Source organism: Rhineura floridana, chromosome 6 (assembly GCF_030035675.1).
Source record: "Rhineura floridana isolate rRhiFlo1 chromosome 6, rRhiFlo1.hap2, whole genome shotgun sequence".
NCBI lineage: Eukaryota > Metazoa > Chordata > Lepidosauria > Squamata > Rhineuridae > Rhineura > Rhineura floridana.
In genome coordinates this window covers 42426183-42487130 of record NC_084485.1, presented here as the reverse complement: position 1 = coordinate 42487130, position 60948 = coordinate 42426183, and the positions used below count along the sequence as shown (strand labels likewise).

At 43.0% G+C, this 60948-nt stretch overlaps 1 protein-coding gene across 2 annotated transcripts; it reads left to right on the top strand.

Annotated features, from left to right (window-relative positions):
- The first annotated feature begins 7295 nt into the window (after positions 1 to 7295).
- MYBL2 (MYB proto-oncogene like 2) lies at positions 7296 to 40968 on the top strand. 2 transcript variants are annotated; one of them, XM_061631546.1, is made up of 14 exons: positions 7297 to 7620; positions 9767 to 9854; positions 10740 to 10808; positions 11020 to 11112; positions 16137 to 16357; positions 16664 to 16820; positions 17512 to 17784; positions 19368 to 19742; positions 24420 to 24559; positions 26072 to 26171; positions 27780 to 27893; positions 31123 to 31239; positions 37561 to 37689; positions 40103 to 40968. In XM_061631546.1, exons 1-14 carry the CDS (start codon positions 7601 to 7603, stop codon positions 40241 to 40243), a joined length of 2037 nt encoding a protein of 678 aa, XP_061487530.1. In that variant the 5' UTR covers positions 7297 to 7600; the 3' UTR covers positions 40244 to 40968. The 2 variants fall into 2 exon arrangements, with proteins under 2 accessions (XP_061487531.1, XP_061487530.1); XM_061631547.1 differs by lacking the exon at positions 37561 to 37689 and having other exon boundaries at positions 7296 to 7620.
- The last annotated feature ends 19980 nt before the right edge of the window (positions 40969 to 60948 follow it).

Below are 60948 nucleotides of genomic sequence, written 5' to 3'. Positions count from 1 at the left end.
CTCATTCTTCATAAGAAAAGCCTGCTTCAGTTACTCCCTGATTTTTCTAGTTCTCCTCTCCCCCCGCCCCCGCTTTCACGTGTTGCGTATATTACTTGCCAATTGCCATCCCAGATGTATTTTATTTATCATTACATTTATATCCTACCTTTCTTGCAAAGAGTTCAAGGTGGCATCCAAACATTGTTTGCCCCCTCCCAATTTTATCCTCACAACAACCCTGTGAGGTAGATTGGGCTGAGAGACAGTGACTGCCCCAAGATCACCCAGTGAGCTTCAGATCTGTAGCTAGGGGTGGGCGAGGGGGGCACCTCCCCAAATTTTCTGTCTCTATTGTTTGTGTTTGTGTTTTTTTACAAAAAACAAATAATTAAATTTATTACAGATGTATTACCCCCCTGAACTTTTAGGCTGGCTGTGATCCTGGTGAGCTTCATGGCCAAGCAGGGATTTGAACCCTGGTCTCCCAGGTCCCTGTCTGACACTCTAAAATGTAAATGTACTGCCTTCAAGTCGATCCCGACTTGTGGCGACCCTATGAATAGGGTTTTCACAGTAAGCAGTATTCAGAGGTGGTTTTACCATTGTCTTCCTCTGAGGCTGAGAGGCAGTGACTGGCCCAAGGTCACCCAGTGAACTTCATGGCTGTGTGGGGATTCGAACCCTGGTCTACCAGGTCGTAGCCCAACACCTTAACCACTATGCTACACTTGCTCTCTAACCCTACACTAAATAAGAGCCCATCTGATTCTCCCCATTGCTTTGAAAATTCTACATTTTCCCTTCTCTGTTGCAATCAGAGGTATACTGCTTCTGAAAATGGAGGGTAGCTCTAGTACTTTTTTAAAGTGAATTTGAATAGCTGTTTCTGTGTATGTGGACAGGGGGATCCCTCTTGTGATGAGAGGTATACTGCATCTGAACATGGAGTTTCCACTAGCTGTCACTGTACATAAACCTGAAGAGGTATCATGGGTTCTCATTTTTAGAGCAACTGAGTCAGCAGTATACCTGCTCCCCTTCTGCCTATGTATTCCAGTCCTGTGCAAGTCTATAAAAAACAAATCCAATGGGTCAATGTTATTTGCTCCCAGGTGAATGTGCATACATACCACAAGTGAAAAATGCCACAAATCTAAGGTTTGCCAAAGTAAAAATAAAATGAAAAATAGGAAAAATAACTCTCTCCCACCTCTCCTCTCCCAACACAACAGTCCTCCCCACCCCGGAGTAGACACTCCTTCATGAAGCCCCTTTCACCCTGTAACTCTCTATAGAGATAAAGTTTAGAGCAACACACATCTCCTCAGTTCCAGTTATATTTCATACACTCTTCAGACACTCTTTCCATCTCTGTGAGAGCAGAAAGGGGGCAATCCTAGAAAAGTCTATTCAGAAGTAAGTCCCATTGAGTTTCATGGTGCTTACTCCTAGGTAAGTAGGTCCCATTGAGTTCCATGGTGCTTACTTCCAGGTAAGGAGGTCCCATTGAGTTCCATGGTGCTTACTCCCAGGTAAGTAGCTATGGGAATGCAGTCTACGAGCACAAAGAATCTGTATTTAAATGTGAGAGGTGAGAGGGAGCAATTGAGTGGCACTGTATATCCTGATGATTACAAACTACAATGGAAAGAACAAGGTGATAATAAAATTTGGGAGGAAGGATTCTCATAATTTTCTGTAGAATCACTCATACAGTAAACAGCTCCCCTCCCCCATTATACTGCATGCCAAACTTTTCCTTGCATGCATGCAATTAATTGCTGTCCACTATTATGGCAGCCCTAGTAAGTGCCAAGGGTGTTTTTTGTGGAGGCAGCCATTTTGATTTTCCCAAAGTGCACCTAAAAAAAAAAAAAGGTGGCTACTAATATTGTTGGAGCTCTGATTCTCCACAGCTTCAGAATGACATCTCAAAACAGGAGAATTCAAACTGCAAATTTCAACGTAGGTGAAATTTTTCCAAAAGGTTCTTTTTCATTTTGTGCCAGTCCTATTAGAGACCACTGAGTTATGCCCCAAAACTTTTTTTTATTCATTATATTTATATTCAACTTTTCCTCCAAGGAGCTCAAAGTGATGTACAAGGTTATTTCCCAATTTTTCTCACAACAGCCCTATGAGGTAGATTAGGAATAGAGATAATTTAAGAATACCTTTTTTTAAAAAATCAATTTATTGCACAATCCTATACATGCCTACTCAAAACTAAACACTATTGACTTCAATGGGACATACACCCAGGTAAGTGGGCATAGGATTGCAACCTTAAGGAAGCAGGGGTGTAGCTGTCCAGGGTCTTGGGGGGGGTCTTAGACCCCTTACCTTTTTGAGAGCAGGGTCCCTATGTCTTGAGCATCCTATGAGCTAATCAGCATGAAAGGGGAGTGTGTTAACTATGGAGAAAAGTCTTCTAACTTGCTTCCTTGTCATTTCCTGCTGATTGGAGTCAATCAGAGCGAGAGGAGATGAATCAGCCACTGAGAAGACTCTTTTCAATAATGCTTATTGGCTTCTAGGGACATCTGTTGTTGTGGGAGAAGGCATTAGCAAGGATCTCATTCTCAACCCAGCAGCAAACACGGGGCATGACTGTGACTATCATGAAGGGACCCTGCATCACTTCTGAATTTGCCACTACAGTATTGCAAGAAAGCAGTTTTTGCGACTGCGATTTAGATGATTAAGGAAAGGAATGCTTAGAAAGGATGTAAGAAACTGAGCTAGTTGAAGGTGGATCACTCTGACTGATGTATCGAAAGCAGCTGCATGGTAGTGCAGTGCTATGAAGCCCAATTCTATGCATTTTTATTCACAATTAAGTCCCTCTGAGTTCCATGCCTTAGGCTGTAATCCTATGCATAGGACATGTAGTGCAGTCCTATTTAACCCAGTGGGACTTACTCCCTAGGAAGTGTGTTTAGGACTGCACCCTCAATTCGCTTTTAAACTCAGCAGGACTTACTTTCATCTATGCTGTACATGCTTTGGATTGGGCTGAAGTATAGGAAACATCCTAAGAAAGTGTTTTCTTATTCTGACGCCTGGGAGGCCAGCCACGTGGACTACCTGACCTGCAATTGTTTCTAATGGGTGAACCCTTGGGTTGCATAGGATGCATATCTGACCCCTTTCTGACCCATTTTAAAATGTTGCCTTTCAGATCACCAAGCAACATTAAAATAAACCACAGTGCTGTGATGTGAGTTTATAAAGTGCAACAGTGTCATCTACTGGCAGTGACAATGAATGCCTGATCTTGATAAAAAGTTAACTGTGCAAAGTCCCAATTGAGTTCAAAGGGGGTTATTTCCAGGTAAGAGGATATAGGACTGTGTTATAAATCCCTTACTTTGCCAATATGCAGATTCATGCCTGCCTTAGTTTTGCCTTAGCTACAAAATATTTTGATCGGGTGTATTAGTTGTTGGAATATATTAGATTTGTACCTAATATAATTTGTACCAGCTCAGATAACTTTACAAGTATCTATTGCTTTTTTTTTTTGGACAGCCAGTGTGGTGTAGTGGTTAGAGTGTTGGACTACAACCTGGGAGACCAGGGTTCGAATCCCCACACAGCCATGAAGCTCACTGGGCGACCTTGGGCCAGTCACTGCCTTTCAGCCTCAGAGGAAGGCAATGGTAAAACCACCTCCACCACTTACCATGAAAATAAGTCGAAATCGACTTGAAGGTAATCCATTTCATTTTCATTGCTTTTTTGAGGTTCTAGAATATGCAGTAGCAGGGAATTAGATTTGCATGGTAGACTGAAAAAAGTTTACTGATTTGTAGCCCATATTTTTTAAAAAAGTGGATTCTTCACTGTTACATAACTGAACAAAAGTCTCTGAATACATAACTGAACAAAAGCCTTCAAAATAATCATAATCACTGGAAGAAGGTCAGTGGAACCTTAAAGACTAACAAATGTATTGTGGTATAAGCTTTCATGGGCTACAGTCTGCTTCATCAGATGCATAAAGCAGTCTCCCAAAGGTAGAGAGGATTTTTTTAAAACAAAAGGGATACATCCATTGGGTGTGTCACATTACAAACAAGACTCAATCAGAATGGGTGTAAACAACACCAAATTGGTGGCAAGCGGGAAATCAGCCTATCTTTTTGATAAAAGCTATTCTCTCCTTTATAGTCATGGTGTAAGAACAGCTTCTACATGTCTGAATTGTATTGTGTTCCAATAACATCTGCTAGAATGATGTCAAATATGCTCTCCTCGTCTGGATAACTTATGAGAAGGAGTCGTCTCAGCAGCAGTAGCATTCCTCCGGATTCAGACTCCTTGTAGCAGCACCCATGTAGCTCTGGTAATATACAAATTAGTCCTTGCATACTGTAAAATCAACATGCTTTTCCTCTTTCTTCCTGAATTGATTGGGTACACAGACCGCTATTCTTTTATCTGTGCAAAATCACTTGCCACTAGAACAGAGACAGGGAACCATATTTCATGCCACTTTTTTGTTTGTAATAGTACAGGTATGTTAGAAGGCCAACTTCTCTCATAATAGAACAGTGGAAAACAGGAAGTTTTAGGGTGCCTCCAGATTGCCTCTTTATTTTGCGGGAGGGATTCAAGTGTGTAACAAAATTTTAGGATATATTTATTTATGTATTTTAAAATGTATAATTCCACCCTTCTTCCCACAGCAGCAGACAACAAGCAATACAAGTTCTTAAGAACAATTCCAATATAGATGCAGACGTTTTCACAATTAGAGTATGTTGCCCTAGCACAACAAATCCACTTAAAAACAAAACAAAACAATGGGTTTTTTTGCAGTTTGAAAAGTGATGGGGAAATGCATTGAGAAGTGCAGGATGAATTAAATGACAAACAAATCAGGATGAATGTTCATTGTCATGTAACCACCCTGTAAACTGCTCTGGGCTCCTACTGGGAGGAAAGGCAGGATAAAAATGTAATTAATTAATTAATATTGATATTGTTGTTGTTGATGATGATAATAATCATAACAACAACACAATGAATGGTCAAGAAAGACCAGGCATAGTCTAACTACCATGTCTAAGCTTTGTGCAAACAAATCAGGGTGAATGCTGAATAAATCGTTTGCCTGGAGGACCAGCAATGGTTTGCAAGTGACAAGAATGTGCATCTTTAACCACAAATGACCACTTCAGAATTTGGCTCTAGTCTTCTTGAGTGTGTCACATTCAAATGTATGCTTGCACAAAGCTACCTTGCTCCTAGCTGAGTGCTCTACAACCGACTGGCTGGCATGTAAGGAGCTCAGTGCGAACTCATGGTTACAGTGTTGATGGTAGGTTAGCCAATTTTTTATTTTCATAACAGACCCGAGATGACTTGTTCAAGGCTAAGCAGAAATCTGAACCTGAGTCTCTTTGGTACAAACTCAGCACAGCACATCAGGACTATGCTTTCTTATCTTTTAAGAAATCATCTAAGGGTGAACAATAGGTTGGTATTATGACTGCACAAGTAATTGACCTATACATCTACCACAGTGAAAAAGCCTGTTTTAAGAAACAATGATCTGGATGTGCAACCAGAATGCAACCCAGAATACTGTTTATCTTACCACCTACTAGATGCGTTAACATACAAGTCATGCTGGAAGCAGGGGAGAGAAAAAGAGATGTGGACCTGCATTTAATGGAGCAACTGTGTCATATTACATCATGGCTACTAGCCATGGTGGCTATGCTTTGACCCCATGGTTGGAGGCAGCATGCTTCTGAATACCAGTTGCTGGAAACCACAGAAGGGGAGTGTGCTTTTTGCACTTAGGTCCTGCTTGGGGGCTTCCCAAGGGCAACTGGTTGGCCACTGTGAGAACAGGATGCTGGACTAGATGGGTCACTGGCCTGATTCAGCAGCCTCTTCTTATATTTTAATGAAACAAAAGGAAAGCTGACATTCTAGTACAATGAGTGTTGTATAGTGTTTGCAAAGAAAGAATGAAAGAACAGGGAGGGGCAACCTAAGATGCCTCAGATGTTGTTGGACAAGACTACAATTGCCATCATCCCTGAACGTTGGCCATGCTGGCTGGGGTTGAAGGGAGTTGGATACCATCATCTGATGGGCCACAGTTGCTTTACCCCTGCACCATCTCTTGATCTCATTGAAAGGTAGCTTGTCCCATCTTACTGACTCTCTCTGTATATTTGCCTGCCTGAAAAAGCACACAGCCGTCAGTGGTATCACTTAGGCTTGGCACCTTTTTGTTTTCCTAGACCAGGGGCTCTCTGTTTCAATGACAGGCAGAAATCCAGTGGGTGAAGTTTTCCCAGCATGGAGCTACAGTGATGGATGGAAAAGGCATCACCTCTTGAATTTCTACCTGTTGTGCAACAATGTAAGATACTGAAGTCCTGCTGGAAAAAAATACTGCAACCCTAGGGCGACACATGAATATTGTTATACATTGAGAGAGACAGTTTAGTGTAATGGTTAAAAGTCTTGGATGTAAGAGTTTCTGCAGAATGATCTCCCTGATGAGGTGCGCCTGGTTATCTTTTCAGTTATCTTTTCAGTATCAGGTCAAGACTTTCCTCTTCTCCCAGGCATTTTTAACAGCATTTGAATAGCACGTTTTTAACTTGCCTATCGGTTTTTATGGGTTTTAATTTGGTATGGTTTTAAATTGGTATACTTGTTTTTAATGTTTTTAATTTTTGTAAACTGCCCAGAGAGCTTTGGCTATGAAACGGTATAGAAATGCAATAAACAAACAAACAAACAAGACACCCTCTGGTCTTTATGGCTTAAAAGCAGAGTTGCATCTCAGCAATGATGATAGGCGAGCTCTCAAAGTGAAAGGAAAAGAAGGGAGGCTGCTTTTTCTCTCTCACATAGATATTTCTCAGTAGGAAAAAAAACAAAAAAGAGGCGGTTATATTAACACCTGCAGGTGATCCACAGATACGGTCTTTTGAAGAAAGATAGTAAGTTTCAAAATAATTATTATTATGAAAATAACAAGGAAAAATTGATTGCACACATTTAATTTTACACGTATGTATTTTATTTATTTTGGATGCAGAGTTTGAAGGCTTGCTACTGTGAACCTTATTTCATTTTCAAAGATTTGGATATTTCCTTTTCTAAATATACGTACATACATATATACGATATATATATTTCGTTTATATATATATTTCGTTTATTTCTCGTGCTAATTTTATAGATGTAGAAAATTGCAACTTGCCCGCGCGCGCCACTTTCTCCCCCACCTTCCTCTGGCTCCTCCCTTTCCCTTCCAACAAGACTGTGTTTCTCGTCAGCCTCGCGCGCACGTAGCGTCACTCCGCCGGAAAAGGTGGCTGGCTGGGGTAGAGTTGGCGCGAGATAGAAAAGTGCTTTTTGGAGTCCCGGGCGGGCGCGAGCGAGCTTGCTTGCGGTTCCAGTAGCCTAGCGCTGTTCCCTATTCATGGGGGTCTTTTAGCAGCAGCCCTCCTCGGCTTAGCAGTGACGGTGGCCGCTGGTTCTCCTCTTCTAAGATTTGGTAGCCTCTCTGTTTTTTATAGGGTTTTAAAAGAAATTATTATTCCTTTGGCTGATTTATGGTTTGAATGCAAGGAAAGGCAGGATGTCTCGCAGGGTTCGCTGGTAAGTTTCATACATTGGATGCATTTGGGGAAAAAGAGTGTTGCAGCTGTTTTGAAAGGGTCACCTTAGGATTGATTGGAAAGGGGGGGAATCCTCCTCCCGCTTGTTTAAAAACTAATCTTCCCCTCCCCCCAGAACAGCACTTTTTCCAATTCGTTGACCCATCCCCCACCCCGGTAGTAAAACATGTATGGGAATGGTTGTGTCAAATTATTCTATAAATGATTGATTTGCCAGAGAGTGAGGGAACCCTGCTGTGATCTGGAAGGGGAAATCCTTTTTTTTTTTAAGGTGCTTAAAATGGCCCGCGTGAATTTGTCAGGGCGGGGAGAGGAACTTAATTCTTTTTGCGCCAAGCGGTGGGGGGAGGGGGCAAGGAAGAGCTTCTCCCCTAACTCTCCCTAGTGACCCATTTCTTGTTCAGATCAATTGGATCCTTCTACAAGGAAGGGCAGTTTGATTATGAAGCTCATGGTGGGGCCCCAGTTGGGAATGGGATCCCTAAAATCTTGCTTGGATGCTTTTTTTTTCTTCCTGCCACTGAAATGAGAGGAGCCGACAATGCACTGGCAAAGCCTGGCACGGCACGGCATGGATCGTGTAGCTAATGTTGCTGTGTAGGGCGACAGCCAGGTTCGGGTTGCGAAAGTGCGGGGATGCTGCCGGATGGTGGTATGGAAAGCTGTTAAAAAATAATGGCTGCAATCCTGAACCCACTTAAGCCTGCAGGGAGTCACGCTGAATTCAGTAGTACTTTTCTGAGTAGGCATAGTTGGATGGCGCTGTTCCTTTGTTAGGGGAGTGATGCCCGTGCAAGCCACTATAATAATGTGTTAAAGATTGCATAATTTATATTTATTATTAGTTATATTTCATCTTTCTTCCATGGTGCTTAAGGTGGCATACATGGATCTCCCCTTCCCCATGTTATCCTCACAACAATCCTGTGAGGTAGTCTAGGCTGAGAGACAGTGACTAGGTCCAAGGTCACCCCATAAACTGAATTGTTGAGTTAGGTCTCCCAGGCCCTCCCCTGCACCACTCTAGATAGCCTGCAGGCCTTCCTATGGGCTCAAGCAGGGATGCCTGACCTGGCTTGCAGTTGTTGTCCTCCAACTCCCATCAACCCCAGCATGGCCAATGGTTGGGGATGATGAGAGTTGGAGGACAACATCTGGAGGGCTGCAGGTCCTTCATCCCTGGCCTGAACTTTCTTGCCATCTAGGGTTTGGGTTGAATTCCTCAATAAAAATATTAGTGGGATTCATGAATATACTAACTGGCTGAGACATTGGATAAAGTTTTTACCCACCCCAGATGGGGTTTGTGTTTTAATTTAATGTTATTTAATTGAATGCAAATCCCTATTCATCCTAAGGACTCTAGGCAGATCATATACTAATTACTCTACCATATCCGTGGCTACCAAAGTCAGCTGGAATAACAGCATCTTGCATTGGAAATGGCACAGACTTGGGCTTTGATGAGTCTCCAGGGGGAGAATATTCCAGAGCTGGGGGGGGGGGGGCGGGCGGCACTGGGTTTGTAAAAGGTATCAGTGGGTAGTATTCAATACTAGCCTTACTCAGAGTAGACTCATTGAAGTAAATAGACATGACTAACTTAGGTTCTTTAATTTCCGTGGGTCTACTTTGAGTAGGACTTAGTTGAGTACAACCTAGTGGTTCTAAAACAACATGAAAATACTTATAGTGTGTTCTCTTTCTCTCCCCACCCCCACTGTCCGTTCTTCCTTGCTTTTTATGCTTTCTTTCCATCTAAAGCTGCATTCTGCAACACCTAACCCCCTAGTAAGTCCCACTGAACGTCTTACTTATGAGTGCACATGTTTAAGACATCTTAATAGCACACACGAATATTCCAGGTGACTGAGACCGGATAAATGGTCCCCTAGTGTCTGTAGTTGTCCTTCTGAACTCACAATCAAGGAGACTGAAGAATTTTTAAAGTCTACCTATGTTTCTCTGTAGTCTTTTCAATGCTTTCTGGTGTATGGGATGGCCATTCTAATTTGTATTAACGATTACAGAATGGGGGAGAGAGAGGGAGGCAGATAATTAAAAATCTGATTGAAATTATTACATGCTTTTTCTTCACTTTTGCCTTTAAACCTTGTTTGTAACAGTGAAGAGCAAGATCAACTGCCTTACCAGGATTCAGATGCACCAGAACGACGGGATAACAGATTCAAAGTCAAGTGGTCACGTGAAGAGGTATGCCATGTGTAGATTGTGATGAGGAAAATGACCGTGGGAAGTTTAGCTGAATGGAAAACACCTTGCTGACATGCAACATGTGCTACTTTGATTAGTCCTTATCAACAAATGCAATAAAAAAAATGGGGATGGAATAGGTAGCTTTGCCTATTTGCCTATATTTTTTCTGTGCAGCCATGAGGGCTAGAAACTTGCTCTTAAAAGCAATCAAGCCCATATATTGCCAGGACACCAAATTCTGCACTTAAGTATTTCATTTCAGATTGATGGAATACGTACAGCACTTCTTGTCCAAAACTGGCCAAACTGTTTAGGTGAAAAAAATGAATCTGTGTTTGTGTATAAAATCTAGTCAATGGGCCATCTCTTTAACAAGCTTGAGCCTTTATCACCATCTTAGCAGTTTTGGCACAAGGAGAGGATCCTGGAGCAACAGCTAAATAGGCATCCTGTCCCTGACAAATAAGTTGCAGCTATTCAGTTCATCCTGCTTGCTGTTGTAACACGCCTGCATATGTCTTGCTTAATATATTGTTGGTACAGATTTGTCCCAGGACTGGAGAAATGGGGCTGCTCTTGGCAGTATTGGGTTGAGATCTGAGCGGCTGATGCTTCTTTTCTACAGAGCATTGGGCAATCTTTCAGACGCAATTCTCTTGCACCAGGCCCTATGTGCTGTTGTGGCTGCAGACTGCATCATAAGACCTGGTTTCTACCTAGCAGCTCAGTTTGCTGGGTGGCACAAAGCGATAGCCTATGATGTCATGGTGTCACAAACCTCCCATCTACCAACTCATGTTCTTTTGTTCCTGAAATATTTAATTTAGGTCATGGGGGGACCCCTTTTCAAACAACATGTGATGACTGCATTGCTTTTTGCAGGATGAACTGTTGAATTCACTGGTGACGCAGTTTGGACACGACTGGAAGTTCCTAGCAAGTCACTTTCCTGTAAGTGGAGTTTTTCAGTAGAGTGGAAGGTTTTCTTCCTGTTGTTTTGCTAGGGTGTTTTTGACCAGACATGAAAATACGCAAGAACTGCAAAAGAGCAAGGTGCTAGTTGAATAAGGTGGCAGTCTCTCTCTCTGGTCCTTTTGGTTTCTCTGTATGCCTGCCCTAGCAACCTTCTCTTTAACATGTACCTATTTACATTTGCTCATAGAACCGCACTGAACAGCAGTGTCAATATCGCTGGCTACGGGTGCTAAACCCTGTCCTGGTGAAAGGTCCTTGGACTAAACAAGAGGATCAAAAGGTAACTGATTTTTCATTATCAACTTTCATAGCTGAAGAAACTGGAATTCCAGCTTCTTTGGGTTAATTAATTTTCATCCCACAGGTAAAATTCCTCTCTAGAATCCCAGTATTAGAAAGATACAGCAGTGTTAGCTGCCACTCTTTGTCTATCAAATGTTGTTGTTGTTATGTGCCTTCAAGTCGATTACGACTTATGGCGACCCTATGAATCAGTGATCTCCAAGAGCATCTGTCATGAACCACCCTGTTCAGATCTTATAAGTTCAGGTCTGTGGCTTCCTTTATGGAATCAATCCATCTCTTGTTTGGCCTTCCTCTTTTTCTACTCCCTTCTGTTTTCCCCAGCATTATTGTCTTTTCTAGTGAATCATGTCTTCTCATTATGTGTCCAAAGTACGATAACCTCAGTTTCATCATTTTAGCTTCTAGTGACAGTTCTGGTTTAATTTGTTCTAACACCCAATTATTTGTCTTTTTTGCAGTCCGTGGTATGCCAAAGCTCTCCTCCAGCACCACATTTCAAATGAGTTGATTTTTCTCTTATCCGCCTTTTTCACTGTCCAACTTTCACATCCATACATAGAGATTGGGAATACCATGGTCTGAATGATCCTGACTTTAGAGTTCAGTGATCCATCTTTGTATTTGAGGACCTTTTCTAGTTCTCTCATAGCTGCCCTCCCCAGTCCTAGCCTTCTTCTGATTTCTTGACTATTGTCTCCATTTTGGTTAATGACTGTGCCGAGGTATTGATAATCCTTGACAAGTTCAATGTCCTCATTGTCAACTGTAAAGTTACACAAATCTTCTGTTGTCATTACTTTAGTCTTCTTGATGTTCAGCTGCAGTCCTGCTTTTGTGCTTTCCTCTTCAACTTTCATCAGCATTCATTTCAAATCATCACTGGTTTCTGCTAGTAGTATGGTATTGTCTGCATATCTTAAATTATTGATATTTCTCCCTCCAATTTTCACACCTCCTTCGTCTTGGTCCAATCCTGCTTTCCATATGGAATGTTCTGCGTATAGATTAAATAAATAGGGTGATAAAATACACCCCGTCTCACACCCTTTCAGATGGGGAACCAATCAGTTTCTCCATATTCTGTCCTTGCAGTAGCCTCTTGTGCAGAGTATAGGTTGTGCATCAGGACAATCTGATGCTGTGGCACCCCCATTTCTTTTAAAGCATTCCATAGTTTTTCATGATCTACACAGTCAAAGGCTTTGCTGTAATCTATAAAGCACAGCGTGATTTTCTTCTGAAATTCCTTGGTCTGTTCCATTATCCAACGTATGTTTGCGATATGATCTCAGGTGCCTCTTCCCTTTCTAAATCCAGCTTGGACATCTAGCATTTCTTGCTCCATATATGGTAAGAGCCTTTGTTGTAGAATCTTGCTTTACTTGCATGGAATATTAAGGCAATAGTTCAGTAATTACTGGATTCCCTGGGATCCCTTTTCTTTGGAATTGGGATGTATATTGAACACTTCCAGTCTGTGGGCCATTGTTTAGTTTTCCATAATTCATGACAAATTTTAATCAAAATTTGGACAGATTCAGTCTCAGTAGCTGGTAGCAACTCTGTTGGTATGTCATCTGTTCCTGGTGCTTTGTTTCTTCCAAATATTTTAAGAGCAGCTTTCACCTCACATTCTAACATTTCTGGTTCTTCATCATACGGTTCGTCCATGAATGAATCTTTCATCCTTGCATCTCGTTTATAGAGTTCTTCAGTGTATTGCTTCTATCTTCATTTCATCTCGGTCAGTCAGTGTGTTCCTCTGTTGATTATTCAACATCCCTACTCTTGATTTAAATTTCCCTTTCATTTCTCTTTTGGAATAGGGCTCTTGTTCTACCCCTTTTGATGTCCTATTTCTATACAGTAACTATTGTAATAGTTCTCTTTGTCCCTACGTACTAGTCGCTGTATTGTTGCATTTAGGGTTCTAACTATGTTTCTATCTCCTTTTGCTTTTGCTTTCCTTCTCTCTTTAACCATTTGAAGAGTTTCTTCAGTCATCCATTGAGGTCTTTCTCTCTTTTTAACTAGAGGTATTGTCTTTTTGCATTCTTCTCTGATAACGTCTCTGACTTCATTCCATCTTCTGCTACCAATTATATAATCAATTTGATTCCTATATTGAACATTTGGTGATGTCCATGTGTATAGTTGTCTTTTCGTTTGTTCAAAAAATGTGTTTACAAGAAACAAATTATTGGCTTCACAGAATTCAGTAAGTCTTTCTCCTGCTTCGTTTCTGTCTCCTGGGCCCCATTTCCCCGCAGTTCCCAATTCTTCTCTGTTCCCTACTTTTGCATTCCAATCCCCCATGATTATCAGCACATCTTGTTTTGATGTGTGATCAATATCTTCCTGTACTTCTGCATAAAATCTCTCCAATTCCTCTTCTGCGTTTGCTGTCGGAGCATAGACTTGGATGATGGTTATGTTGATAGGTTTCCCATTTAATCTCATTGATATCACTCACTCAGACCTAATTGCTCTTGCTACATCACTTCTCACTATTAAAGCAACCCCATTTCTTCTTAATTTCTCATTTCCTGCATAAAATATTTTGTAGTTGCCTGATTGGAAATGTCCCATTCCCGTCGATTTTAGTTCGCTCACACCAAGTATTGTAATGTTGCTGCGTTCCATTTCTTGCTTGACAATTTCTAACTTTCCCTGGTTCATGCTTCTCATATTCCATGTTCCTATTGTGTGTGTCGTAAAACTCTGGACTCTCTTTTCGCATCTGTGCGCATCAGCCTCTGGGCTTCCTTTCAGCTTTGACCCAGCTGTGTCATTAGTCACAGCGCTACTCGTACTTGTCCTTTGTTCTTCCCCAGTAGCTCGGTGAGTGCCTTCTGACCTGGGGGTCTCATCTTCCAGCACTATCTCGTGTTGCATTTTGGATACTCTGTTCATAGGGTTTCCGTGGTAAGAGATATTCAGAGGTGGTTTACCATTGCTGTCCTCTGAGTTTGGATGCATCTTAGTCTGGTGTTTTAGCTTTGACCATTCCGCCTTGGGTGTCCCTGCTAGGAGTCTAGCCTCTTGGTCTAGACACCTGACGGCATTGCTCTCAGCTTCTTCAACACATTCAAACCCCCTCACCATGTTAAGGTGTGCATCCGAAGAGGAGGTTGTCCATGGTAAAGATTCCCAATCCTTGCATCTTTCTGCTAAGGTTCTAGCTTGATTCTTAAATACCCTCCTTTAAAATGCACAGAGCTTCATGCTGTCTTAACTTTCCAACAGCAACTGCTATCCTAAGGATACACTTACTAGGGACTAAGTTTCATTGAAACAGTCTTGCACTGTTAATATTGTTACAGGATTGGGAGGGGTGGTGGTCTGGATGATGTCTTTGGGTCCCCTTCCGGCCTGTGATTTTAAATCTATATAGATGGAGTTGTAGCAGAGAAACTTGCTGTACTGGTGAAATCATATTCTTTGTTAGGTTAATGGGTGTGTCAAGTACCCAATCTACGTGTCTAAAGACTTGGCCAAGAGGAGATGTGTTGCTATAGTAATGAGATAGCCCTTCCTCTTAAACTGGTTCAGGCACAAGGAAGATTTTGTGTTTTAGAGCATTTCCATTGGCCACACCAATAGAGGGGCAATGGGTTGACCTGTCAATCAGTTGCAAAATCTATTTGAAGTTGACTTAAAAAAAACCCACTTGAGCAGGTCCCACCAGGTTTTACAGTAAAAATGGGTGGGGTTTGACTAGTGCTGTGTGCCCCAGTTTTTGGAAAAGAGAGGTGGAGACCCACTGGAACTGGCAGAACAGCAAGCGTGTCTATTGTTAGTCTGCTCTGAAGCTGGGAACTGGAAAAGAGGCAGGGAGGGTTGCCTCGCTCTCTGTGTTGAATCCAAAGCAATGGCTGTGGGAAGCTTCTCCCAAAAGCCTAATAGGGGAGCAAGAACAGTTGGACTGTTAATGCTGTGAGCCCCTTCCATCTTGTGCTCAGGTTATACATATGCATAAATAAAACCATACATCCTAAAGACACCATAGTGTCTGCTGAACTTCATTTTCAGGACACCAAGCCCTGGGTAAATGCTGGGACCCCTGGAAGTCTCTCCCTGCCCAGAGATTGGGGTGTGTGCAACATTATCTTATTAGTTTCAATTTGCACTGTAAAAACCTGAGTTACCTTATGCTAACGACTATTAGGTTATGCAACTGTGAACTAGCAACACATTAATAAGGTAGCTTACATAGATGTTCACATAATTATGTCCAAACATAACTGTGGTGAGTGAGTGTGCATTTTGGGGTGGGGTGGGGGCTTACACACTTCTACGTTCAATGTCTGACTGGAATCTTCACACACATAACTACATGGGTAGGATGCTTTCCACCCGATTGGAAACTCTGCTTTTCCAGGTTTCCCAGTTTTACAGAGAGGGACCCTTTGCAAGTAGCTGTACATGTGTAGCCTCCATGCAGATATTTATCTGAACACATGCACAACGGGGCTGGAATCTGTTGCTCTGCTCCCACTCCCCTTTCCTCTAACACGTGTTCACTTGTTGCAATTATAGTGTGTAAATAGAGAAGGTATTGAAAGCAGGTTATTTGGGGACCAGAAGTGGGGCAGACTTGAACACCTATACATTGTCAAGATCTCTGTAGCCCTTGGGCTGACCTTCCTGCTCTTTTCATAGGCCCTTGAGAAATTGTAGCAATTGCATTTTGGTTCTGATTTGGCTGTACATCTTGTGAATGTATCTGCTCTGTGGAAAATGGCCACTAGGACAGGAAGGGTGTATTTTGTGTGTGTTACTTCTGCATTGCACTGCCATAGGTACTGACGCAAAAGAAAGAACCAGACCTGATATAAGGAAAACAAGATTTTTTCTTCATAACCTTACCTGTGGATCCTTGTAGAGCTGCTGAATGTGAAGAACCAAAAAAAAAAAACTCCACCTCCAAAGAAAGTACAAATAAGAGCACGTCTTACAACAATTAATCTTCTCTTCCCCTTTTCTTTCTGCTACAAGGTCACTGAATTGGTGAAAAAATATGGCACAAAGCAATGGACCCTGATAGCCAAGCACTTGAAAGGCAGACTAGGAAAGCAGTGTCGGGAACGCTGGCATAACCATCTGAACCCAGAGGTGAAAAAGTCATCGTGGACAGAGGAAGAAGACCGTATAATTTGTGAGGCTCACAAGGTTCTGGGGAACCGATGGGCTGAGATTGCTAAGTTGCTCCCTGGGAGGTAGGTTCCTTAAGGACCTTTGGGTTCTTCTGACCGACATTGGGATGAATTGAACAAGAAAACAGAGGGGAAGGGCTATAGCTCAGTAGTACAGCATCTGCTTTGTGTGCAGAAGGTCCCAGGTTCAATCCCTGGCATCTTCAGTTGGGCTGGGAAAGAATCCTGCCTGGAATGATGGAGAGCTGCTGTCAATCAATGTAGATGGTATTGAGCTAGATGGTACGGCAGCTTCCTATGTTCCTAGGGTGCTTCTCCTCTTGTGATTGACCTTTCATGGATGCATGTGCTTTTCCACTCTCTTTACAGGACTGACAATGCTGTAAAAAACCACTGGAATTCTACGATCAAAAGGAAGGTAGAGACAGGAGGCTTTCTTAGTGAAACAAAAGAATCCAAGCCCCTCTATCTCCTGGTGGAGGTGGAAGGCAAGGAAAGCCAAAATGTACAGGAAGCCGAAAGCCAGGTATTATTGCAAAGTATTTTTCTGCCTCTTTTCCCAGCCTTGGAAACTTGCTTTTATTAAACAGAAAAAAATTATTTTGGCAAACTTCCAGGTGATGAAATGTCACAATATTCTATGCAGTCTTAAATTAATCTTCCCTTTTTTGGCATGTATGAATAAGGATGCAAACTTTGGTTTTACGTTTGTATAATATTTTGCAAAACAACTCGTTTTTAATTCAGGGGATCGGTCGATGGAATGTTTTTTTTAATATCTGAGACACGGGCTTAGAATTACTGAAGGCAGAACTGTGTACTTCATAACCTCTCAACTCTTCCTCATTCTGAGAGGCAAGTCTAAATTTTGTAATCCAGCAGGACCTAGCACTGAAGCATCAAGAAACTTTACAGAACAAACCCAACATGTCTATTCGGAAGCAAGCTCTATTGAAGTCAGTTGGTGTTACTCCCACATAAGGGGGAGGAATGTAGCCTAATTCAGATGCTTTGGAAATAGTCATTGCTTTGTGCTTTTACTGTGAACGGTATGAATGAAGTATAAACCCTTGATTTAGCACTACCAAGTAGTTTTTGCCTCATGATTTTAGTGCCTGGTTTTGCAACCTTGATGCTCTTTGAGTACAACTGTCTGCTTGATTTGCTTTCATTGTTATTCTGCAGTAATAATGCAAATCCTCATTTGTCTTCCACAGCAAACCTTTTTAACAAACTGGCCTGTTCAGACTTTGGAAATAAAGCAGGAGGTAGCCACTGATGACGAACAAGATGGCTTGCAAAAACTGCCTCCTGAGCAACTCCCTGAAAGCCTGGCAGAGGACAGTATCAAAGGAGCATCAGAAAACACAGCACCTGACAGTACCTTGGAGGAAGGCTCCTCTCAGTACACATGGGTGGTTGAAGCAGGCAGTTATTTGTGTACCTCTGCAGTCCCAGCTATTACAGAAGCTCTGGACATGATTGAATCTGTAAGAAGTTGGTGTATATTTCTGTACTATGACCAGGGCTGGGGAAATTTATGGAGTCTGCTTATTCTCACAGGCTCTTTTGTGCTATCTGCAGGGAATTGTCATAGGGGGGCACGGTAAAGGTGTGGAAAAAATGTTTGGTATGGAGAAAGTGGAGAGATAATATTTCTTTGCCTCTCATAAGAACCTGGGGTCATCCATTGATGCTGAGATTCAGAGCATATTAAAGGAAGTACTTCACACAGTGCATAGTCAAAGCTATGGCATTTGCTTCCACAAGATGGAGTGATGGCCACCAAGCTGGACTGCTTTAGGAGGGGACTGAACAAATTCATGGAGGATGAGGCTCCTAGATCAATGGCTACTAGTCACGGCAGCAGTATCCTGGCTCCATGATCAGAAGCGGCATGCCTCCGAATGCCAGCTGCTGGGGAACATGAGCAGGAAAGTGCTGTTGCACTTGCATCCTGTTTGTGGGCTTCCATAGGCATCTGGCTGGCTACTGTGGGAAGGAGATGCTGATCTAGATAGCCTTTTGATCTGATCCAGCAGGGATCCTGTAATGTTCTTGGAAGCTCTCTTCTCCCTTTCCCACCCCCAATAGTTCCCTATTGGCTTTTAGTATGCATGGCTGTGAGACAATTTAAAACTGACTTGCCAGTATATGTACAACAAAACCCAAATCTGTGCTGCTGCTTCCCCCCCCCCTTTTCATTATTCGGCATCAATCTTGAAGCCCACTATGAGATTTTGGAGGGGCTAATTACTAGTAGGACATGCTGTGAATCGTCTCACAATAATGATATTACTTAGTGCAACGTATCCATGAGGGTGTTGTCTTGTGTGAATATGGTAGCTAATAAGGTTTACACACAGTATAGTAGCCCTATACAAAGAAAAAAAGTTGCATATCATGACGTATTCCTTATTGTGTTTTACTGTACTAGGGGAATTCTGGTGTGTGTATATATTACATACACACATACCTACAAATAATAGATATAGAATATATAATATAATATATATCATGTATATAAAAACAGAAGAAATGATTGGTGTTGTAATTGTCAGTTGAGGAGGATGCCCAATAATATTACCTAGATTGTACATAGCTTGCACCCAACACTTTGCTCCTAACAGCACAGTCCTACTCAAAAATAAGCCCTGTTAACTTTGATAGAACTTCCAGGTGTGTAGAGGATTGGAGTGCAAATTATTTGCACTTAGTTCTCATTCAAATCAAGAGGATTTAAGGTAATCATGACTAACTTTTTCACATTGATTTTAATGGGACCTCAGTACAAACAACTTGCAGTGCAATTCAGTACATGTTTACTCAGAAGTAAGCTCCACTGGGTTCAATGGGACTTACTCCTAGGTAAGTGTGTATTGGATTGCAGCCTTAGACTGCATCCAAGGCCTAAGATTCCAGAACGTTGTAGCATGTGCATTTTATATTGAAGGTAGCTGCTCAAGTCAACTAGCACTGAGTGATTCTGCCACCTCTTCCCGCTTCCCTTTGCAGCATTCTTTGAAGTTTTATCCTTCTCCCAAACCTTTTCTGAATTTTCCGATTTTCGCAGGACCCAGATGGTTGGTGTGATCTATCTCAGTTTGACCTGCCTGATGATCTGTCTGCAAGTAACAGCAACAGCCCAGATAGGCAGACATCCATCAAGCCCTACTCCTCGCAGAACATGACAGAGTACCGATTGGACGGCCACACCATTTCGGATCTGAGCAAAGGCAGCAAGGGCGAGCTCATCCCCATCTCCCCTTGCACGGACGTGAGCTTCGGCACACCACCTTCTGTTCTGAAGCGGCAGAAGAAGAGGAAAGTCGCGCTCTCACCAGTTTCAGAAGGGGGCACCAGCTCCAGCCTCTCTTTTCAGGACTCCTGTAACAGCATGACGCCAAAGAGCACCCCTGTCAAGACACTGCCATTCTCCCCCTCCCAGGTAAGTAGGTGCAAACTGACTTAGTGGGTGGGCAGCAAGAATGAGCCACTGGCCACTTCCACATATAACATTTTATGTTATGGCAAACTATTTTACCTTCAAGTAACGCCCTCCATTGATGAATGGCTGGCTGCAGTTGACATGTGTTTTTTAAATGGGGAATTGCTCACTTGAGTTGGGGAAATCAAAGGGTACCAGACAGATATTCAAAATGTGCTTTAGAGCCTTCTTTTGAATGACATTGTTTAAATCATGGTAAGCTACTCATCAATCACTTCCTTATCTAACTATATAACTTGGAAGACTTTTATCCAAGAAAGATCAGGCGAGTCCAAGAACTCCACGGACGTCAAGCAGTAGATACATAAACCTTCTAGCATTTCCTGTTTTTGGATATGGGAGTGGCACATGGGAGTATACAGGCAAGGGTTAACTCCTCTTGAAGGCAGGGTCAAAACTGAATCAAACTGCAGCGGTGCCAGCCTGGAGAGGAAATCTTCCACCAGTCTTGACTCATCTTTCATCAGGAGAGCAGGATTGATCTTTGGCTCCTGTTTCACACTCCGGGGGGGGAGGGGGAGGAGTTGTTTTTTAAATGAAAGTATACTAATCACTGCCACTCTTTTGTTATCTTGGCTAATTGAGTTTGTCAGGGCAAGCAATTTAAAATAGAGGGGGATTGCTGAAGTCTTTTCTGAGCCCTGCCTTCTGTCACATGACTCTTGTCCAGGGTAGCAAGGACCCTTCCTTGGATCTTCCTCTCTGACATGACACCAGTAGGGGGGAAAGGCACATCCTACTGACAAGTGGCTGTAACATGGGAAAGTGCCCTTGGTCACATCCTGAAAATGTAAAACAAACTTCAGGTGGGTCTTGGATCTTCTCTTTTTCAGGATTCTCTTATCAGATATCTGAGGAAGTGCCTATCCATACATGAAATCCTCTTGGAATGTGTTGTCGTTGTTTTTCAATAATAAAAGGCACACAGGAGTTAACAGATCAACCTGATTAGGAGATCCTCCCTTATCTCCTAACTGTATTCCTTAGCTTTTATATTTTTGCATGATCTGTGATAGTATAGGCTTCTTTGGTCTTAGCAAAAACCCTAACTCAAAAGATAGAAAGCAACCCATTTATCTCACTTTTGTCCCAATAACTAAACACAGGCAACAGCTGTTGGTTTCTGCTGGTTTCTTTGTAAAACTGTGCTGCCAGCCACTTTGATGCTGAAGACAAATGAGAGGATTATTTGAGATATCGGAGCGTGTGTGCTGTTGTGGTGGTAGTAGCAGCTTAGAATATTTGGAAATGTATCCTGGGCAGATCTGATACCAAACCTAAAATAATTCTTATTTCTATTTTAGCTGACCTTTGTTGAGAATTACATTCTTTGCAGTGTCTGATCAAGAATGAATATTCCTTGCACTCCTAAAAGTCCTTTTTGAAAACAGAAACAAAGAGCTGTAAACTTTACTGCCCATAATGAACCAGCTGCCTGTTAGTCCATCTAGCTTAGTATTGTTTACACTGACTGGCAGCTGTTCCCCATGGTTTCAAACAGGAAGCCTTCCCTGGAAATTCCTGGGATCTTCTGTGTGCAAGACATGTTTTGTTACACTAAAGCTATGGCAATTCCTCCCAAAGCAGGGGCAAAAAGGGGGTGCTTAGTTTTTCTTATGCCCACCAATTTTTGCCTGCAAGTTCCTCCTCTTGAGGTAGTTTTCTCCCCAGCTGGGCTTGCTTACAGTCTCGGATTCTAGCTGGGAAGAGAAAAAATGGCCAAGAGAGCATTTGCACGAAAGAATCAACAGGTAGGGGAAGAGGTAAGCACCCCTTCCAACAGTTCTCCCCTGTGTATGTTCACTGCCCTGTGTTTGAGGGAAATGCTACCAATGACTGAGAGTAGCATAGGCTGTGAAATACGTAAATCTAGCTTTTGTCCTTGAGCTCAAGGAGGATGGAAAAAATGATGGAAAGTTCCCCCCCCCATAAATAGTATGCAATGTATGTATCGTATGCCACAACTGGTTGACTCCTTACTATAGTGTGCCTTTATCTACTAATAAATATTAGCATAGTGTGAACGTAATCACTTATCATAGTACGTAAACATATTGATAGTGATGGATGAATAAGATGAAAACTTAAAACAAAGATGAGAAAAATAAAAGGAAATGGCTTCTTCTTGCATCTCTTCTCCCCCCCCCCCCAGTCTTCTGGACATGCCCTTTGAAAGTGAGCTGAATTTTATGGTGTCCTAAAGTGATGAACGACAGCTGGTATAGCACAGTGGGGAGGAGAGCCTGGCTAGGAATCCAGAGTCTGTGAGTTCAAATCCCCGCTTTTCTCCTGGGTGTCAAAGGCCAGCTAAAGATCACCCCCACAGTGAGTGGCTCAGGGCTTATGTGCCCTGCCACCTGTGCAGCCGTGGGCAAGCTGCATAGTCCCAAGGAGCCCAGTTGCCCCTCAGCTGGCATTTGCAGACAATGAAGAGGCTGGCTTGTGTAGCTGTGGCAAGCTGAGCAGGCCCTAGCCAGCTGTGGAGGACTAGCCTCAGAGGGAGACAATGGTAAACCCCCTCTGAATACCGCCTACTATGAAATCCTGGGATCGACTTGAAGGCAGTCCATTTCCATTTCCAAAGTGATGAACAGGCTTGCATATCAGGAACATAGGAAGCTAGCTGCCTTATACCAAGTTGGACCACTGGTCCATCTAGAACAGTATTGTTTACATCAGGGATGCGCTCCAGATGTCTACCACCAGATAACTAAAACCTAGAAGAGGCACTGCCTGTCAGGGTAGAGTGGAGAAGGTGAACCTGTGGCTGACTGGGGGCAATAGGAGCCCATCAACATCTGGAGGGACACAAGCTCCCCATTCCTGGCCTACACTAACTGGCAGTGGCTCTTCAGAGTTTCAGACAGGAGACTTTTCCTAGGCTTACCTGGAGATGCCAAAAGCTGAATTGGGGACAACTTCCTTCATGCAAAGCCATATGCCCTAGTGCAGCAATGGACGGAGAGTAGATCCGGATCTACTGGTAGAACACTGGATAGTTTCCACCAGTAGATCTGGTAGATATATGATCTATATGTGTAGATGGATGTATAGATGTTTAAATATTTTGTTAATGTGAGCTGACGGGGTTTTCTTTCCATTTCTTTCCCCCTTTTTTCTTAATGAAATCACAATTTTAAAAAATCACTGGATGGTTTGCAGTAGATCCATAAGGACTTATGATACCCATTTTTTAAACAACAACAATTTTCTCCCCTTCAGTTTTTCCCTGAGTGGTATAGTAGGATAATTTGAGACTCTGGATTTAACAGTCTTCTGGGAATGGGAGTGGGGGAGGTCTTTAGATCGGGGTGGACAGAGTTCAGGCTTGTGGGATCTACTTTGTTTTTTACTGGGACCCTGAGATCCACCAACCAGAGTGGTGCAAAAGATACGCACTTACAATGAAAGAATTTTGAGCTCAGGAATTTGTTTGGAGTACCAGAGCTGAACTGAGTTCACAGTCCTTCCACATAAACATCTCCTTCTGGTTACCCCACCCCTCAGCCTTCTTTTTATTAGTATAATTTGGGGCAGGAGGCAGCATTTCACTTTGTTACTATAATCTACTTCCAATCACCCAGAAGTGTACCAGTAGATCCTAATCTACCTTCTCCTCTCCCCTTTATAGATAGTAAATGTGTTTTAGATGGTGATGTGCATTACTTCAAAGCAAGGCATCCTCCTGTGCATTTTGCTGTGCTAGGGCCCTGGGCTACCACTGTTTTTTCTAAATTAGGTAGTGGGAGCACCTCGGACAGCTCCTTGAAAGTTTGGACTAAAACCTGGAGTGGATTCACTGCCCCACTACATCGGAGCCACCAGTCTCCACTGAAATTAGATAGCTGAAATGAAGAAAACTTGGTGGGAAATCTAGAGTGGATCTGAATGTGAAAGGGCTGTGAGCTCAGTGCCAGAACTGAAGTTCAATTCTTGGACTGAGCAAGGAGCAACCCTGCCCCTTGATTTTCATTGTGTGTCTGATAGAAAACCAAGCAGATCCCACTGTGCTGGAGTTTGCCTATCCCGGATCAATTGCATGAGGAAGGCAGACCCCAGCAGCTGTGAGGTGGGGCAGGAAGCTATGCAAGGCATTCACCACTAGGAATACACTAGCAGTGAAGACTCTGCTCAACCCTGAAACTCTTGTCTGTTATGAAATGACTGAATGATGCTAACGTTGCCCCTGTCTTGGATGATACTTGGAAAATGATGGGGAACCTCAGGGTTCAAATGAGGCCCTCTGGGCCTCTTTACCTGTCCCTTACAACAACTCTTCTCTGGCTACATCCCCCACCAGCCCTCTTTTGCACCCTTGAGTGATTTTGTCTGCCTGGAACATGCCCTTTAACTCTGATAATGCCTCTTATTTGCATGGATGGAGGATAGAGGGCTGTACGAGTGTGTGTACCCCTTTTTGCCTTTGGCCTTGCCTAGCACTGGCATGTGGCCCTTGGAATGTTGTACAGAAGGGAAAGTGGCCCTTGGACTGAAAAAGGTTCCCCAATTAGAGTGTTGCTGCATTGTCATCTTGCATTAAAAAAAAGCATTTGTAAACCAATCCTTTCTTTAATTTAAGTCAGCTGATGTGTGCTTTCCCTTATTTTTCTTTGGCAGTTCCTGAATTTCTGGACCAAACAAGACACTCTTGACCTTGAGAACCCCTCCTTAACTTCCACACCAGTGTGCAGCCAGAAAGTGATAGTGACTACCCCACTACACAGAGACAAGACGCCGTTGCTGCAGAAAAACTCGGTGTAAGTTTTTTCTTCCCATTGTTCTTGCCCCAGCTGGTATCCTGCAGGCAGGAAAGTTCATTGTGATGCCACTGGGCCTAGCAGCTGGTGTGGGAGCGCTTAATCCTGTAGTGGTAGCAATTTGTAGATTTTTATTGATGTTTAATTATAGTGAAATAACAAGGCAGAAATAATATGATACCTATTCACACTTGCTTTAATCTACATTTCCCTGTGTGCAGAGCTACTAGCCAAGAACTAAATAAGAACAGGATGGAAGAATAAAAAATGGAAGAGAAGAAAATTTACATTGGGAGGAGGAGGAGAAATAGGAAGGAGGAGGGAGGGGGCGGGACAGCCGAGAATAAGAAGATGAGTTTGAACTTAAGTATTGCAACAGATCAGCAGACGTCTGTAAATGCAAACATTCAAGTTCCTTGAGGAGGCAACATAAGGGATATTAAAAAAAAGAGAGAGAAAAGATATGCTGTGAAGCATAGGGAAAGTTTTTTATTTTTGTCGTAACAAAATCCCTGAGTGCTTAAGCTGAATAATAGTAACTGCTCAGGATCACTCACTGAGGGTAGAAAGGGGCATCCTAACAACTCTCAACTCCACTGCCTCCTGGCTTGTCCTACATTACAAAGAATTCCAAGAGGAGTGTCGCAGTTTCCTATCACCTAGAAAAGGTTAGCTGAAGAGAGCAGGACTGTGCCTGTTGGCCACATCTCTGATGTAACATGCCCCTCTATCCCTGCCCCCTGACACTGAAGCACTTGGCAGATCATCTGCAAAAGGGGAAACTTTATGCATACAGCTGGTGGTGGGCAGGCTCTTGAGCCATCAGGAACCCTACACAATGGGATGATCTTGACTACATGTGACGTTTGCATGCATGAGGACATGAGCAGGGGGGCGGGGATGGCACCAACAGGGTGTGCAGTGTTGAAGGGTGGGGCCAGCGGGTGCAATCCTGCCCCGTCTACATGTAAAGTTAATGTGTGACTGGCAATGAGTGAATAGGGCTTCTGTGAAAAACTGGAGTATTTGTATTTGACTCAGTGCCCCAATCAGAAACTCCTTAAGGTGTCTTCATACCTCAGTCACTGTCGTCTTCTTCGTCATATTATATTATTATTTTATATTATAATTGTATATTACAGTTTTTTATTTTATTCCTTTATGTCCCACGTTTTCCCCAGAACTGGGACTCAAGGTGGCTTACAAAAATTAAAACTTATACAGTTAAAACATATAAATAAAATACACGGAAGTTATAATTAAAGTGTTATTTAACTATAAAATTAAAACCATTTTAAACACAGCAGTTCACACACACACACAGACACACACACACACACACACAGACACACACACACAGATACAAATCAGTACAAGCAGCACCCTATTTAATAGCCCTTGCAGTCAGTTCCCAAAAGTCTGTTGGAACAGAAAAGTTCCTTAGCTGTTCTTCCAAATTCAACTTTGGGCTGAAAATCCAGAACTCTTTTCCCTCCTCTTGTATACATTCAGATTTGTGACACCTGATCAGAAGTACATGGCAGACAACACACCTCACACACCTACGCCTTTCAAGAATGCTCTGGAGAAGTACGGACCAATGAGGCCTTTGGTATGTATGTGTGTAGCTACTTTGTGGAACTTTCCTATGTTGTGTTCCATTGTGCTTCCAGTGCTAGGATTTCTAGGACCACTCAAGAGATGGACCCAAAACTTAAGGAAAAAGGTCAGCATTCAATACAAATACCCTTATGCTGGTATAGAATGGATTGACACTTCATATACTGCAAAAAGAAAAAAAAGCAGCAGCTTTCTAGATTGTCTCTTAGAATAAACTAATTGTGGCTGGTGGCTCCACATCAGTGGGACAGTGGATCCATTCCAGGTTTTAGTCTGAACTTTCAGAGTTTTCCAAGATATTTCACTGCTATAGCAGCTGCCACTGGAATAAACATGGCCGTTTGGCCTGTATGGTGGTGATCTGTTTCTCATATGTCATGGTGACCTTCTGCCAATCAAATAAATAAGACTGACATTTTATTTTATTTTTCTCTGTTAAGGCATTGCTTGATTTCACTATTCTTAGGTGTCTTTTTCTTAATAGCTATTGATGCTAGATCAGGCAATCTATGTTACAAAGTTATAGGAACTTAATTGGTCCACCTTTTGTCCTTAATGAGGAAGATAAATATTCTGAGGATATTAAGCTCCTGTTGTTTTAAAGCTCTTGCAGTTTTCAGACACATTAGTACTGAGAGGAGCCTGCTCTGTCAGTCTGTTCAGCCTTGGATCTAGCTACTTAAGGGCCCGTTTAGACACAAAGGCCTTTGTGCAGCATCAGAAAGAGCCTTTATATATCTGTGGTGGTGATCTACACAGTGGCAATGATACTGTAAAGGTTCTTGTCCGTGCATCATTGCAATGTGTTTCCACAACGTCAGAATTGCTGCTTCTGCTGTACCTCATGGTATGCTTTAGCACATGGGAGTAAGAGCCTCGTCAAGTATCATAGCAATTGCTGCAGATGGGGAGACATTATGTCTATGTCAGCCCTTAATTTCAAAACTTCAGGGGCCCCAAAGCCTCTGCAAGGCTCTTCTGTTGACCGCTTCCCCAGTCTTCTTGTCAAAGTGACTAAGGGATTTTTGTCTCAAGAGGAGCAGTAAAGGATATAAAAAATGTTATAAAGACTTTTTTTTAAAGGTAACTTAAAGAACACAGGGCATTTAATTAATGTGGTGGCAGTGCTGATGTTTTTTATGTTTTTAGCCTATGTTAAATGTTTACCCAAGCATTCTTAGGGTAGTGCTATTGGTCATGTATAATACAGGTCATTATGGAAAGTCTGGAAGTGTATTTTATGTTGTTTTTATGTGATTTTATTACATACTGTATGTTTTATACTCTTTTTGTACACAGCTTTGGAGTGTCTAAATATTAAGCAACGTATAAGTATTTTAAAATAAATACTTTTTTAGAAATGGGAAGGTATTACCTACCACCTTGTTTTGTCTTGTATTCCAATACTGTGTTAACAGAAATGTTATGTATGTGCATGTATGGGTGTGGATCCCACTTTGGAAATGAGTGGACATGCTCCTTCAGAGTAAGCGTGCTTGTGTATTTAGGGACTGAATACCACTGAGCTTAGATGTAGATACTTCTCTGATGCCCACAACTTCATACTTTGTTTTCTCCTCTTCTGTGTCACTAACCCCAGCCTCAAACACCTAATCTGGAAGAGGATTTGAAAGAAGTACTGCGGAGTGAGGCTGGTATTGAGTTGATCATAGAAGATGATGTGAAACCAGAGAGACAGAAGAGAAAACAGGGTGTAAGTATCTCATTTAGCATAAGCTATTATACAATAGCTATTATACATCTGCAATGAAATGTTGTAAAGTGGTGTGCTTCTGTTTAGGATTCATTGCCCCTTCTCTGGTTTTTCGTACCCCCACCATCCCCCCCAAACCATCAGTCAGCATATAATGGTCGCTGAGCATGCTCAGTCCTCATTGGGCTGTTGTTGTTTTTGTTCCTTCCAAGGGCTGTATCTTCTAAATATTTTTGGTATTTCCACAAATCGTAGGGTTCCTTCAACTACACAAGGGCCAGCACTCAGATAACTGAGATTATTGTTAGTATATATGATCCTGTTAGTTCTTCTTTTAACCTTGCTTGTAACTGTTTGTGTATGCAAGATCATGCCAGGTCATTACTACCTGTGAGACCATTAGAGTACTACAGGAATTTGATGCATTCAGAGCCCTGGGCATTTGCTAAAAGTGTATGCCAACATGCCAAAAGCATGTTGCAGCATCTTTTAAAAACGGATAACAACAGATGGATTGTGGCACAAGAATTTTTGCAGACTACAGCATGGGTGGGCAGAAGATAGATCAGGATCTGCTGGTAGATCTGAGTGATTTTGGAGTAACTCAGCAAGGATTCTGACTTCCAATTGTTTATCAACCTCAACAACAAAGGTGTGTTTTCCCCCTCTTCTAAATTATTTATAAATTAAACTTCCATCCTGCCCTTCCTCCCAGAAGGAGGCCAGAATTGTAAACAAAGAACAAAACACTAAAAACATCTGAAAACATCTCAAAAACAAAACAGATTTAAAACATCTTAAAAAATAAAACATCTTAAAAACATCTTTGTAAAAATCTGTAAAAATATCTCAAAAAGCAATTCTAAAACAGACACACACTGGGATAAGGTCTCTACTTAAAAGGCTTGTTGAAAGCTCAAGGTCTTCAGTAAATGCTGAAAAGATAACAGATATGGTGCCTGTCTAATATTTAAGGAGAGGGAATTACAAAGTGTTGTTGCCACAACACTAAAGTTCCGCTTCCTATGTTGTGCGGAATGGACCTCCTGATAAGATGGGGTCTGTGGGAGGCCCTCATCTGCAGAGTGCAGTGATCCACTGGATATATAAGGGATAAGATGGTCTTTCACATACATTGATGAAATGAAGAAAACTATTTGGGTGGCGTGGAGGTGTGACAGGATTTTGTGTGACAGGATTATGTGCTCAATTCCACTACTTGAAACAAACTCTTGGGCTGAGCATGTGTTCAGAAGCACCTCGCTCTTTAATTTGATGTCCCCCCTCCCCGCCGCTACTACAAAGCCACTATCTTGCACCAGGCTCTAGATGGTGGATCTCTGGTTTCTGGAATTCACTGTCCTGAAATCTGCCTGTCCCTGGACTAGAGGCTCACTTTATCATATCTCTAATCCACAAAAGCATATGGCACAATATGTCGGTCTGCCACAAGACATTCCTTTTATGCTTGATGTAACTGAATGAATTTATTTCGATCAAAGATTAGTACATAAAAAAGCATGAGTAAACAAGATCATATAAAGTACATAAAAACATAAGTGAGTAAAAAGTACAAAATTAAAATCAGTATAAAAGTTCCTATATAAGGTCATTTATCATTGTTTTCCGACATGCAATAGCAGCACAGAAACTAGCCATTCTTAATTGATGTAACAGACTGACATGGCTGCGACTCTGGAATTTGCTAAAAGGGTTGCATGCACGAATTACATCTTGGGCTTGTGTCTTGAACTCTCCCCCCCCCCATGTGTTCTTTTGCGGGCCCTAGAAATCTTTGTTTTCCAGGCCCTTATTGTCCTGGCTCCTGACCAGAGAAGCAGACTTGGGACTCAAAGACTGGGTTTTGCATAAACCTTATTTCAGAAGTCAGTACAGGAATGTAGCATCAAAATATATGAGGATACAGAACATGTGCAAACTGGGCATGGAAGCAGCAACGGAGAGTTGTCTCAATGACCTTACCATGCCCAGACACTCAAAATAAAAGAGAGATGGGCAGGCACTTTACTTGCCTGAGCTAAATCTCACACTTTCCAGTCTTAGAAGTGAGGTGGGGACTTCTGGGAAGAGATGCTGATTTCATTAACTTTAGCCATCTTTTCTCCAGTCTGTGTGACCTTGGAGAAATTATTTCAGGCTCTGACAAACTATCTTCATTTTTATCTCTCTGGAAGAGTCCAGTTGGTTCATTAGAGTATCTGTTCAAAGGCTAAATCTGGGCTGGGTGCCAGTGAGGATTCCTCTCTCTCTCACACACATGTGAAGGGGTGTTACTGATGTTAATAGACTCACTGGGCATGGAGCTGCCAGAGGTTTCTGGAAGCACTTCCCCTGTGATTTCCTTATCCCCCTCTGTAAAATTTACAAACCCTTCTCCCAATCCTGACAAGCATTCTCCATGGGGCCCATGACATTTATAGCAATTCCTCCTTAGTTTAGAGCACTAGCATGAGTGCCCTGGCTATATTTTGTCAATAAGAATCAGTGTAGAAGCTGGCAACTACATTCACCAGCTTTGTACTAACAAATTTGGTTTGATTTGAACTCTGTACTTCCCCAGTCCGGTAGTTATAATAGCTAATGTTGTATTCCTGCCAATTTGTACACCTTTATGGTAAAGGGTTGTAGCTCAGTCGTAGAGCAACTGCTTTGCATGCAGAGGTCCCAAGATCAATCCCTGGCATCTTCAGGTAGGATTGGGAGAGGCCCCTGGCTGAAACTCTGGAGAGCTGCTGCCAGTCAGTGTAGATCAGGGGTGGGGAACCTGTGGCCTTCCAGATGTTGCTGACTACAATTCCCATCAGTCCCAGTGAGCACGGTTGATGGTCAGGGACGATGGGAGTTGCAGTACAGCAGCATCTCGAGGGCTAAAGATTCCCCAGCCCTACTGTGTTAGATGAACCAAAGGACTGACTTATATACGTCAGCTTTCTTTGTTCCTATGTAACTGCTGAGACAGTGGCAGATCCTTGGTGGCTTCTTATGCCCAACGCTGATGTAAAAGGAGTCATCTTGATAGTTCTCAAAAGTGTGCTCAGATGAATTCATTCTCCATAATATAGATGTCCTGTTGGTTAAGCTTTTACGAAGAAAAAAAAAGATAGCGCCACCTTTTAAAATTAGCTGAAGCCATGACTTGACCCTCAAATTGTTGCCTTCTGTTTTGCTTCTTGTTAAAACTTAAATAATAATCTTCTTGTCTTTCCAGCTGCACAGGAGTCCCATTAAGAAGGTCAGGAAATCCCTAGCCTTAGACATTGTGGATGAAGACTTGAAGCTGACGGTTTCCACCACAGCCAAACCTGTTTGCTTCAAAAGATCTCAGGTGAGTCATGATCAGATGAGAAATGGGTGTGGGAAGAATGGATTTATGCTACTGGATAGGTGCTTGCTGAGCATATTAAGCCCAGATATGTGCATGATTTAACCCCCTTCGTTTTAGCAGTGATTCTGTGAGCTATTTACATTCTACTGGCTTGTTTCTGGTGGTTGTTTTTTACTGGCAACTTGAGACTTTTACGTTAATTTTAAAAACAAATGTCTGGTCCTTGTGCTTGTGGCGGTGGGGGAGCTTGAAACAGGCCAAACTATATCAGATGTGGGAGAAATATGAGCAATCTTATGGATGCTTGTGTTATCTTTACCAAAATGCAGCTGCACTGGGCTGCAAATTTGATCATGGAAGTGGGTATTTGGTGTTTGTTCTGTGAGTTTCCCCCTGAATCAACTTCCTTCCCAAAGGAGTGAAGATACGCGGTCCCTGTTTTATTTCACCCTTCTCCCCCCACCCCCAAATAATGCAGGTAGGAAAGCAGCTGCGGGTTGCTGTTGACTGGAAAGAGGGTTGCATTCCCCTTTCTGCACCTGCACTGCTTGAATCAAATTTGCACACACATCCCCCACAGTTGTATTTCAATAAGGAAAAAAAGTTGAGTAAACAGCTCCTGTGTCTTATCTGGTTTGGCTTTTGGATGCCCTTATGTTACAAACCTGGCTGTGGATACACACAGAGGAGGGCTCCTAGCTCACTGGTAGTGTATTTGAATGCAGAAGGCTCTGCACTGAATCCCTGGTAGCAAGTCAGAAGAAAACCACTATATGAGATTTTCAAGAGCTGCTTCAATTCAGAGTAGACAGTACTGGGCTTTGATAGCCCAGATGACTTGTACAAGAACATACAAATCTACCTTATAATAATTCATTTGAAACACTGTTGTGTGAACGAATGCATAGGATCATGCACCACCCATTTCCTGTACGACAGAGCAGAGCTTGGAAAAGTTACTTTTTTTGGACTACAACTCCCATCAGCCCAATCCAGTGGCCAGGCTGGCTGGGGCTGATGGGAGTTGTAGTTCAAAAAAGTAACTTTTCCAAGCTCTGCGACAGAGTTACATTTGTTATAGAACACTTATTGGAAGGATTTCTCCCTCTCTGAGGATTGGTAAGTATGTAGGCAAATACTATGAGAACAAAATACTAAAAGTGTACTGGAAATGTTAATAAAATGTTTCCTTGTGAGGCCACCTTTTGTGCAGGTCATTTCAGCAGGTGCACTTTGGTATAAATAAGTTGTCTGTCCATGTTAATGAATTCTTGGAATTTTAGGGTGTTTTTTTAAAAAAAAAAAAACCCAAAGCAAACACAAATCCCTTATGGCTTTTAAAAATAATTGCTGTGTGTTTGTGCCTCATTAATTCTGATACAATAATTGATGTTTTGCTTGTGCAAAATGGGCTGCAGTTTTGCAGCACTCCAAACTGGAACGCAAAGGCTTCTCATGCCTCCTGTAAAATAGTTAACCTCTGTAGATTTGCAGCCCGCACTGCATTTGGCCTATACTGCTTTTAGCAACTGCGTCATGGCAGCCCGCAGATAGGAGGCTCAGATTGTTCCAGGGAAAATGATGGTGAAAATCTGCTAGATCTTGGGATCACAGGAAGGGGGCCAGCACCAAAAACAGGAGAGGGAAAAATAAAAGAAGCAAGCCTTAAAATGCTACTGAAAGAAAAAAAATACTTAAGAGTTTATTAGGAGCCAAATTGTCAAACAGCAAGTGTGGATTATGTTAGCATCTGCAGCAGAGGTAGCCTGCATCGTGCCTTCCAGGTGTTTTGAACTGCAGCTTCCATTATCTCTGACCATTGGCCATTCTGGCTGGGGCTGATGGGAGTTGCAGTCTGTCATGACCCGGGTCCTGGACCTACAATCCTTCCTGCTCATTCATGCCTAAAATGGGTGACCCCAAAGACACCTGCCTCAGCTTTGGCCCGTTACCTACTGTACCGCAAGCCTCAGTAATCCCACCTCCTCCCTGGGAATGGCTAATGGGTTGAAGGTACCTGTGGGTGTATGTGTAGGTTTTAGCATTTAGAACCTTGTTTGGTAGCGTAGCAAAAACCAAGCATGCATGTGGAATTTAAAACAAACATTTATCATGATTACAATATAAATTATAGAGGTTATATTTGATATAGTCCTAAGCCTAACCTGCCTACCTACCCATGCTAAACCCAACCCACAATAAGACCCAAACCCCATACTATCTACCTCATAAACTTAGCTCTGTTCAACTAACTCCCACAACAACTCTCCTCTCCTCTCCAACTGGCACTTCTTAAGGCCTTTTTAAACCTTTCACTCACTCACACCGCCTTCCCTTGCAAATACTCCAGCCAATGACACTCCACATTCTATTAACCCTAGCCTACCTGAACACAAGTGAACAGAAACAATGTATTTTCATCACAGAGTCCAGCAACACCCTGATGTTGGCTACCCCTGGTGAATCCATATGAGGTGTTGGCCTTGGGTCGAATTTGTTTTGTGTACTTTTGAACTGTGTATATGCATGTATTTTCTCTGAAATAAATGTCCCATTAAGATCAGTTAGATTTACTTCTGAGTATGTGTGCATAACATTATAGTTTAAGCTATAAGGAACTGAGACAAATAGCGGTAACGAGAGAGGAAGTTCTAAGCTTAATGGACAATATAAAAACTGACAAATCACCGGGCCCGGATGGCATCCACCCGAGAGTTCTCAAAGAACTCAAATGTGAAATTGCTGATCTGCTAACTAAAATATGTAACTTGTCCCTTGGGTCCTCCTCCGTGCCTGAGGACTGGAAAGTGGCAAATGTAACGCCAATGTTCAAAAAGGGATCCAGAGGGGATCCCGGAAATTACAGGCCAGTTAGCTTAACTTCTGTCCCTGGAAAACTGGTAGAAAGTATTATTAAAGCTAGATTAACTAAGCACATAGAAGAACAAGCCTTGCTGAAGCAGAGCCAGCATGGCTTCTGCAAGGGAAAGTCCTGTCTCAGTAACCTATTAGAATTCTTTGAGAGTGTCAACAAGCATATAGATAGAGGTGATCCAGTGGACATAGTGTACTTAGACTTTCAAAAAGCTTTTGACAAGGTACCTCACCAAAGGCTTCTGAGGAAGCTTAGCAGTCATGGAATAAGAGGAGAGGTCCTCTTGTGGATAAGGAATTGGTTAAGAAGCAGAAAGCAGAGAGTAGGAATAAACGGACAGTTCTCCCAATGGAGGGCTGTAGAAAGTGGAGTCCTCAAGGATCGGTATTGGGACCTGTACTTTTCAACTTGTTCATTAATGACCTAGAATTAGGAGTGAGCAGTGAAGTGGCCAAGTTTGCTGACGACACTAAATTGTTCAGGGTTAAAACAAAAAGGGATTGCGAAGAGCTCCAAAAAGACCTCTCCAAACTGAGTGAATGGGCGGAAAAATGGCAAATGCAATTCAATATAAACAAGTGTAAAATTATGCATATTGGAGCAAAAAATCTGAATTTCACATATGCGCTCATGGGGTCTGAACTGGCGGTGACCAACCAGGAGAGAGACCTCGGGGTTGTAGTGGACAGCACGATGAAAATGTCGACCCAGTGTGCGGCAGCTGTGAAAAAGGCAAATTCCATGCTAGCGATAATTAGGAAAGGTATTGAAAATAAAACAGGCGATATCATCATGCCGTTGTATAAATCTATGGTGCGGCCGCATTTGGAATACTGTGTACAGTTCTGGTCGCCTCATCTCAAAAAGGATATTCTAGAGTTGGAAAAGGTTCAGAAGAGGGCAACCAGAATGATCAAGGGGATGGAGCGACTCCCTTACGAGGAAAGGTTGCAGCATTTGGGGCTTTTTAGTTTAGAGAAAAGGCGGGTCAGAGGAGACATGATAGAAGTGTATAAAATTATGCATGGCATTGAGAAAGTGGATAGAGAAAAGGTCTTCTCCCTCTCTCATAATACTAGAACTCGTGGACATTCAAAGAAGCTGAATGTTGGAAGATTCAGGACAGACAAAAGGAAGTACTTCTTTACTCAGCGCATAGTTAAACTATGGAATTTGCTCCCACAAGATGCAGTAATGGCCACCAGCTTGGATGGTTTTAAAAGAAGATTAGACAAATTCATGGAGGACAGGGCTATCAATGGCTACTAGCCATGATGGCTGTGCTCTGCCACCCTAGTCAGAGGCAGCATGCTTCTGAAAACCAGTTGCCGGAAGCCTCAGGAGGGTAGAGTGTTCTTGCACTCGGGTCCTGCTTGCGGGCTTCCCCCAGGCGCCTGGTTGGCCACTGTGAGAACAGGATGCTGGACTAGATGGGCTACTGGCCTGATCCAGCAGGCTCTTCTTATGTTCTTATGTTAAGCATCTTAAGAATCATCCCACACATTGCATGGAAGTAGGTGTCAGAATTCTGGGCTGTAACACTAAAGACCAAGGGGGACATTTTATATTTAATGCTCCCCGTCATTAAAAACTCCTTGCATATAGTTTCTAGACTAGTGACTTGGAGAGTCTAGGCTAGTGACTTGCTGTCCAAAGAGCTAGTTCACTACATGCAGGTAGTTTTTAATATGCCCCCTTACTGCATGGTCTGAAGTGTTACAGTCCAATGTTAGCCCTCCTTTTGTGTAGCATGTAGAATAGCTCTTGCCTTTCACATTTATAGGACACAGTTTTGGTCTTGGATGCTAGGAGTCCTGAGCTGGTCCAGCTTGTTAATGAACTCACTGTGTGGACTTGGATGACCAGCAGCGTCTTGGCCTCTGTTTAGCAATTTGAAAAACGGGTATATAAGCGATCTGGCCCAGACCTGTTACCAAGAGGGGGAGGCGTGGGGAGCATGGCGTGGTGTGGCAGGTTCATCAGATTAGCGGTGCTGCCATGCGCCAAGCTCCCTGCCCCTCGCCTCTCCCTCGGTCTGTGGCAGTGACTCATGGCGTTGGGAAGCCAGGAGAGCAACAGAGCCCCACCTGTGCTGCCCCATCACCCACTACCGGGAAAGAAGTATCCACCTTCTGCTTGATTATTTTCCTCTGACTTCCACTGGACTAATCCGCCACAAATGCATTTATAAAACTGGAAAGCCTTTTTAGCACCTCATTTCCTTGGTAAGCTGCGGTAACGCAGCTGAAGCTCTGCTCACGGCCGGAGTTCGATTCCAATGGAAGGAGGAAGTCGAATCTCCGGTAAAAGGGGTCAAGGTCCACTCAGCCTTCCATCCATCCGTGGTCTGTAAAATGAGTACCTGGCATATGCTGGGGGGTAAAGAAAGGCCAGGGAAGGAACTGGCAATCCCACCCCATATATATGGTCTGCCTAGTAAACATTGCAAGACGTCACCCTAAGAGTCGGAAATGACTCACCCTATAAGTGCGGGGACACCTTTACCTTTTTTTCCTTGCCAGAGCAAGAAGAGTCTGTCAGTTAACCTGGTGCTCTGGCAGATGACATCATCACTTTGGCTCTGAAAAGAATCCCAGAGCGGCAGGTTCTCCCCCCCCCTGCAACCCAGCCACCTGTCCTGTTCCGCTCCACCATTGTTCACACTGCATGTTACATTGGAGGTGGAGCTCTTGAGGGTTCATACTGCGTTATCATGCCAACTGAGGAGCTGTATAAGAACCAGGCCCAAGTTCAATAGACAATGACAGGATGTATTGCGAAGATGTCCAGCCCATACCCTGCCAATATGATCAAGTATTTCTCCACAACTATTGTGACTAGAAATCTGAAATTGTTGGGAGTCTGTAGAACCTATTGCAATGGAATCTGGGCTTGAGAGCTTGTCCTGGGTTCTGTGTCTACCAGGCAACCATATCGCTTACCCTTCGATCATGGGTTATTTTGGGGGGGGAGGGAGGTCCTTCTTGTGTAATGATTCATTGGTGCAGTGATCAGAACAATAAGCCTGATACCCTTATCTATCCACTGTGTTGCCTAAAAGGCCAGTAGGTCTCCATTACTATTACATTGGAACAATGACAGAAATCCGTTCATCCATTACTCCACAGTAATAATTATGGAGTTTTTTAGTCATGGAGACCCGCTGACAAAGATGATGCTGGGCATTATAGCTGATAGATAAGGATACCAGGCTTCTTGTTCTAATTACAGCACAGATGGATTGATTACAAACAAGGACCTCTCCTTTTTTCCCCTCTGGAAAACTTATACCATGATTAAAATATGAGACACCTGATTTAAATCCTTGGTTTTAGTGTATGTTTTCTCTTGGAGGGGAATCTGGCAAGTTGATCTCATCTATGCCTTTCGTTGTGACTATTGCTCTTCCTTTTGGTTGACTGCAGTCTGTGAACTTCCTTTCGCAGTCCCTAAACCTTTCTTTGTCAAGCAGCAAGAATGATAACAGCTTGCTCAACAGAGGGTTTGTACACATGAAGGCAGAGAAGACAACATCTTCCAAAAGAATCCAAAGCAAATGTAGACCACCTGCTCTGGTAAGCACAGTCTGTTGTGGAAATGTCGTAGATGCCATGGTTTTGGAGAGTTGATAGGCTCATTGTACTAGAGACTGCCCTCTCCACAAGATTTGTGGATTTTGGGCCCCATTCAAGAGCTAGGCACTCTTTTTATACATTTGTTATTATTTTAAACAGTTAGAATGAATAAGGTCCATCATGGAGTTTATGAATATGTTGTGATGGTGTGGTATTCAACTAACTCGTCCAGTCAGTGCAAAGATTTCTGCTTGTGTAAAAGGACTTTTTTCTCCTCTCCTACCACTGTGCGTGTCTCATGCCCTCACTGAATCTGCTCCCTAGAACAGATGGGAGGAGGAGGGGGGAAGTCCTGTTGTGCAAGTGGAAATCCTTGGAGTGATGGGATGCTTGCTTAGTGCTACATTGGATACAACCTACAGTTAGCTTTTCCATTGTAGTAGTAGACTGGAGTCTGGTCAACCATTCTTTCCTACACTGTACAATGTGCAAGCTCAAACAAATCATCTATAAAGTTTACAAAATAAAGCAAACCAATACCAAGATCATCCAATGGGCTGAATATAAACCATTGGAGAAGATGGCCTCCTGGAAGTGCTCATGGTAAAACAAGAAACTTATAACAAACAAATAACTGGGCTTTTTAAATTAAAAAATACACACCCTTGTTTATAAAGAATTAGCTTTGGGGCGAGGGTAGGGAGATGAGAAAGTACATGAGGTAAGTTCTTCTCAGAGCAGACCCATTGAAATTAATGGACCTAAGTTTCTCATGCCCATTAATTTCAGTCTGTCTGCTCTCTAAGTAGGGTTAACATTGGCTAGAACCCCCAGTAGCATTTTATGTGAGCCTTTTAACCCCACTGAAAAGTTATTTCTTGAATTGCCTGGGGGTTACACAGAAGCTGCTTAAAACTTTGTTGTGAGGTCCCTGTAAAATGATCACTTGTAGCCCCTGATTGTGAGGCTAACTTCAACAGTATGAGATTTGGGTTCTTTGGATTTTGGAATGGCGCCACTGAGGTTAACCAGCAGATGGTTACCGCCGAATGCAGTTGTAGTTGCTGTGCTGTAAACATTCTGCCTAATCATCTGACTCTGACTTTTTATTTTTAATAGTCCCGGGGTTTTCATTAATATTTCATTAATATTGCTATAGCAATTAATGCATAATGTTCAGGGGATGAAACTTAAGAAGAGCCTGCTGGATCAGGCTACAGCGGCCAATCGAGGCTGCTTTCACACTCCACTTTATTCTGTTGTTCTGACGATTTCTTACCTGGCAACTTGCGCATTATATTTGACCTTTCACACGATGTGCAAGCTAGTTCTGGAATTCTAGTGGAATATAGTGCAAGTTTAGCACAAATTTTAATTATAGATGATACCAGAAATAATCTGTTAGCAAGGCCGGGAACCTGGAAGATCTCAGGAGTTTTTCTACTAGCTGCAGCCACTCATGTGACAGGCATCCCAGTATGCAGTGTGTTCCCACCCTTTAGTCACACATTTTGTTTTGCCTGATGAAAATTGTACCAGTATTCCAGCATAGGTGCAGAAAACAGCAGCATTTCCCATACACATCCCTGTGTAGATTCAACTAAAATAATTTAAAAAGTCAGATCCTAAAGGGAGAGGGCTTGCATGGCGATGGGATGAGATATTAGACCTCCTACACAGTGGGGAACTGCAGTGCGCATGTGTATACTGGGTGAGGGACGAAAACAAGGCATTGTTCATTGCAGCCGTGAGAAAGATATTTGCGTGAAATGTGGTATATTGGCTGAAAAAGCTACTGTTCCTTAATGCAACAGGTACTGCAGTGCGAAAGGAATTTTAGAAATTGGGACAGAAGTGCCAACACAATCAGCCCCATGTGTGAAAGCAGCCCTAGTCCAGTATCCTCCTCTCACAGTGGCCGCTATCTTTTCACTTGGGCCTTTGGCCTTGATGAGTGCAGTCTTATGAGGTGATTAACAAATGAAATAAATAAATAATATCTTGGAGACAAACAGCTAAGGAAGAGATACAACAATTGAGGCTGAATCCTGAAAAGACAGGGGTGTTATGTGCCCAGAGTTCTTATGTCTTGGAGGTGGGTAGATGGCCTGTTCTGGATGAAGTTGCCATCTTAAAATTGTGCATGGCTTGGGGTGGGGCAATGTAAGAAACACCTTAAACACATCATGCATGGCTTTAAAAAAGCAAGTGAAGCCTTTCAAGGAACTCCCCCCAAATTGTGTGCATATATAATATATCTCTGTTTCAGTTATTAGTAACACATCAATAGACAGTGAGAGGTTGGGGGACTGATTCTCAGCTATCTACAAAAGCTTCCCTACCTACCCTCTTGACCCAGTTCTGACTCTTAGGTGACAGGCTATTTTCAAGAGTGCTTTTCTTTCTCTCTTAGATGTCCAGTGCTTGGAAAACAGTGGCTTGCGGTGGGTCTAAAGATCAGCTGATCATGCAAGACAAAGCTCGACAGGTGTTGGGCACCAACATAGGATTACTCTCTTCTATTCTCTCCCAGCCTTTTCTTTGTGACCCCTGAGCTCTGCCATAGATGTCCTTGTTTTGATCAATTGCTCTAAATTCCGGGTTCTATACACAGCATAGAAAATGATGTAAAGAAAATCTCCTGTACTTGGGCAACAGCCCTGCATTACTTGAACTGAGACATTCGTATTTCCCTTGACAGCCCTTCCCTACCTTCCTCTTTATTTCCATAAAAAGAAATTGACAGCCTTTTCCCTCAGTTGATCTGCAAGAGGGACATAAGAGAAGAGAATCAACTTATGGTGAAGAGAAAGCCTTGGACTTGGATTTGGTTTTGCCTCGCTTGGGAACCTTCATGTGTAATTATGTAAAAGTCTGCCCGTTCCACTGGGCTCTTCCAGAGATTTTGTCTGATGGTAACAAGCAACTGGATTGTGATAGAAGTCAGAAGAATAACTGTTATCAGTTGGAAGTGTCTGCAATCTGCTCTTTAGCTTGAACCAGTGGAGACTGGTGACTCCGATGTCGATGGGCCAGTAAATCTGCCCCAGGTTTTAGTCTGAACTTTCAAGGAGCTGTCCAAGGTGCTTTGAAAGTTTGGACTAAAGCCCAGAGTGGATTCACTGCCCCACTGACATTGGAGCCACCAGCCTCGACTGGACTGAACACATTTTGCAAGCTGTGGTGTGGTCTGTTGCACTATGTAAAGGACGGCATCAAAACCTCTTTTTCAGAGCATTGCTGTCTAAGAACAATAAAATCACTGCCTCTAAAGATATACTAGCACACTGTTGCCCCTTATTCCGATCTGATATCGCTTGCTAAGTTTTATATGTTGCAGTTTGCTTTTGAGTGTTTTGTATTTCCAAGTCCACCAGATGGTGCTGGTGCCAGTTCTTTTGCTCCTGCTCTGATCTCTGAACAGGCAGGCTACTTAAAGTGAGGTGGTCTGTGCAATGCTGAGGAAGTTAATTGGCCTTTATTGCTTCACAGCTGCTATGGTAGAAGGAGACTTTTGTCAACAGCTGCGTAAATCACATGTGAGTGAAAATGTACATACTCTGGGAGGTTTGTCTCTGTTCTCATCTTGTCTTAAGCCATGTCATGGACAGGTTTGGAAAAGCATTCTTGCACCCTTTAGGTTGATGTAATCCCTGGAGAAGCAATTCAAACAGATCTTCCCCTGAGTGTCAATCTTCTCATTTTAATGGCCTCCACTAAATAAGGTCTGAGCTGAAGCAGATAGACCAAAGAGCAATGTGATCTCTGCTTTATATTACACAGCACTTTATTGTCTGGAGTGAGACGTTCTTCCTGGATATAACCTAGGTTGTGTTGTCAGATGGATCCTGCAGAACAAGACATTATGAGGATAGCATTGCTAACTGAATTGATTCTAGATGCCTAAAATGAATTGCAAATCTGTGATCAAACTTCCATACTTCATAACTATTTACTGTATGCTACTTCACACATCGTGGTTTTTAAGTTGTACAGATGAATGACAAATAGATTTACAAATGTTTACATCACACAGGTACACTAGACAGGAGGTGGTGATTGGCTGCACTCCCTATTGACTAACCAAAGCTTGCTTCTGCATAATGTGTGAAATGGCCCTTGAAATCAGTGTGGTTTATTGATTTAAAAGACTGAGTGCGAGTGCAGGAAGCCTAAGTCCATGAAAAGAACCATGCTGGATCGGACCAAAGGCCTATCTAGCCCAGCATTCTGTTTCCCACAGTGGCCAATCGGATACCTCTGGGAAATCCACAAACAGGACAGTTGCCAATTCCTAGCAACTGGGATTCATATGCATTTCTCTGATGCTGAAGGTAGTATAGCCATCATGATTAGTAGCCACTGATGTCCCCCATGAATCTGTCCAATTCCCATTTAAAGCTGTTTAAATTAGTGGCCATCACCAGATCTTGTGGAAGTGAATTTCATAGTTTAGCCATGTGCTTTGTACCCCAGTCAGAAGTGCTTGAACTGTGTGTATCTACATTCTGCACACCTTGAAGATGTGGGGTGCTTTGAAGCTCATGTTCTTTTTTTTATCATTAATTTTTATTCAAATTTTCAAAAACAAAACAAACAAAACAAATTAATAACTATTACAATAAAAACTATTGACTTCCGATTTGTCGTAGATTAGCTATAAGTCTATAATATATAACAAACCTGTCTCTTAATAAAATTATACAATCACCTTCCTCCAGTGGTTATCTTAATTGGTATCAAATCTCATTAACATCATTTTATTCTTTCCACAAAAAGTCAAAGAGAAGTTTCTAATCCTTGAGATATATATCCATCAATTTTTCTCCAAATAGACATGTCAATTAATCCATCTCTTCAGGTCTACTAAGTCCAGTAATTTCAATAGCTCTTCTCCCATTCTCCCATTATCAGTATTGATTCCATCTTCCATCTTTGCACACCCAATAATCTTGGTCTTGCTGCCATAGTCATATAATAAGAGTCTGATAGGGATTTCTTTCATCACAGATATTTTCTTGCCATCAATTCTGAATGTATTACTGAAATGTTGTTGTAAAGTTGTATCTCTGTTCCTCTTTTTTACAGAATGCACTAACACATCTCTTGAGAGTTTTTCCATTGTCACATATCTGGAATTTATTCTATAAACTTTCTCTATTTCAAGTTCCATCAAATCCTTCCAATCCAGGAATTTTTTCGAGTCGTTGATATCTTTATCTCTAATCTCTTCACCAATTCCTTCAGGGACAGCGCTGAATTCCAAACAGTAATATTTGTCTTTAGGATCCATCACAACCATAAAATCCAAATCTTTTTCCAGGTCCATATTTGATAAATCTATTCCAATCTCCAGGGCTTGAACCTTCCCTTTGATCTTTCTTTCATCTTCTTTTTCTTGTCCAGTTATAGAATCCTTAATTTCTTTCAGCTCCTGTCTCATTTTGCCAAATCCAATTTTCGTCTCTTGTCCTGTCCCAGCTCTTGTTTCGTTAGCTTAATCTCATTCATTATTTTCTGAAACATATTTAGAGAGAGAATCCCTTCCTGAACATCCAGGGTCTCAGCCATCTCCTTGATTGTCATTCTTAAAACCAAAAGAACAAAACCCCTTCAATTCCAATATAGTCACTATTCTCAAGCAAATAACAGTTTATTTCTTTTTCCAGTCACAAATGAGTTAATCTTCCAAGCCAGATGACATCACCCTCTAGACAGCACGAACTGCCTTATCTCTTATATGTCCAAAACAAATTTAGTTCACAGCGTCCAAATGATTAGTGGCATAAGGAATAAGCAGATTCGCCAAAAAAAAAGTAGACCAGAAAAAATAGTCCCAGACATATAATACTCAAATATCAGATAAATCAAATCTCTTCAAATTAGATGCCTCTCATCCGTTTATATCTTTAAAATGCTCAATTCCATGCCAGCTTTTTGCAATAAAAAACAAAGGCTATTTCGATTTTTTTCCTCCTTAATTCCGTATGTAAAAGAGAAAGTTATAACTCACCCAGGGCTTCTTTGTTGCTGACTCTTTGACAAATCTCTTTTGCAGTAACGATAACAAAATGATGATAATAGACAGGAGGATGCTTGCCTGTTAATTTCCATTTTTCTTTGAAGAAAAAAAAAGTCTCGCTTAATCAGTTAGAGCCTGTTTGTAATCCCTGGCTCCGTCCGACGCTGTTGGCTACCTTCCTTCATAGGTGATTCCAATGAATTCCAGTCCAACAAACAAAACAAAGCTTTCTGTGGATAATCTCTTCGTTTCTCCCTTGCCTGGGAGAAATTTTTTTCCAGTCAAAAAGTCTTCTGACTGGTTTTATAACTGAAAAAGCTTCCTCTGAGACGGGAGCTCGTCTCAAAGGCTGCACAGGCGGAGCGATTCCTCCTGGGAAGTGATCGGTTGCTTTGAAGCACATGTTCTGACAAAGGAAACTTGATTTGACGAAAGCTGCAGAAATGTTTTTCTCCCTTTCTCATAGCACTAGCACTCAGGGATATTCAATGAAGCTGGAAGTCAGAAGATTCAGGACATTAAAAAGAAAGCACTTTTTCACACAGCATATAGTTAAAACTGGAATTTGCTCCCACAGGAGGCAGTGATGGCTACCAACTGGGATGGTTTTAAAAGAGGATTAGACAAATGAATGGAGGATAAGGCTATCCATGGCTACTAGCCATGATGGCTATATTCTACCTCATCTGTTGGAATATCAGTTGCTGGAAACCACAGGAGGGGAGAATGCTGTTACACTCGGGCTCTGACTGCAGGCTTCCCATAGGCATCTGGATGGCCACTGAGGACAGGATGCTGAACTAGATGGGCCACTGGCTTTATCCAGCAGGGTTCTTATGTTTTTAACATGCATCCATATGGGGAGTGGCATGCTTCTCTTATGTCGTTCTACAGTCGGCCTTTCAAATAGTAACTTAAGTCATTCTATGCCATAAGGCTTATTGGATAGCTTTGGGCAAGTCACCACCTCTCAGCCTAACCTACCTCACAGGAGAGATGTAAGACAAAGTGTGGCTCTGAATTCTTTGGAGGAAGGGAAAGTTATACCTGTGAGGCTACTTTGTGGAGAGATGCCACAGTGTGTTTCGATGTAAATGTCAGTTTGGGGAAAACAGGTAAGGTCTTGTTGAGGAATTTGGTTTCTGCTGCAGAATTTTTCTTCCTTAATACCACAGGGTATACGCAGTCATGGCTATAACTCTAAATAAATTATCATTCATTGTAGGAGTTGAGGCTGATTTGATTTGGAGTCTGCTGTAAATTAAAAGATTATGATAGTACTAAAAGCCATTTCTAATCCCATAAATCTGATTCTACCAACATGTCCTGCTATGTGTTTATTGCTTATTAAGGAAGATCTAGTGCTGAGCAAATTTCAGGGGAAATGAGCAGAGGGAGCCTGGTTAATGACAAAGACAATTAACTTTTAATTGGAAAGGTAAGACATTTCCTGTCTGAAACACGCCTGGTTCTGTATCCCTGAGCTAACACCTGTGGAATAAGTTATATCTTCAGTAAGCGTGGGTACTTACATTGCTGCAGCAGCAGCATGAGTAAAAAAAAATCTTGGTGTGCATGCATGATAAAATTCTTACTATTTGGAGATCACAGGCTTGCCAAGTGTGTTCAGAGTTAATGAAATTGTGGGACTTGCACACTGATTAAACAGCATGCTGGAATGTGCCTAAGTGACCTGAAAGGTTGGGGTGGGGCAGGGTGTGAGGGGATAGTGTGCCTATGAATCGAGAAGTATTGGAAACGGATGTGCGGTATAGCTTGTTGAGGTGGAAGATGACCTGAAAGGAATCCATTCTTAGCCATGCAGATTTCTCTATCTTAGAAGAACGGGAAGCTCCTTCATCCAGATGCATTCACTGGATGAAGATTTTTGTGCATGTCTAAATGCTCATTCAGCTGCCACGTTTGGCCTGCAGGGGGACTTGGACAACTTTCTCAATTTCTCTTCCTGCCCCTACAATAAACACGTATTTGTTACACAGTGTCCAGATGCCTTTAATCCACGTTATGTTTCTGTTGCAAGGATGTCCTGTTTTCCCAGCATTGTGTGTGCTTTATCTTGTTTCTGGGAAAAGATTGTTCCTTCAGCTGGTGCATGTGTTACCATTATGGTGGGATTTTTTTTGAAAGTGGTAGTGTGAGTGTCACTAGTATCTATTGGCTGTGATATGTGATCAGTGAGTTAAATTGTGAGAGGGTTATATTAAATAGAATGGAATTAATGAGGTATTTCTCGTAGGAGTTGCTCTGAAAGGCTACTGTGACCTCGGTTCCCAGTTTGCATCTATTTCATTTATTTAGTCTGGCGCTTAAAATACTTAACTTTGGCAGGATTGCAGCTAGTCTCTTTAAATTGGTTGCTCCATGGGTAGAGTCACAACAGCATAGTGATGGTTTATAGGAGCTTTTAAGCTGGCCATGGCAGGAGGAGGTGAGGGTTGGGGAGAGAAATGCTTATTGTAAAAATTGATATCCCGCCTTTCAAAAAAAGGGTGTCTTAAAATAAAAAATGCAAGGTTGTGTCTGATGCTTTGTGTGCAAGTGGAATGGACTTCACTGTTCTCTCCTTGCGCCGGGAGCCCTCCACCCAGAGGGATGGGAGATGCCCCCCGAACAAAATTTCAAGGTCTGCTGCAGAGGGAGGGAACAGTAAAGCCCTGTTCTGTGAGCAGAAGTCTACTTTCCTAACTCTGGATTCTGTCCACAGTCAATAAAGTAGGGAGACTTGTGTCCCTATGGTATTGAAACACCAAGGTCTGGTCCTCTTTTTTTCATGATAACAAGCATCAAAGTAGACTAAAACGAACCATGTTATAACTGCCTAATAGGTCGCTGTTTGGCACTTGTACCATGTAGGACAAGTGGTCATCTATAACCTCAATCTAACCACACCTGGCATTGCTCTCTTGCTGTAATAGCTACTCATTAAATATGGGGAAGGGAAGAGGTGGTGATGCTAGACTTGGCTTTAAAGTACAGTAGGGCCCCGCTTTACAGCGCTTCGCTAATACAGCGGTCTCAATTAGACGCAATTAGACTAAAGCCCCACTCATACAGCGCTTGTTCTGCTTTTACGGTGGTTTGGGGGCATTGTGCACCATTCTATTCAATGGGTTCCGCTTTACAGTGGTTTTTGCTTTACAGCGGGGGTCTGGAACATAACCCCCCGTATGAGTGGGGCCCTACTGTACATACTTTACATGGTAACATAGGGAGCTGCCTTATATTGACTCAGACCATTGGTCCATCTAGTTCCGTACTGTCTACACTGATTGGCAGTGGCTCTCCAGGGAATCACAGGAATCTCTCTCAGCCTTACCTGGAGATGTCAGGGGTTGAACCTGGGACCTTCTGCATGCAAAGCAGATGCTCTGCCACTGAGCTATGGCCCTTCCCCCTTTGTGGCTTCAAGTGACTTTTTCTGTGTGCTTATATAGTAAACCTAGAACTATAGAGTTGGAAGTGGTCATGTAGGTAATCTATTTCACCTCTTAAATCCAGAGCTGGAGCATCCCCAACTGTTGGCTGTCCAAACTCTGCTTGAAGACCTCTAAAGTGTGGGGGCAGCACAGCTGGAAGCAGAGAAGTGTGAATGTTGCCAACTAGAGATTTTTTAAAATATTAAGTGGTATATAAATGCTTTTAAATAAATAAAAAACTTTTCCGGCAGCCACACAGGTTGTCTTTTCCGCTCACAAGATAGATGTGAAGAGTTAGGTGCCATCTGCACTAAACATTTAAAGAAGTATTATACCACTTTAAACATTTCTCAGAGTGATTTAACCATCAATCCCTCTTTCCAGGGAACTCTGTGAATTGTAGCTCTGTGAGGGGAATAGGGTCTCCTAACAACTCTCAGCACCCTTAGCAAACTACATTTCTGAGGATTATTTGGGGGTAGCCATAACTATTTAAAATGGTGTAATACTTCTTTAAATGTGTAGGGCACATGCAGCTTTAGTTGCAGACCTGGATTAATGGACTGCATAGCTCTCCCTTATTGGCTAAATTAAACTAGGTGTGGGGAACATTTGGTCCTCCAGATGTTGCTGAACTGTAACTCCCATCAGCCCCAGCAAGCATGGCCAATGGCCAGGATTGATGGGAGTTGTAGTTCAGGAACATCTGGAGGGCCAATGGTTCCCCACACTTGGGCTAAGCCCTTTCTGCCCCCCCCCCCGAGTTCTGTATGTTTAAAGGCAGGGCAATCTTGAATTAAGTCTCTTTTTTAAAAAGTATGTGTTTTATTCTTGCAGGATGTAGTTCTGTCTTTGTGCTGTATAATATTACATGCTTGTGGGATGCTGTCAGTGGGATGTTGTTCAAGGAAAGCTGCCATTGTCATCCTGTGAAAAGACACACTTGAGTTGTTTGCTTTTTTGGCTCTTCATTTTGATAGTTCCAGGGGTTCTTGCTACTCTTGTTCAGAAGATTGGTACCATTTTCCAATTTCCATTTTCCCATGCAGGACAGCTGCTCAGGTAAGCCTGCTGTAAAGCCATAAATCTTTCTCCCATTGTGCTGTCTGTCCCTTCTACAGAATCAACAGGGCAGAATTGCCTGCTTGCATGCACCAATTAGGAATCTGTTTTGCGTAACCTCATTGTTTTTCCTGTCTTTCTCTGTCAGAGGCAGATGCTAGTTCCTTCCCTGTATGAGCACTGTGCTTCCTCGTCTGGGTAAAAATAAATAAAATGGCAGCAATGTAACTGGCAACAGCTTGATTTGTTAGTATTGTTTAGCGCACAGGTGGGGAACTTCAGGCTCAGGGGCCAAAGGCAGCCCTCATCTATCTGGTCTTGCTTCACACCTGCCTGTGTTTTTGCCTGCCTGGAATGAGTCCTTCAGTTCTGACAATCCCCTGGATGAAGAATAGAGAGAGGTGTGTGTGTAAAATATACATTCAACGCTCCATCTGTTTTTGCCTCTGGTCCTGCTCACTGCCGGCATGCGGCCCCTAGAAGGGAATGTGGCCTTTGGACTGCAAAGGGTCTGCCACTTATCATGGCCTGCATCGAAATTAGGTATAGAGCCACATTTTTCAGTAGTCTATTGTGTTGTTGGGAACTTACAATGAGTGCTGGATTTTGCACTGCGATCCCCACCCCCATTTACCAGAAGGAGCAGCATGTAGTATTATAGGGTGTTGGACTGGGTTGAACCATAACATCGCAGAGGGACTGTAGCTCAGTGCCTGCAGAAGGTCTCAGGTTCAATTCCTGGCATATTTAGTTAAAAAGGATCAGGTAGTGTTGTCCTCTCCAGGGAAAGACCCATCTGATACCTGGGAGAGCCACTAACAGAATAGACAATGCTGGATCAGATGGATAAATAATAGGCTGCCATAAGGCAGCTTCCTGTGATCCAAGGCTGGGGCCCAGTGCCAGGTCAGAGATGGAGGTGTTTGTGGGGTGCACTATGGCATGCACTGCAAGAGTCAGCTGCTATCCCATTTACCTTCACCCTAAGCTTCCCATCTCTGTGGGGCTGGCGTGAGGCGAATGCTATTGTGCCTATGAAAAAAGTAGGGAGGGCTGTAACTCAGTGGTAGAAGGTACGGCTGGACTTACCGTGAACGGTGTTTCTTCATGGATGCCATGAGGTCTCCACGTGGGTTATAGTCCCCGATCAGCTCGAGACAGGAACCTGTCATAATTTTTTTCTGGCTCCTCCCCTTCTTACTGAGGTGATGCCAGTTCTCTTTCTTGGCTAGCTCGGAACTTCACCTCAGTGTAACATAGAAAGAAAGAAATGCGGAGGTAGAGAAAAACAGAATAAGATCGGATAGCGCATAGTGCAGATGGAATTCCCAGCCCCTCATAGGGAGGGTCGTGGAGACCTCATGGCATCCATGAAGAAACACCGTTCACGGTAAGTCCAACCATACCTTCTTTCATGGATGCCAGTGAGGTCTCCACGTGGGACGTACTAAAGCTCGGCCATAGGGTGGGTCTATTGATTAAGGACCTGCTGTAGAACTCTACGACCGAATGCAGCCTCCGCAGATGCGTACAAGTCCATTTTGTAGTGCCGGGTAAACGACGAAGGCGAGGCCCAAGTTGCTGCCCTGCAGATCTCCTCCAATGGGGCATTAGCCGAAAAAGCCGCTGTCGTGGCTGCCGCCCTAGTAGAATGTGCCGTGATCCCGTGTGGCACAGGTTTACTGAGTGATCTGTAGGCCAAGGAGATGCATGCCTTCAGCCATCTCGCTATAGTTGAGTTTGACACCTTGTGGCCCAGAGTCGGAGGGTGGAAAGATCAGCAGAGATTCCGATCTACGGAACTGTGCTGTCCTATTGATGTATACCTTCAACGCCCTCCTCACATCAAGGGAGTGCCATGCCCTTTTCGTGGGGTGTTTAGGGTTTGGGCAAAACGTGGGCAGCACGATCTCCTGTCGTAGGTGAAACTGAGATCTGACCTTTGGAATGGAGCCAGGAGCGATCCGGAGTACAACTCTATTCTTATGGAAGGTGCAGAGGTGTTGTAGCACTGATAGAGCCTGAATCTCTGATACCCTGCGTGCTGACGTGATTGCTATGAGGAACGTGACTTTGAAGGTGAGTATTCGCAAAGGAACCGTCTGCAGAGGTTCGAATGGAGGTTTTTGTAGTGCGGTCAGTACTGTATGCAGGTGCCATGAAGGAAATCTGTGCACTACCGGAGGGCTAATAACGGTTGCCCCTCTTAGAAATCTCTTGAGCAATGGATGTGACGCTAGAGAAACCCCTTCGTCTAAAGATAGAATGGATGCAAGTGCCGACAGTTGACGCTTGAGGGTGTTAGGACATAGACCCTGGTTAAGGCCCTCCTGGAGGTACTGCAGAATATGTGGTGCAGATGCCGTCATAGGATCGGTGTCGTGAGCTGTACACCAACGTAGGAAAGCTGCCCAAGTGGATTGGTATATCCTGAGTGTAGATGGTCTACGTGATGCCAGGATAGTTGCTGTTGCGTCAGGTGAGATCTGTAATGCTAACAGCCTGCTCCGTTCAACCTCCAGGCGACTAGTTGAAGCCAGGCTGGGTCTGGGTGGAGGACCGGTCCCTGATGTAACAGGTCGTGGCGATCTGGAAGTGCGAGCAGGGTTTTGACAGACATCTGGACGAGGTCTGCAAACCACGGTCTTCTCGGCCAGTATGGGGCTATTAGGACCACCTGTGCCTCTTCCCTCCTGATCTTGTTGAGGACTCTGGCTATGAGAGGAGTCGGTGGAAACGCATACAATAGAAGCTGTGGCCAGCTCGCTGTCAGTGCATCTGTCTGTTCTGCCGCACGTGTCTGGAATCTTGTAAAGAATAGAGGGATTTGATAGTTTGCGTCCAAGGCAAAAAGGTCCACTTCTAGTTTTCCAAATTGCTGTTGAACCATCAGAAAGACACTTCTGTTGAGTGCCCATTCCCCTGGGAATATTTGACATCTGCTGAGCCAATCCACCCGGTCGTTCATTGCCCCTGCAGGTATTCCGCTGTCACAGATGTAAGGCAATGCTCTGCCCAGGAGAGCATGGACGTTGCTTCTCTGCTGAGAAGTTTGGATCGGGTCCCTCCTTGCCTCATTATGTATGATCTGGTCGACGTGTTGTCTGTTTTGATCAATACATTGGGGCAGTGAAGACTGGGAAATAAATGCTTCAGCGCCGGATGAGCCCCCCTCAGTTCCAGCCAATTGATGGACCTGGCTGCCTCTGGTGGACTCCAACGTCCCTGTACGAAAAGATCCATATAATGGGCACCCCAGCCCCCAAGGCTTGCATCTGAAGTGATTATTGCCCGGGGCGGCTCCTGTATCGGGATCCCCCTGGACAAATTTGAGTCCTGATGCCACCAGGTGAGTGACTGACGCACGTCGTGTGGCAAGGCAACCTTGCGGTGTCGTCTGGAGGCAATGTCTCTCTGGAATTTGATCAGAAGATGTTGCAGAGGACGTGAGTGAAGCCTGGCCCATGGTGTAACTGCTATAGATGATGCCATCATTCCGAGCAGTTTTGCCAGGCGCATCAAGTCTGATTTTGGTTGTCCGCATATGGAGCGTGCTAGATCGGTGATGGCCCGGATCCTCTGTGGTGCCAGCGTTATAGTTTGTGCAGTGGTGTCTATCACTGTGCCTAGGTGTATTAGTGATTGTGTGGGGTAGAGGTGGCTCTTTAGAACATTCACTAAAAACCCATGGCTCTGTAGGAAACTGAATGTAAGCTTTAAGTCTTTGTTTGCCTGGGTAAACGACCGGGACCTGAGTAGTAGGTTGTCCAAATAAGGGGAAATATGCACCCCTGCCAGGCGTAGACCTGAGAGTGCTGCTGCCAGCACCTTGGTGAAAATTCTGGGTGCCGTGGCCAGCCCGAATGGGAGAGCTTTGTACTGAAAGTGTTCATTGTTGTATGTAAACCGGAGCAACCTTCTGTGTCTGGGGTGAATTGGAATGTGCAGGTAGGCCTCCTTGAGGTCTATGGATACCAAATAGTCGTGGGGTTGGAGTGCCTCCCTGATTGAAGTGATTGTTTCCATCCGGAAAGTCTTGCGCTTCAGGAACTGGTTGACAAACCTGAGGTCGAGCACCCCCCTGAATGTATTGTCCTTTTTTGCCACCAAAAAGAAGAGGGAGTATACTCCGGAAGACCATTCCTTTATTGGGACGGGTTCTATGGCTGAGATTTGTAGAAGGTGCTCTATTTCTTCTAGGAATGTCCCGTGTTTTTGTGGTGATGTCGGTCTGTGAGAGAAGATGAAACGTGGGGGTGGATACTGGTGTAACTCTAGTCTGTATCCATCTTTGATAATGCTCAGGACCCATTTGTCTTTTGTTGTTGTCTGCCATTGGTTCAGGAAGTAATTGAGTCGACCGCCTACAGATATAGAGTCAGAAGCGTTGTTGTAGTTGACGCTGCTGCCTAGTCTGGTAGGATTGTTGTCTATTCTGGTGGAATCTCTGAGGAGGCTTCTGGTTTTGCCAAGGAAAACGGAAGCCTCTGAAATCCCTCTGTCTGTTACTAAAGAAGGGCCTTGAGCCACGAAAGGAGCGCATCTGAAAAGTGGGGGTATAGCGTCGAAATGGCCTTTTTTCGTCTTTACCCTGTGAGGGCATCACTTTCTTTTTATCTTTATTGTCCACCAAGACTTCTGCCAGATTGTCTTCCCCAAACAATTTTCCACCTGTATATTTAGCTGTGGCTAGATTAAATCTGGATGTATTGTCCGCATCTCAGTGTGAAAGCCATACTAGGCATCTGGCTACCACTGCCGTGGCCATAGCCCTGGCTGCAAATTGTGAGGAGTCCATGGCAGCGTCTGCTACGAAAGCGATGCAGCGTGAGAGTTTTAAAATGGACTTTCGTAACTTGGAAACCTCTAGGTCTTGATTTTGGGCTAAGTCCTCAATCCACAGCAGTGATGCCCTAGAGAATACTGAGGCTGCCACCGAGGCTCTTATGGACATCGCCGTCGCCTCATGCACTCGCTTAAGTGCTAGATCTGACTTACGCTGTATCGGATCTTTGAGATGAGCATCCCCATCCTGTGGCAAGATGGAATGTGATAGGAGAGCAGTAATAGGCCCATCTATGTCTGGGGCTCGCAACTGCTCCATGACACTGGGTTCTAAGGTATACAGTCTATTAGCCCAGTTAGTCCCCCTTTTGGGGTATAGCGGTAGTTCCCACTCCTGTTGAATATTAGTCAACAGCATAGGTGGGCACGGAATGCCCTTAGGCCCAATGTTTACGGTAGGCAGCACCATAGCCTGTCTGGAGGATGTAGGTTGTTCCTCAGAAGGAGCAGTCAGCTCCAGGGAAGCGATCACCTTTTTAAACAATGGTTCAAAATGAACTTCCAAAAATAGTCTGACCGAAGTTTGAGCCTCTGTATCTGAGGCATCGGTTTCTGATAAGGGATCCTGGTGATCCTGCTCATAATACCCCCTACCCACGGCCACCAAAGTCGGGTCAGGGGAAGGCTGTCTGACAACGTGGCGTGGCCTCTTACATGGGGGGGGCTGCTACTGGCGGAGACTGGGCGTTGTGGGGTGTCACTTTAAGTGGTGTGACCTCCTCTAATAGCGCCTGCTTAAGTTGTCAGATTACATCAGGCAAAAATAATTGTGCCAGCGTCATCGAAGAGGTTATTAAGGAAGCTGGCATAGGCTGAGGAGAGAGCTGGGGTGGAGAAGCGGGGGGGCCATACTGTGCATGGGCTTCCATCACTTCGTCGTCCTCCGACCTGCTGTCCTCCAGCTGCTCCAGTAGATGGCACTGGACTGCGGGCTCTATCGAGCACGCCTCTTGTGTGCCACTCAAAATGGCTGCCGCCGCATTTTCAGCAGGAAAACTTATTGGGGAGCTGGAGGAGGCAGTAGGCACTGGTGAAAACCTCACCCCTCGCAGCAGGCCTCTGCCTCGAGTGATCGAATCAGAAGGGCGATGAGAGCTATGCCGCGATGTAGTAGCGAAATTCACGCTCTGACGCGAGGCTTCTTGCCTATGCTCTGCCATATCCAATGTCTGCAGGGAACTGACCGCAGCAGGAGCTGGGTGCGGCCCTGATTTTTTGTGTCCCTTCTTTTTCTCGGATGGCGGGACAGACGGCGGCCGGGAACTGACTGCAGCAGGAGCTGAGTGCTGCCCTGACCCCTTATGGCCTTGTGGGGAACCGACCACAGTAGCCACTGTGTGCTGCCCTGTTCCTCTAAGGGTTTTTGTCCTGGCGGTCTGAGAAGATGGTGCTGTTTCCATATCTCAGACGGGAGAGAAAATAGGGATAAGAAAGGAAGAATAGAGATAGTAATTCCCCCCCTTTTTTTTAAACTAATTAATACAGAGTGTACGAAATCAAGTATAGAAAGAACAAAGGAAAAAGAGGAGCCGAAGGCTGATAGTCATAGGAGTTAGAGAAAACAGCCAAAGGTTGTTGCCCGAGCTGAGACAGGAACAGAACTGGCATCACCTCAGTAAGAAGGGGAGGAGCCAGGAAAAAATTATGACAGGTTCCTGTCTCGAGCTGATTGGGGACTGTAACCCACGTGGAGACCTCACTGGCATCCATGAAAGAACACGTTTTGCATGCCAAAGGCCCCCGGTTTAATCTCCAGCCTCTCCAGGTAGGGTTGAGAGAGAACCCTGGCACCTATTGCCAAGTCTAGGAAATAAGATATTGGCCATTCCAGCCCAGTAGGATTGGTGGCTGGATTGAAAGCACAAGCAACTTCTTTAATGCGTGCATTACATCCTTTAAAACAAGTTGCACATCCCCTTCAGAAGATAATACCATGCTAGTCCATCTGGAGTAGCAACCTCTCGGTAGTCTACCATATGCTAAAGTCTTGGGCAGGTGACAGTAGGGTTGTTCACACATTACACTGAACACAGGTTCAAGCTGCCTCTACACATGTATAAGTGTGTGAAAGTGTGCACACTTGTTCATTTGTGCAGCTCAACTGTTGTATACTCATTGAGCATTACTGTACGAGTGTGCTCAACTGTGTACACCGATTTTACACTCATTGAATGTAATGTGTAGACACTTCTAATGTTAAGCCATAACATGGCCCCCTTCTCCCATTGTGCTAGCGGGGTGGGAGCTTCCTTCTCACTGGGACAACACGGAAGGGTAGACATAAAAAGGCCCTCATATACTCACTCCAATTACTCTCTGCTCACCTTGGACATAATGGGGATTAAAAGACCTTTTCAGAACACAGGGCATGTTTTTCTGGCATGAGTTTTCCCCATAATTTGCAATCAACATTTCTTGACGTTAAAATGACAGGTACCATTAAGCTGAAATTAACTGACATCTGGAACTAGGAGATTTTAAGTAAAGATTAATGCAACCCTGAATTAATAGGATAGCTTTGCATCTTAATTTTTCTAAAGCTATATATCTAGGCCTGTCAGTATTTGAAACTCTGATTCTTATTAGTAATATCAACTTCTAAGTCATACCTAGGGAATCTTTAATAATGATAATCAAGACATGTTTTAATATAATTTGCATAAGGATTTCTTAAACAAGTTTTATTCAAAACATTTACTCAAATGTTGGAATTCCATCTAACAAACTTGCACACAAGGGATCTGAAGCCTCTGTATTTTCATCCCATTGAGTTTAATGAAGTCTACTTTTGAGTCAGTGTGCATAGGATTGGTTTCAGGACTACAAGCATCCTAGACTTATGCAAGTCCCAGTAATAACAATGGGACTTACAAAGGGTACATCATTTATTTTTCAGGGATGCTATTACATGCCCAATGCATGGGATGGGATGAAAGCCTCAACTCTGAAATAAATCAAGCATGCTTAAGACTGGGATATTCATTTCAACCAGTGCTTAAGAAAGGAAAGGATGTCTAATATTATTTTGATGCAAAGTCAAATGTATGCTTTTTCCCTACTAATTTTTCTTTGCATGTTGGAATGAGAAACACTTCTGTTCCCTTGTTAATGCACAGGGTTATATCCAACAAAGTTGTCCTATTGGCACAAGGACTTCAAGACTGTCCAACGGGACTTCCTTTCCCTCTCCCACCTACACCCTGAAATCTGCTCCAGAGGGTTGCGGGAACCCGAGAAGAAAGGGAGAGGAAGTCCTGTTGAGCAAGCAGACATCCTTGTGATAATGGGACAACTTTGTTGGATACAACCCATAGTTTTGGGGGTTTTGGCTAAATAACATAAGCAAAAGATAGGTCCTTGCCCCATTGAGCTTACACTCTGAGGATTCAGGTATCAACAAACCAATTATTTTTTGTTTTCCTTGTTTATGAAAAAAACCATATATTCACACACACATAGAGCGAAGTGGTTAGTGTTGGACTATGACAAATCCCCATTCAGCCATGAAGCTCACTGGATGACCTTGGCAGGTACGTATGGCCCTTACATGGTTTGGTTTCGTTGCTCTTTGTTCAAGGCTGATTTTAATTAATAATTTATTGCTTGTTAGGGTAGGATATAGGAAAGGCAATGTAAGCCATGAACTTTCCCACTTCACCAGAATCAGGGGCTTGTGCCAACATACAGAAAATTGCCTTAAATTAAAACACAATGGTGGCCAGGGAAGTGTCCCATAAGCAGAACAATCCAACACTGATTACATCTGTAGCAGCAGTGAGACAACACAAAAAGTGGACAATGGCCTTCATAAGCTCCTACCAAGCCCCTGGGCCTATGCCTCCAGTCTGGATGGAGGGTAGAGAGCAATGTGTACAGAAACCAGCCTAGTGTACAAATGCAAAAATTTCAATTCATTGCTCCGCCCACTTTTATCTCTGGCCTCACCCTCCCACTGACATGTGATTCTCGGAAGGTTGTCCAGAAGGGAATGTGGTTCTCAGACTGAAAAAGGCTCCCCACTCCTACGCTATTTTACACAATTTTAATTTTTTTAAAATTGTGAACTGCCTTAGGTGTGCCTTGGCAAAAATGCAACACATAATACTCTAATCCATACTGAAATCTGGCACAAGCTTAGACCACTTGCCTGGGAAGGAAAAAAGACAAAAAACAAGCAACTGACTATAAAGTGAAATTGGGCCTGTGTGTAGAAGAAAATTTCCTCTGCTGAATTACGTTTAAGTGTTGCATTACAATGAACCTGGATTAGATGCTTAGGCATTCAACCCAGTAGCATCCTCATTATACCCCTGGTTAATGGAAAATTAAATTGATTCAGTTTCCCAACTAACAGCTATGAACTAGCATTTAAACTCTTATTAAGAATGTGCCAATGTGTGTCCCTTTAATGTAGATTATTATATGCAAGTAATTATACTGTAGTCACTGGAATTATAGGTATCCAAAATCACATATATGCTCCAAACAAACACTGGTTGAAATGCTATTACTTCATCTGAGGGACTGTAGTTTTTTGTGAGGTTTAATAGAGTTTCCCGGATGATTTTTCACATGCTTAAAAAGTCCCTTGCACTTCTTCCACAGGTAAAATGGGGGGGAGGGAGCTGTTTAGGATGGAATCCAGTCTCAATTTGTTTTTATTTCCTGCATGGTTATGTCTAAGTGACTCAACCCTGTTTACTGAAATCTAAGTCTACTTGAGTTCCTTGCTGTTATGTGCCTTCAAGTCGATTACGACTTATGGCGACGCTATGAATCCGCAACCTCCAGTAGCATCTGTCATGAACCACCCTGTTCAGATCTTGTAAGTTCAGGTCTGTGGCTTCCTTTATGAAATCAATCCATCTCTTGTTTGGCCTTCCTTTTTCTACTCCCTTCTGTTTTTCCCAGCATTATTGTATTTTCTAGTGAATCATGTCTTCTCATTATGTGCCCAAAGTATGATAACATCAGTTTCATCATTTTAGCTTCTAGCGATAGTTCTGGTTTAATTTGTTCTAACACCCAATCATTTGTCTTTTTCGCAGTCCATAGTACACACAAAGCTCTCCTTCAACACGTCAAATGAGTTTTTTCTCTTATCCGCATTTTTCACTGTCCAACTTTCACATCCATACACTATTCATCTTTGTATTTGAGGACATTTTCTAGTTCTCTCATAGCTGCCCTCCCCAGTCCTAGCCTTCTTCAGATTTCTTGACTATTGTCTCCCTTTTGGTTAATGACTGTGCCAAGGTATTGATAATCGTTGACAAGTTCAATGTCCTCATTGTCAACTTTAAAGTTACACAAATCTTCTGTTGTCATTACTTTAGTCTTCTTGATGTTCAATTGTAGTCCTGCTTTTGTGCTTTCCTCTGAAAGTTATCAGCATTCATTTCAAATCATTACTGGTTTCTGCTAGTAGTATGGTATCGTCTGCATATCTTAAATTATTGATATTTCTCCCTCCAATTTTCACACCTCCTTCATCTTGGTCCAATCCCACTTTCCGTATGATATGTTCTGTGTATAGATTAAAAAAATAGGGTGATAAAATACAACCGTCTCACACCCTTTCAGATGGGGAACCAATCGGTTTCTCCATATTCTGTCCTTACAGCAGTGTCTTGACCAGAGTATAGGTTGTGGATCAGAACAATCAGATGCTGTGGCACCCCCATTTCTTTTAAGACATTCCATAGTTTTTCATCATGTACACAATCAAAGGCTTTGCTATAATCTGTAAAGAACAGGGTGATTTTCTTCTGAAATTCCTTGGTCTGTTCCATTATCCAACATATGTTTGTGCTATGATCTCTGGTGCCTCTTCCCTTTCTAAATCCAGCTTGGACGTCTGACATTTCTTGCTCCATATATGGTAAGAGCCTTTGTTGTAGAATCTTGAGCATTACTTTACTTGCATAGGATATTAAGTTAATAGTTCGATAATTACTGCATTCCCTGGGATCCCTTTTCTTTGGAACTGGGATATATATCGAATGCTTCCAGTCTGTGGGCCATTGTTTAGTTTTCCATATTTGTTAACAAATTTTTGTCATAATTTGGACAGATTCAGTCTCAGTAGCTCGTAGCAATTCTATTGGTATGCCATCTATTCCTGGTTATTTGATTCTTCCAAGTATTTTAAGAGCAGCTTTCACCTCACATTCTAAAATTTCTGCTTCTTCATCATACGGTTCCTCTGTGAATGAATGTCATCCTTGCATCTCTTTCATAGAGTTCTTCAGTGTATTGCGTCCATCTTCCTTTTATTTCATCTTGGTCAGTCTGTGTGTTCCTGTTGATTATTCGATATCCCTACTCTTAGTTTAAATTTCCCTTTAATTTCTCTAATCTTTTGGAATAGGGCTCTTCTACCATTTTTGTTGTCCTCTTCTATTTCTATACAATAACCATGGTAATTGTGTCCCTATGTAATATTGCATAGTGCTGTAATATTGCATTTAGGGTTCTGCCCATGTTTCTATCTTCTCTTGCTTTTGCTTTCCTTCTCTCTTTAACCATTTTAAGAGTTTCTTCAGTCATCTATTGAGGTCTTTCTCTCTTTAACTAGAGGTATTGTCTTTTTGCATTCTTCCCTGATCATGTCTCTGACTTCACTCCATAGTTCTTCTGGTTCTCTGTCAACTAAGTTTAAAGCCTCAACTCTGTTCCTTATTTGATCTTTATATTCTTCTGGGATATTATTTAAATTGTACTTTAGCATTATGATCGCTTGAGTTTAACAGGATTTAAAATGATCTAAATAGGGTTTTTTTAATAGTTGCCCATATATACCGAACTGCAATAATTATCACGACTTTATTTCAATTTTTACTATCCAACTTTATTGGTAGGGTAAGCATGTAAAAATGGTGAGAGCTTTAAAATGAAGAAAAGTAGCATTAACTTAGGTGAAGTGTAACCCTGATCTACTACAGTACAGATCCCAGTTAGAACTAGGCATTTGATAAACAAGAACATGCTCTGCACTTTTCAGTTAAAAGTGACTGTGCCCCATAACTATTTTGTGTACTTAGAACATATTGGCATTCCTCTCACACCTTTATACACTACTCCCCTGAGCCCACACTGTTGGATGTGTGACACTTTGGTCCTGTCTGCTTTGTCCTTTTCCCCCCTCTTAGTTATCATCTGTCAGAGAAACATCATTGTTCTCTTAATAGCAATCTCACCCAGTGAGTGCAGATATGAAGGTAGGCAAAAGGGGCCCCCTGAGAAACAATAAGGAGGTATTAGAGTGCTTAAGGTGACCTTGATGTTTACAGCTACAAAAAATCCTAAGTGGGTAACCCCCTCCAAAACAGCCCAACAGCATGCTCAGTTGCCAAGGAGTTCCAAATATCTATCTGGGGAAATGAGAGGAGAAAAGGGGAATGCACAGGGGTGGGGGAATCTCTGGTCCATAGGTCAAACTTGCCTTCAGGCTGTTTTCTTCAAACCAAGACCACCTGCCCCACACCTGACATTGTGTGTCAGTGGTGGGGCAGGCAGAGATGCAGATGCCAGTGCACAACTGTCAACCTAAAACTGTGGTCCTGATTGGGCACTGGCAAGAAAGAACAGGTTTTGGCTCTATTGCCAATCACCTGATTGGCAGCAGAGCTGAAGCCTGTTGGATTGGTTGTGGGAGTTCCCTATGGCAAACTTCCTTATGCATCCAATGTGTGAGCTGCATGCATGGTGCTTTGAAGTTCCAACTTCAGGCTTCAAAGCACCCATTCATCTGATCTCACTGTGGCATCAGGTGTCTGGCAAGTGGGCAGCCTTGCCCACCTACCAAATTTGGCTGGTGAGGCTAGCTCCTGATAAAGATCTGGCCTGCAAAGCCAAAAAGCTTCCCCACTCCAATAAAATATCTTGGAAAAG

Coding starts and splice junctions, on each gene's coding strand:
- MYBL2 (XM_061631546.1), top strand. CDS start 7,601: ATGTCTCGCAGGGTTCGCTG. Junction 16,358..16,663: donor GCTAAGTTGCTCCCTGGGAG/GTAGGTTCCTTA, acceptor CTCTCTTTACAG/GACTGACAATGCTGTAAAAA. Junction 16,821..17,511: donor TACAGGAAGCCGAAAGCCAG/GTATTATTGCAA, acceptor TGTCTTCCACAG/CAAACCTTTTTAACAAACTG.